Source organism: Alosa sapidissima, chromosome 15 (genome assembly GCF_018492685.1).
Source record: "Alosa sapidissima isolate fAloSap1 chromosome 15, fAloSap1.pri, whole genome shotgun sequence".
In the NCBI taxonomy this organism is placed as follows: domain Eukaryota; kingdom Metazoa; phylum Chordata; class Actinopteri; order Clupeiformes; family Clupeidae; genus Alosa; species Alosa sapidissima.
The window spans coordinates 5,690,587-5,762,493 of record NC_055971.1 but is presented as its reverse complement, the minus strand read 5'-3'; the positions used below and the strand labels follow the sequence as shown (position 1 = coordinate 5,762,493).

Genomic DNA, 71,907 nt, shown 5'->3' with positions numbered 1-71,907 from the left:
CGCCAAAAATAGGCCTACCTTCACCTGCATAGTATACTGTACCTTTAATATGATTCTAAAGTTAGATTGAAAAAGATTGTTTTGGCAGTGTATGATTCTAATATTGCTATTCTATCTACCTAAATGTTCCCGCACACACACAAACAAAGCAGCCATCAAACATATTTCATCCCCTTCCACTTTTATCCACCCTGATCGTCTTTCCTCATTCACTTCGTCCATTTCATAAATCTCAAGGTGAGATGACTGTGAGCCTGCCCATGTGATCACTGTTGTTACATCCACCCCTGCATGTTCCCCTTCACATAGTGGGAGTCCAATCATCTGATCCATCTGAAGTCAATTATCTAAATCCAAACTCAATTTCATCTGAATAAATCAAACCCATTCAAGGGTAAATGAATCTCCTTGCAACAAGGTGAAATGTTTCAAAGAAAAAATGGTTGCTGAATGAGTTATAGGACACCCCTGATTTTGGTAACACGTATTGTATTCCTTAACATATATCCATAAGAATAGCTTGTACTTATTTTTTTCTTCTATTTTTTAGGAACATGTATTTTTGAATAATGAATTAAATACATAAAAACACTGGTTGCTGTATGAGAGCAATATATAGCTATGTTTGGCTCAGGCCTTCAGGAAAAGAGATCTATCTTTTACATAAGAGTCCTTGAGCATGACAAGGAAGGATAGTGCAAGGCCCCTCTCTCCATCAAGCACATACAGTGTACGTCATTTACCAGATTGTCCTTGGATAGCCTAACCTACAAAGGAAATTAAAGGCATTTTTTTAATTGCTGGAGCTTTCTGTTTGCCATTCTTGCCTCAAAAAAATTTATTCTCAAACTCAAACTCTTCTTGGTTATGAATGACCTATGTCTTTATAATCATTCGTCAATTATTCCTGATTACACATAGGAAACACAATATTGAATGAAATTTGCTGACACACTGATAAAGTCAATTGATGGGATTTCATAATATGGATGCTGTTAAAGTTAATGTGCATTCATCTTTATCTTCCTGCAAAGAAAGCATTGAACTCCTGTTATGTATGCCTTTTCCTACACTGAGGATGTTAAGCACCAGTGAATCAAATTCCATTGAAGGAGCTGAATAATGCACACATCAATGCTGCCAATTTGTATCGACCATTTATATTGTTTGCATGGGTGCAGTCATAAGGTACCCACTGATGTGAAAACATGGGTTTATGTGAGTGCATTCCTAGCAGAATAGAATGTTGTTATACTGTCCGTCAAGGACAATTGGAAATACTGTTCTGGAATTCAATTGCACACAGAATTTTAATAAAATCTACCACATGCAAACTCATACCTCATTATTCTCAAACAAAAAGGACTTTTGTTTCAAACACAATGGGTGATCTGTTTCTCATTGAGAGAGAGAGAGAGAGAGAGAGAGAGAGAGAGAGAGAGAGAGAGAGAGAGAGAGATGTTATTAGTATGAGGGTACAGTGGTTGTAGAAGCAGAGGCCACAAAGGGCTGATGTGTACCTTTTGATAGATACAAAAAAGACTCCAGCAAATTGTGAGTTATGGATCCAGAGCATAGGTTACATCTCACATGACAATATATGATTCACCACATTGATTGTAGGTTGCTACATCTGTAATTAGCCATATGGTACAAGTTCATAACCCTTGCCTAACCCATAAAGTCACTAGCTACTATACCAGGACACTGCACTAATGTTAAGACTTCAGTTATAAACACACAGTACAGTTCCTTGGATCATTTGCAATCAAATGGAGCTGTGTTTCATGTAGGCCTACTTCAGTCACAACTGGACCGACATAGCCAAGAAATATGGCAGAATAGATAGAAATGTAGTTGCTCTGTTCATACAATATTCTACAGTCCTTGAAGATAGTGACAACGGTTACGAAATGTTACATGAATACATGAAATTTGTGTATCTATTTTTTTAGACATGGCAAATATCTTTGTTGTGGCTCCTGTATGTTGATCCTATTCAATGCGTCGGAGGCGGTGAAGGAGGAGAAGGAATGCTCCTCCCTCTCTACAACCAGCTCTGAAGATTGGGACGCACAGCTCATTCATGCTTTGGCTTTCGGTAGCGCGAGGAAAGCTGAAGGTTAGCTATCGTGCACGAGTTGTGATGAACACATACAGGACACGTACGCTCTCCTTTCCTTATTTTTTAGAATCAATATCGCTATAATATTGATAGCGAACTGGTCGGGACAAAAGATACTCTAGTGACATGAATATAAACCTAAAGCTCCATCTTGGACCCCCTGAGGACAAAACGGCAAGCGCAAGTAATGGGAAGACATACTAAACATGTGTCAGGTGCTTTAGTTTCACTGGATTGCTATGCTATTCCACAGACAGGAATGTATAGTGAATTTACGCAGATGCATTTGGAATCAAAAGTAGCACGGTCTTGAACCAAACTTCGTCGACCTGCAACAGACAGATCATTTTATCTTGCAAAGTGGAATGAGGCAAGACAAGTGGATAAAGTTGAATCAACATGTCCTACACGGACAGCTCACCATCACCAAACAACAGCAACCTTTTAATGGAGAGTTATAAAAAAACGAATAGCATGGACCCTGACAAGCAAACTGACATTGTTCTTTTTGGCCTGTGTTTGTCTATTGCCATTGTGACTTGTGTGGGAGGTGTATACTCTCTCATAACCTTATTGAGAAAAAGGTTGAAGACTTCCCTTTGCCTGATTGTGGCTTCCATGTCAATTGACGACCTCGTTAGTCTGGTGCCTCTTTCCTTGTTTATGTTCTTGCAGTGGAAGAAAGAAGACTATGGCAAGTCAGGAACCATATGCACCTTGTCTGGACTCCTTTACGTTTTTCAGGGGTTGTCTAGCAATATGAAGGCATTTCTTATTATTGCCTACACTTTTTACATTACCAAAAGGTTTGGAGTTTACGAGTCCAGCAGTCGACCACTGAGAATGTTGTGGGCTATAGCCATGGTGTGGATAATCAGTCTGATCATCAGTATACTGCCTTTGTGTGGCTGGGGTCGATTTTCCCCTGCTTCCCTTGGCTGTCTGCCGGACAGCAATAGTTTTTATGTTTTGCTGCTTTTTGCTGCGTACTCGCTGTGTGTTTGTGGCTTGGTCTTTTTCTCCTTCCCTCTCATATATCGGCTTCTGTGCTCTACAGAGCAACAGAAGACGTTTTCCCCTAGTTATTTTGAGATCGCTGGACCGCTAGTTTCAGATGGATCGAGGCCCCTATGTGAAATTCCCTCCTTATCACGGGCTAGCTTGGAGAAAAGTTTTAGTGTATACAATGAATTTAGTACAGACCCAGTGTATTTGCAAAGCAACATGGTCACACGTTCCAGCTCCACCACTACGGACCGTTTGCGCATGGATAGAGAGCACCCGAGATACTCCCCGGTGTTCTATGCTCAGAAGCGCTTCTCCGTGATTTTGGCAATCGCACGCATAGTTTTGTGGATGCCAATGATGGTGAGTTACAATAATGGAAAGTAGCCAATGTTTACCCTTGACTTATGCCTTGACCGTGTATTGTACATCTCAAAATATATATTGATATGAATCTGCTCTAAACACTGTGAAAAAGAAATGCAAACTAGATTAAACATTGTGAAAAAGAAAAACTAACAATGAAAACACTTTTTAATTGTCACTGAAACTGTGCCCTGCTAACTGCTATTTCAGACGCAAATTGTAGTGAGTCACATAGTTCATGTTCGGAGCACTTCCATGGAGACACTGAGTTTCTTCCTAACCTTGCTGTCGGCTGCAGTTACGCCCATGTTTGTGCTCTCCGAGCGCTGGATCCATCTCCCTTGTGGCTGTTTCATCAATTGTCGCTCCGGTGCGGCCAAAGAACCATCTGGTAAGTGCAAGTGTGCAACCAACATCTGGAGTGAGCAAGTGACATATAGTTAACAAAGTCAAATTAAGTAATTTGGTAACATTCATAACAACAAGTAATTTATCTGGACGTTAAAGATACGATACAGTGATATAGACCTAGTCACCTGTGGTCTTCTGCAGTCCTGAAAACAGGAGCAACCCGCAAAACCAGAGGATGGCTTACTCATTAAGGCAAGATAAGGATATATAGCCTTCTCATCAAGACAGGATAGCCTCCTCATCAGGCCAAAGGGGGGCGATGATAGGCTGGCCTACGTTAAAGGCACGGTAACCTACATGGGAGTAGTTTAGGCAGTGAAGGGGCTTAACCATTCTCATCGATATTGTGCCAATATTATCGGGCACCCCGAGTCAATACAACGATTTAGTTTAGGTGATTTCGGGCTTGAACAAGTAGGCTAAGCAAATGACCTACGCCTCTTTTTCAATAGGATGTACCTCAGCTACTACACAACGCCTTACACCTTATACTGTCTCACACACTTTGGAGATCCAGCCCTCACTTAAGTCACCTGACAGCTCGACTGGAGTAAGGAGTCGTATGGTCAAGGTCGTAGCCAATGCTGGCTGCAATGTATTTAATGTTCCTTCAGTCTTATGACACAGACGCCGTAGGGCAAATAACGAGACACTACACAATAGGCTACTCAGGAACTGAAATGTGTGTATTCATTTTGTCCACAGTAAACAAACGGAGGTTTGATTTCAACATGTCCTTCCAGAGCGGCTATGGCTTTTATAAAATTTCGCACACGAAGTCGCCGTCGATAGAAAAACCTTCCTACAGCAATTTCTTCAACTGCAATCTGACTGAAAGTAGAGTCGCAGTGCTGGACAGCGGTCAGATAAAAACTCTAGCGAACAACGAGTTCAGAACCACCGCCAACGAGGACAGCTCCCTGCGCAGAGAAGTGTTGTTAGACACGACGCTCAGCCATGAGGAAGGGCTGGCGAGCCAAAGCCATAACTCCGACAACAAAGGCCTGTGTCTGGGCTCTCCGCCTCCATCACTGAGTGGAGAGGTTGATGTGAATCTTGACTCTTCCTCCGTTTTCGACGGGCCTGAGAGGAGACTATCACACGAGGAGTGCCGTAAAATTGAACTTACTGACTGGGAATGGTGCAGAAGCAAGTCGGAGAGAACACCCAGACAGGTACTTCAATGATTTAGGGAAATCTGTAGCATTTTGTGTCAAGTGACAGAAAAAACAGTTAATACATTCATGAATTTGGGGCACACAGTCATAGTGCAAAATTATAATTCTTCTGAACTTGAAACTATCCATGATACATTGTCACAATCTTGTTGCTGTCCATCAGCATGAAAGGGAAGGCAAGCCTCCTAGGGTTAATCTTCTTCCTTGTCAGTTTATAGACTGACAATAATGGATGGAATAATGCCCCCAGTATGTTACCTGAATGGTGAGAAGCACCATTGAGAAGCACAGTCCCAAGGTAGGACACTGGTGACAAATACATATGTTTTACGATCAGAACAGAAACTTCCCCACCAGACCTGTGGGATGCCATATCATTTAGATAGATAGATAGATAGATAGATACTTTATTGATCCCCAGGGGAAATTCAAGGTCAGACATTTAAACATGTTTACCTAATTCTAGTCCAGTTGGACCTCACCTAAACCTCACTTGCTGTATAAACTCTTTGGCCCACAGGCTACTGGAAGACTTTGTAACTTTATCACTCAGTATCTCAAAACCGTTGCCTATGTTCCCCTGCTCTTGGTATAGGCTATAGTTTTCCTTGCATTACTACAATTGGAATTATTGATACATGATAATATTTCTTATTATAACTTAGCCACTTAAAGTTATCTGTTTGTCCAAACATATGGCTGAGTCATGAAACAACATCTATTTCATCCAATTAATTGTTGTTCCATTAGGGTGGGTAACCATTAACCAGCTGATGTGCTCCTGACCAACCAACATGATTAATTCGTATGACTCTGCTCTGCTGTTTGTCTGTTAACCTTGTGACTCATTGCTGAGGCCTTACTACCGTTTTAGTAGGAAATTACATGTTTGCCAGATGCTTGTGTGACAATAGTGTAATTAAATATTGAACATATTTATTTCCCCCCTCAAAGATCCACCTATTTTAGAATAAGTGATAGTGCCCTCCATTTTCCTTGCGAAAATACAGATGGTAATTTGCTTCTGGTGGTGGCTTATGGTCTTGTAAATGACTCCACTGTATTGTTGAGTTAAAAATATAATAAGCAAACACTGTGTTCTCTTTGCTTATAATAATAGATAGATAGATAGATACTTTATTGATCCCTAGGGGAAATTCTCCTCGCTTATGTCTACATAAGAAAGAGAGAGCCTGTTGTTGCATGCTGTTGTGAGACATGCTGGGTTTGAATGTTGTGGTCAATTCTCTGTGGATCTCAACGTTAGCTGAAGAATGCTCCCATGTGGTTTACTTGGACCATATAGAGCTCAGAAAGACTGGACGCCATGCAAACAACTGCACGACTGCAGAATACAGATGCCTATTAACAGGCCGGGGCAGATATTTGCTTTGCCACCCTGCTCTACTGCTATCTGGTCATCAGTGTAGGAGGAGAGGTCAGAAGATTAGCTAGAGGGGGATGAAGATTTTAATCCCAGGTTGTACATCCTCGACAGGAAAAGCCCTCAAGTCGTGCTACATAGTGTGCAACATTGCCAAACAAGCAAAATCCTATTCTCTTGCCAGTCAGAGAAGCATGCATTATGAACACATACATCTTGCTGTGGTCGGGTGAGTTGCTAATTGGCCAAACATAAAGCTTGAATGTTTTATGGGGCACAAAAAATAATTGCACTTTGTTGTGCTCATGCCCCAGAAGTGGGAATTGCCTCTGGCATGCACTCAGTCATGGCAGGACAGACATGATGGGAAGCACTAGGGTGAAGCTGTTAGATATTAATGCAGTGTTTCTCTTTTTGTTTTCTTGGCCATCTCAGCAATGGCTGCCTAATGTGTCAGTAACTATGTCTCCCTCTCTGTCCCTATTTTCATTAATGTGTTGGCATATTGTGAATGTGTTAATTATCTTTAGTAATCCCATGAGGGTCACAGGAGTAGATCATGTATCACTTGTTTCTCCTATGTGTATAGCTCAGCTGCAAGCACACATCCTAATAAATGTGGTCATTAACTGCTCCGAAAAAATCACATTAGATGAAATGATGTGCTAAATATATATCTAAATGTCATAGTAATCAAGTACCACTTTGCATTTCTTAAAGCTACCCATGGCATATAATTGTCTGAGAACCTGCATTAGCATGTGAGTCTAGTTCTGTGGAATACATTCATTGTGGAAACATTATCACCGCACCCTCCTGTTAATTCATCTCCCCATTAGTCCTCAGGCATCTCATTGACCCTGGGAAACCACTATATCACAACTCCATGTGATGAGGTACATTTTCAGGACAGTTGAGAGGGCACAAAGCAAGGCTGTTAATGCCTTGATTTCTTGAGGGGTAAAATCGAGAGAGAGAGTGGGAAAAAAATATTCTCATTTTCTGGAATTGGAATCAAAGTGTCTGAATAATTTATGCTAGCAAAGTGGTTAATTTCAGCCTATTTTATAAAGATCTTTTGATGTTGAGTTTTTTTTTATTATTATTAGTTAGTTAGTTCTAACTGTGCCTTGTTGAAAGATAATTCAGATATGGTTGTTCAGATGGAAAGTGTAGATTGTTAGTTAGATATTCAGTGACACCATGATAATAATGCACCTTATTCCTGTGGTCATTTTTGTGTGTTGTGTTGTTTTTCCCTCCTAGCGGTCCACTGGAGGCTTGTCCATCCCGCTTTGTGCCTTCCAGGGTACTGTCTCCCTCCAGGCCCCCACAGGCAAGACCCTCTCTCTCTCCACCTATGAGGTCAGCAGCGATGGCCTTAAGATCTCCCCCACCACCAAGAAGGTGGAGGTGTACCGCTCCAAGTCTGTGGGCCATGAGCCCAGTGCGGACGAGCCCCACTCCAACAGCTCTGGGAGCGGCGGTGGTGAAGGGGTAGGCGGCGTCAGCCTCATCACCGGCATAGGTGACACCAACGTGAAGATCCATCTGGAGGTGCTGGAGATCTGCGACAACGAGGAGGCCATGGACAGCGTGTCCATCATCTCCAACATCAGCCAGTCGTCCACGCACGCCCGCTCGCCCTCACTGCGCTACTCGCGCCGGGAGAACCGCTTCGTGTCGTGCGACCTGGGCGAGACAGCGTCCTATTCGCTGCTCATCCCCGCCATCAACCCAGACGCGGACCACATCAACATCCACATCCCAGACACAGTGGAGGCCCACAGGCAGAACAGCATGCGACAGACGCAGGAGAGTGGCGGCTATCGCGAGGAAATCCAGCTGCTTAACAACGTCTACAGGAAGGCCAGCAGCCAGAGGAACTGAGAGCCTGGTGATAGGCCTAGAGAAGGAACACCAGTTAAGGACAATGGGAGGAGTGATGCCTTGAAGGGAGTCTTTGAGGGCAACAGAGAAGGTGGGGGAATAAAGATGAGATTCATCATAGTGTTTTATTCATGGGATATCATGGGATGCAGACAAGTAAAACATACAATATAGTGTTAAGCTAAAGCACTTGGAGAATTGCCATTTGCCATCAAGGGACCATTAAAGCCCTTACTGGCTAGTTAGAATATAGGTTAATGTACCTTTGAACTTGAGGCTCAGTGTCGTTGGAAAATTAGTCGATTCACAGCCATAGGGCCATGGATGCATACAAAATGATTTCAGACATTTATACGCTAAGAGTCTGCATAGTTTTCATGGGTAGGAGTATGGAAGTTGACATGATCACTTCTGATCTATAAATGGAACTAAATGAGAGATAGAAATTATGAGTCATCAGGGGAGCCTCTGTAAAAGGGGGAAATGATTATATAGTGTCTGAGGAGGAGTGCAAGGAGATGGAAAATTGGTTTGTGTGCATGCACAGGCCCACACTATATGGCAGTTTGAATCACCAAAGTGCAACGCAGGCATCAACTGGACACAAGGAGATTCTACTGATTGGCACAATCACTCAGCATGGCTCTGATTCCAGGCAAAGGAAGGCAAATTAATCCTCAAAAATAGGTTTCTATTGTTCATTTGTGTTTGTGTTCCTTTGTGTCTCTTGTCACTTCTTCATTCCTTTCATGTATGTACATACTGTACATGTATGTGTGTGTGTGTGTGTGTGTGTGTGTGTTCCCGTTCTCTCAGCATCATTTTGATGTTTTAAGCATACCGCACAGTATAAACTTCAACACTTGTCTGTGTATGCTAACGTGTAAGTACACGTAGTAGTTTGTGTGTGTGCTTGTGTCCGAGTCTGAATGTGTTGTGTATGTGTGCTGTTGTTTTTGTCAGTTAGGAAATACACAAAGGATCTGCGACAGCACCACGGCCTCTCTCAGCCTCTGTAAATGCTTGGTCCATGGAGTTAGTCAGCGACTGGGGAGAATTCCTCTGCCTTATTGCCATTCCATAAATACAATTAGTCGGAGTGACAGTGTGCATATTTAAACTCCTGATGAGGGCACAGATGAATGTTGATTTTATAGCCACTTAGGGGTCCTTTTCCATTGGTTTTCACCTCACTACATTTGCAATGTGGAATGTGAGCTAGGCAATTCAGTTACATTTAATAAATGCATAAATTTAGCTCTGTAATGGAATGTTTGTAGATGGTATGACACAGCTTTAAAAATAATGGAAACAATGCTAAAATGAATGGTATATTTGAGATGAGATTCTATTTAGAAAAGCTTTTCTAAGCACACATATATAGGCATGCACACACATGCACATACATATGTAGACCTGTACAAAAATAATACACACACATAAACACAGACAGACATTGCACAGGCAGTTACAGACAGGGTACTGAATTCAAATTTGGCGTGCACTACCTCCCAGTTATTTTTAAGAAAACAAATATGAATACATGTACAATCTATTTTAATGTTCATATATTATAGGACTATGTTTTCTGGGTGACAAAGGAAAAAAATGAGAGGCATAGAGTCAAATTATTACGTCTTTATGCAGCAAAATAGCTGTAAGACAAGTTGTGACATGTTTATCCTTCATTTGAATGTATTCATTAAAGATTTATTTACAGAGAATGGCTTCTGTGGTGTTCCTGCAATACATGCACAAATACAAAGGAGAACAGTGGGAAGGGCCTGCACATAGTTGAAGGCTTAGCTTAGTACACAAGTAGAGTGCAATCAGCATTTTGATATTTTTAGTCTTTTTGCACTTGTAAAGCATTCAGCTGGAAGTTGGCCTTCATCGTTGCTCAGGCCATAAGAGAAGTGCAGACAGTAATCAGTGAGTGCATGCGCATCAGTGTATCCTGAATGGCCCCGGAGTTCACATCAGGAGAATCTCAAACCAGCCCAAGGCTTATCAATGAATGACTTACATCTTCATGCTCTCTCTTTCTCTCTCTCTCTCTCCCATCCTCTCACTCTTTCTCCCTTCCTCTCGCTCTTGCAGTGTCTGTCTGTTTGTGGGTAAGGGGACTTTAAAAAGGGGAGCTCTGAACTCTCATTCAATCTATTGAATGGCTGATTGATTGGAATTAATTGTTTGTACATGTTGTGAGCTATGCACATTACATGTAGGCTAGTTTCCAGTCAATAATGGACTCACCTCATAAGGAGCCAATCCTATAGTGTTTCTCAGTTTCATGTTGAATCACTAATGAAATAATTTTTACTATAATTGTATGTGGCATCATACAATTATTACTTATACATATACTGTCTAATTTCATCAGAGCTGCATGAAGGAATAATACTTAAGTGGCATAGAAAATGTTTTCTAGAAATAATGTATTATCATGAAAACAGTCTTATAGCGAACCTCATGGTCGATCCATCAGAAATGGTCAGTCTAAGGCATGAGAAGAAAGCCTCGGCTCAAAATTGTTTCTGTAGGCAGACAGCTGAAGTGTCAACAGCCACCCAGCCCTGAGGTGTCAGGACCAAATGAGATAGCAGGATTAATAGTCACTGACATCAAGTCTTTAATTCAACCAGAGCATTATCAACATAGGATTTTGCAGAATCTCTTTCTCTATTCCCTTATTGTGACTTCCCTACTTTATGTCTTCTTTGGAAAGATCAGTACAGAGCTTTTATTACACAAAGAAGCATTTTATAGTCTTGTTGCAAACTGGGCTTGCTATGGGTGAATGGACAAAGACATGCAAGATGAACACAAATCTGGAGAGAATAGAGAGAGAGAGAGAGAGAGGAAAAGAGAAAAAGAGGATGTCACCATGTTTTTTTTATCTGAAAAGAGGATTTGCAACCATTCATATGAACATAAAAAGCTATCTCCTGCTAGTAACACACACAGACACACACACACACCACACACACCCACCCACCCACATACACACACACACATACACACAAACACACACACATACGAAGTTAAAGATAGAAGCAGGCAATGAGTGACAAAGGATTGCATATAGCTTCCAACGCAGTAGCAAAACACTGCAAGGCTGTCAGTGCATTCCGCACCTGTTCCATAAGAGCATGGGTCTGAGAGCACCTCCAGCACTCACAGGTTAGGGGAGGCATGAATACATGTTTGTTTGACCCTGACAAGCTGTGAAGAGAGGCATGTCGCCAGCAGGCAATATGAGCTGTGAAAAGCTACCAGAATTGTCAATCCCAGCCCAAAGCATCAGGCGGATCTCACACAAATCGATAGAGAAGTGGAATATGTGTCCTAGGCAAACTGATTCAGGTATAGATGGATAACCTTGGAGAATAAAACTGTCCCTCAAAAAAGAGAGTGAATTGAAATGCATATATGCATACATACATGTATTATAGCATACAACACTTTTTATTATGTTCAGTGCACAGTCTGTGTGCATGTGTGCGTGTGTGTGTATGTGTATGTGTATGTGTATGTGTGCACGCACGCGTGCGCATGCTCGCCCATGCACATGTTGTGTTTGTTGGGGGTATGGGGGGCTCTTATGAGAATCAGATAAATCTTTTATGAGGGGGCTTGGCTTTGCTGGTTGAATAAGACATGGCTTGGCATCTTAGAAGCGCACCGCAAACACATTACTCTCTTCTGCGCGCTGCTGCAGAGAGTCTTAATTATGAACCTCTCCTCTTTAAATTCTCTGGGAGGCTTCTTGCACTCCCTTATTAATGCCTGCCTCTGCCCCACAGACAAGAAACAAGAGGGTGATGGCAACCTGAACACAGTCCAATTAAATCGGAACCGTTAGGTTGTGTGGCCTGACACTCTGAGGAATTGGATGTAGCTGGAGCATGGCTCTTTTGTGCGTGTACCCCACTGCCTCAGCCACCATTACTGCAGACAGCCTCCCTAACACTAAGGTTAAATCAACAGCCGGTGAATATCAGAAGAGAACATCACAGTCTTTTGCTTCTCTTTTATAAATTGCCAACACAGTTTATTATGGGGAAACGTCCACATTTCTAAACATTATCTGTTACATCGTTATATTGCAAGTGTAAAGATGAAAACACCTGGTGGGCAGTACATGTCCTTTCTCCCAGTTAAAGTGTTGCACAACATAAGGGAGCCTTGTGGTAGGTTAAATGTACAACCCATTAGATCATGACCTATAGGCAATGATCAGGTAAATATTCCAAGTAAGTATGATGACATGACCCTGTCTATCTGCCAGCACTGAGGCGAGACAGCACCATATTGACCCATTTGAACCAAGTTATTAGCCCAAGTTATGACGTTTCCAAATGTATAGTCCAAAGTATGGATATAAAGTGTCAGAAAATAGAAACACACTATTAATCATAAAGAATAGCAAAAGGGAAATTAACATTGTGTTCTTTGCTTCTGACAAATGTTGTCTCTATGGATTTTGTGTATTGTTATTGCAATGTTTCATTTAACAATGAGGCATTAAACATATCCAAGACCTTACAACTCTTCTCGACACTCCTGTGAGGACGCTAATATGTCAGTATACCATGACAAAAAAGAAAGTTAACACTGGAAGGCAGATAGAACTGGGTCCTGTTTTCTGAATATCTTAAGTCTAACTGCATGAAGAATTTAACAAATCTCCCAATGATTTTACTTTTGGACTATTCCTGACTCATGAGTCATGTATGCTGAAGCATTTCTAATAAGCAGTACAACAATGAAAGAATGTGTGCTTGTTTGTGACATGTGCATAGAAATAGCATTGGTGGAAACTCTCAAAAAACACCTAACAAGCTCTCTTGACCTATACAACAATTTATCTTCAGACAGTTGACAGTAGTCATAATACAGAATCATACCTGTCAGTCTGTCAAAAATAGCTGTTTCATTTGATGCCAAGAATATAGGCCTAGTGATTATGATATAATTTAAATATCCCCTGGAGGGTCATTTAAAAAAGAATCACTGCCCAACCATCGCAAAATGTGACAAAAAAGCCTGCAATACTAAACTATTTAAAAACATGAACAAACATCTAATCTTAACAGCATTTAATGACATATGCTGCAATCACATTTCCTCTCACATGAGTTTTAGGACCTATGCTGCCATTAGAAAATGCTAACACCAATGTAAGCCCTTTTAGCAAATGAGTGTTGTCTTTCCAATAACAGAGACTAAACTTCCTGTGTACAAAATATCATATAGCGTTGTACGTTTGGATGGTGAGGATTGAATCTGAGTTGATAACCACTGTTAGTGAAAATACTCAGAACCAACTATAGCATGAATAAATAAATAAATAAATAAACAAACTGTACATGAAAAGCAACAAACTGTGCTAAACAACAGTCTCTTGGTTCAAGACATTGGGAGGCTATCTGATCTCCCCAAACACGGAATACTTCAGCTGTCAGAGAGATGCTAGTGAAATAGGGGATTCTCATGTATTAAATATCTTGAAACCATGGCGTCAGATGCAAGACTCCACACCAGTCAAAAATGCAGCTGGCAGATCTGTGAGTGGATCTAAATGTGCAGCTGTGGCAGAGCACCTTGGACCTGTTTCTGTCAAATTGACTTTACTGTCTGTTTTATTACATTTATATATTATATTTCATAACACAAGGTGGTAGGTTTCATAACACATGGTAGGGCTACAAAACTGTTGTGATCACAGAGAGCCTGGAGGAGGAAATTATTCATTTGGACAATATGGAGGACTACCTAGACTACCAGTTAACTACACTAATTATGATGGATAAATTAGGCTATTAAGGTCATTTTATGTGCATATTTAAAAGAGCCTATAGCAAGACATAGCCTGATGATTAAAATACAATTCTCATGTAAAGGCATAAGCTGTACCAATTTAGTTTCTATTCTTTGACTGAAAGACATATTATGAAACTTTTATTTTGCATAATGGGTCTCATCACCAAGGGCGACGAGACTCAATACAGGTTGGAGGTCGACCTTCTGACCATGTGGTGCAGGGACAACAACCTCCTGCTGAACGTCAGCAAGACCAAGGAGATTGTTGTTGACTTCCGTAGAGGTCACACCCAACACCTGCCACTGACCATCGACGGTGCTGTGGTGGAGAGAGTGAGCAGCACCAAATTCCTGGGGGTGCACATCAGTGAAGACCTCTCCTGGACCACCAACACTGCATCACTGGCGAAGAAAGCTCAGCGCCGCCTGTACTTCCTGCGGAAACTCAGGCGAGCAAGTGCTCCACCAGCCATCATGACTATATTCTACCGAGGCACCATTGAGAGCATCCTCTCCAGCTGTATCGCTGTGTGGGGCGGAAGCTGCACTGAATACAACAGGAAAGCCCTGCAGCGCATAGTGAACACAGCTGGAAGGATTATTGGTGCTTCACTCCCCTCCCTGAAGGACATTTACACCTCCCACCTCACCCGCAAGGCGACCACAATTGTGAGTGATGCAAGTCACCCCGCTCACAATTTGTTTGATCTACTGCCCTCTGGGAAGAGGTACAGAAGCCTGCGCTCCCGCACCACCAGACTCACCAACAGCTTCATACACCAGGCTGTTAGGATCCTGAACTCTCTCCCACCTCTCCCCCCTCCACCCTCAGCTACATAACATCCTGGACTTTTAGACCCACAATGGCTGCCTTGCACTACTCCACTTGTACACTTGCTTGCAACTTGTTGTTGTTGTCCTGTTGTCCTGAACACTTCTGAACACACTTCTGCTGCTCTTACATAACTTGCACCACTATGCCACTTGCATACTTAGGTCAAACAAAACTACCTCAGCCATTTATTGGCCTGACTTTTGTACTATTATATTGAATTGCACAATTTCTACCAAATTTTGCTGCTCTTATTTCTTCATTGTATGTGCCTTCTTATTTTTACTTTTTATATTGTTTACTTGAATGTTATGTTTGTCTGTGGACCTAATTGGTAAAATATGTCTTGTCTCCACCGTGGGATAGTAGGAAACGCAATTTCGATCTCTTTGTATGTCTTGACATGTGAAGAAATTGACAATAAAGCAGACTTTGACTTTGAAACGTAGCCTACGACAACGGACGTGTGTTTGTTTGGTGTTTTTGCCGACTTTTATTTTGATAACGTTTAGACCGATGCGACTTTAAGCAAATGATGTCATCACTGTGCGCTTTTCTTGCTTTCTCTTTACCTGAGAGCTGGATAAGTCAACATAGTATTTAGCGTTTGCTGTGAAATTAGATTATTTGATTACTTGTTTTCATTCGAAAACCACCAATAATCCAGCATACATTCTCTTTTACCCCGCTCAGACCTTTTTGCGCAGTGCCACGGATTAACATATCCCTGCCAAGTGTGTCATCTCGTTAGCATCTGATGAACTGTAGCAGCAAAAAGAAGTGCATAGTAACGTTAACTGTGAATGCGCTTGATATGTTTTAGCCAACAGGCTATTGAATTGAATTTGGCCAACGATAATTCATGCTTAGTGCGGTTAACATATACTTAGGGAAAGGCAAGGGAGTCCTTGCACTGTTGTGGACGGCATGAGTTATGGTTATGGTGGCAGGAGAGGACGAAGAGGAGGTCGCAGGTTTGGCGATGGAAACGAAGAGAGATGGGAGCGTGGAGCAGGGTCGAGTAGTGGAGGTTATCAGAGGAACTCCGGGAACTGGGAATCACGGGAGGAACATGGACGTGGAGGAGGAAGTGGTCCACGGGGTAAACATCCTCCACATCTGAAAGGCAGAGAGATTGGCTTATGGTACGCCAAATGGGGTGGTGTGAAAAGATCCGAGCAGGAGAGGAAATCCGTGAGTATTTCTTAGATTAGACACTAGTATCTATAGATACGTGGTGATTACTCATAGTGGTGGATAGCTCATTATATAACGCTTGTAATTTGTAGAGAGCCGTGGTTCAGATGGATCAATCGAGAGAGCAGCACATCACTGAACTACTAAACTCGGTTCAACGAGTGCCCCGCGGAGCTGGCATGGACACGGGCGCTTCCACATCACAGTGCTGGAGGTCCAAGCCACAGGAGAGCCATCACAGGTGAGAAGTCTGTGGGGTAATGACTTGCATACATTAAATACTCAAATCACTGTTGTTGACATGGCAAGTTTGTGTAACCAATATAAGTGTTGTGACTTTGTTCATGTGTACTCAGTTACTTTGATGGGGATGAACCTCCTGAGGAAGTACCTGAAACAAAACCTGTAATTAAGGAAATCAAGCAAGAAAATGAGACGACCTGGGACAAAGATCTCGAATTCCTGTTTCAGGACATAGTACGCAAGCCAACCCTTGACCAAGAGCTCAAGAAAGACCTGCAGATAAAAAGGACTGACACTAAATATCTAGATATGTTGGTAAGAAACCCCACCTCACCTTTCTTGTGTTGTTATTCCCTATACAGTGTAGCCTATGCATATATACTGAAACTGACATTATGCTGTTATGTTGGATTATTTATTTATTTTTTCCAGAAATTCCGGGAAAAGCTCCCATCATATGGAATGAGAGAGGTACGACTGTCACATAGATCTTTAGACACACTCTGACCGCCTACTTGAAGTTCCAGCTGACAGACCTTTGTTGTCTTCGCTTGTCTTTCAGGAGCTGGTGCAGCTAATCCAGGCTAGCCAGGTTGTGGTGGTCAGCGGGGAGACTGGCTGTGGGAAGACCACTCAGGTCACACAGTTTATCCTGGACGATTATATCGAGAGAGGCATGGGCTCTCTCTGCAGGGTGGTATGCACCCAGCCACGCCGGATCAGCGCTATCTCGGTACGCTTGAAGTCTGGACATCCACAGGCTGTTTGTCAGCAGATAAGAATCTTTTCAGAAGTTGTTTACTGAACCTGTTGTGTGACCTTGTTTTGCTTTGTAGCTGTAATTGCAGAGTTGTGCAGGTTGCAGATGGCTTTGACTCAGACTGGCTGATTGAGCTGTAACATTTATGTAGATAATATGTGTGTAGGCTTGATGTTCTATCACTAAGAGCCATTTTCCATGCAGGTTGCAGAGAGGGTGTCTGCGGAGCGGGCTGAGAGCGTGGGCAATGGAAACTCTTGTGGGTACCAGATCCGACTGCAGAGGTGAATCACCTACGTTTAGGAATATTGTTAAGTTATGATATCTGGTTTGTGCTTTTGTCATGAATAAGGGTGGGGCAAAATGATGATGGTCAGATATTCGGTGGTCTTTGGTGTAAAAAAAGCTCAAATGAAACGTAAAGGAACCCACATTTTGGTCACACCTAGCCGTGTGTAGTGCTATATGAACACGATGGCGGTCGTGTGTGGTGCTATATGTTCAGCTTCAGTGTGAAACATTGGAAGATACCTGCAGGTTGCAGGGCTTAAAATTCATTTTTCAAAATAGGGGGGAATTCCCCCCTTAGGTTATTCATGTAGGGGGGATTTACACAATTTGGGGGGGAGGGGGGGTTCGATTCTGATACCAAGTCAAGAATTGCGATTTCGATACTTCTTCGATACTTTTTAAAAAATGTGTTTGATTTTGGGGCCCCCACCACCCTGATGTCATCAGTAATATATACTGTAGTGGGATCATTCACAACACTGGACATCCTAGATTCTGCTTGACTCTCTCCACACACACAATGTTAAATTCATATAGAGTGTATTTAGTTAATAATGGTTTTTTTTAATGTATAGCATTTTACTAGTAATTACTAGTAGCTAAACATATTTAGTCATTTGAATGCTTCATATTGACGTTTAAACTATAACACTTAGGCATATCTTTAATGTGGTGTGTAGGTCTAATTGAGTGCACATTGGTGATGAGCATAGATATATATACTGTCAGTGTATATATACCGCATTCACGCCACTTCATAATTATATTAACGTCATCAGACAGGCTGTAAAAGTGTATGCGGGAATTTCTCGCATTATGATGGCTAGAGTTGCGGGATTGCAAATTATGTGCAATACCCGCAATCCCGCAGGGAAATTTAAGCCCTGGGTTGTCTGGTCCACTTTGTCCATAGATGGCCCATGGCTTGTGTTAATATTTCTTAATGTTTCTTCTTTTATATCTAATGTTCTCCACCTCTCCCAGAGTGTGTGTATGACGTAGTTTCATCATGCTCTGGTGCTGAGTGGAATCTGTTGGGCTGTGTGTGTGTGTGTGTGTGTGTGTGTGTGTGTGTGTGTGTGTGTGTGGGAGGGGGGGGGGGGTTGGGGCATAAGTGCCACCACTCAGGGAAGAGAGCCTGTGGTATATCAGAAGGTGGCTGATTACAGTGCATTCATCCTGACCTAAATAGAACAACCTTTTGACTTCAAGCAATGTCATTCTCAAGTCTCTCGGCCTATCTCGGCTGCTCTGTCCCTTTTAAACTACTCACTTTCAATCTGTAAGATATCATCTGACAGCCAGGTTTCTTACTTCTTATTCCCACTTTATGTCCTCTTGTCGTCTCGTATTGCGGCTAGGATGTTTCTTAATCTGAGATGGAACTCTGATGGTCACAGTGAACCGTTGACTTATCTTCACATCCTCTGTCCTCATCAGACACTCAAATCTCCCAAATGAATTTCTCCACCTTAATCCTCCGCCTCCTTAATCACCCTGTTCTGTCTCTGTTCTGGCTGTATAGGCTCAGTAGGCAGTGTACGTGTTGCATTTCATATTTGATGGCAAAGCAGTCTCTTGCCAGAATCTTAAAGAGGTTCACATATATGTGAACTGCAGTATTTAATATCTGCCTGAGTAGCCAGTCATTTCAGTGCATTTGGGAAAGTGCTTTCTGGGAGAAAGAACAGCCCCAGCCCCCATCCTAAATTAGCTGAAACCCCAGCCTTCATAAATCAATAGTTGCTGTTTTTAGTGAATTTATTATTGATAATCCTCACCACCGTTTTATCTCATTTCAGCTTTTGCTATTTTCATCACTGGAAAATTCCATTATGTTCATTCTTATATGGAGGCATTGTGTGTTTAGCTGAATTGTAGCTTTTGCAGTTGTTTGAACCTGGGGCATTATGCACTCGTGATTGGTCTGGCGGGGCCAGGCAGGCTCCAGGTAGAGCATCACAGGCTCCAGGCTCCTGTGAGTGCATTTCTCCTCAGAGCCACAGAGCAATAGCTGGACTGATGAAGGCTGCAGGAGGATCGATGGGGCCGGGTACAGATCATGGTAGGGAGCTGAGAGTGTGACACTGTTAATCTGCGGCAGAGGAGGCCAAGCAGGTGGAGAGGCTGGGAGTGTGGAGAGCTGTGATGAGCACAGGGGTGTGAGGCTGGAGGAGTTAATAATAGATGATGGCAGGAGGAATGGGGATGTGTGTCTGCCAGACCCTTAGGGCTTGTGTGTGTGTCTTGTCTTTTTATTTCCTTCCCTCTGTCAGTCTGTCTGGCTGCTCTGTCAGTCTGTCTGGCTGTCTCACTCTGTCGTTCTCTCTCTCTTTCCCTCTCTCTTTGTCTCTCTCTCTCTTTCACTATCACCCTCCGTTTCCTCATTCGCCACCTGTCCATATAAAAGACTCTTCTGAACTGATCTATGCCCTGAGATTGCAAATAGAAAAATGCATGTTTGCAATGGACATTTTGTTCGTGTTAAAAAAAAATGGAATTTGTGGGTTCTATTTTAATTGCTTTAGTTTATGGTGAATGTAAAAAATATCGACCTGAAATTAGTTGTGTTAATTGTTTTGTTCTGTGCTTTTTTCATTTGACTATTATCAACCCCCCCCCTCTCTCTCTCTCTCCCCCACCCCTTCTGTTGGCTCTGCTTCTCAGCCGGTTACCACGGAAACAAGGCTCTGTTTTGTATTGTACAACGGGCATTATTCTTCAGTGGCTCCGCTCTGATTCGTGAGTGTCCTCCTCCCATTCATTCCTCTTCCATTCTTCTTTCTTTCTTTCTTTCTTTCTTTCTTTCTCTTTTTCTCTCTTTCTCTTTCTCTCTCTCACTCTCTCACTCTCCTTCTTTTCACTTAGCTTTGTCATTCTCTCTCCCCAGCATCATTGATGAGGTTCAGGTTTATCAGGCCTCTGCAGGTCTGTAGAGACTCTAAGCAGACTTAGAGAAAGCCCAAGGTCTGTAGCTGCTTTTGTGCTCCTGCAACCTGCACTGTGATGATGCCTGTATTCCACAGTGCCGCTTGTTTGACACAGACATAAAAGCCTTCAAACAAGACAGGAAATATTTCCTGTGGCATGTTTTCATATGAACATAAATCATTTGTAAATATTTATAGTAGTTTTTGTTTCTATAAAATGCATGATTTGTTAGATGTACCATGAAAGATGATCAAGAAAGGGTACTAAAACTAAGGCTCTTGAATGTTCTTTTTCTTTAGGGTTCCTGCTCAAAGTTTTTCTTTCTCACTCTTCTAATTTCCCCTCTCTCTTTCTCTCTCTCTCTCTCACACTCTTTCTCACTCTCACTCTCACACTCACTTTCACACTCACTCTCACTCTCTCTCTCTCTCTCTCTCGCACTCTCTCACACACACACACACACACACACACACACACACACACTTTATTGTAAATAGTAAAGACTAAAATGTATTTTAGCGAATAAATGTTGCTTTAATTATAACAGTCTTTAAAATACACCTGAATGCAGAACTGGCTACAATTTTCTCTCCCTTGAATGCTTCAAAATAGCCAACATGGTCCTCTTTCTTTGATCCCACCCACTCTTAGACACCTGTCCAGCATTAGCCACCTGGTTCTGGATGAGATCCACGAGCGAAACCTACAGTCTGACGTTCTTCTCACCATCGTGAAGGACCTGCTGTCGGTCCGGGATGACCTGAAAGTGATTCTCATGAGTGCTACGCTCAACGCAGAGAAATTCAGCAAGTACTTTGGTGAGAAAAGACTCTAATGTGGAAAACTGACTAGTAGAATGGAGGGTATAACCAAGGGATGCCTCATTACTAAAGTTTGATGAAAAGTCACGTCCACAAACAGTTTGATGCACAATCCCAGTCAGGGTAGCAGCTCATGCTCTCCATTTGGAATACAGCAAGTGAGAATCTGTCTGCCTTTTATTCCAATGTAGTCAAACAACAAACAAAGTATTGATTGAAACGGCTTCAAAAGAAAAAGAAGTCTTGTTCTCAGCCATGAGATTTGTTCCCGCTTTGAAGCAAGAGCGAGTTTTGTTTCCAATTTTTAAAATCCCTCAGTCTCAGTCTCGCAGTCTGCCTCTCCCTCACACGGCGTCAGGGCCGTAGCGCTAAACTCTGGGCCCTGTACATCAGCAGTGTCTGTGGCCCCCTTTCCTGAGCCATATCCCTCAGCATCTTGATTTTTAATTATGTTTTTATAACAAAATTGAGCCATATGTTAATCTGTAGTGATGTAATTAATGTATGATATACATGTGTGATCCCAGACCACATTTCAACCCTCCTTACTCAAGACACTGTAGTCTACAGTTACTTTACTATGGTGAATTAGTGTCAGTTTTGAGCATCATATTTAAGACAACACTATCTTTCCCCAAGATGGCCTATGTTGATGTAAAAACGTAGGCTTATTATCTAAATTGTATATTTAGCCTTTGTCTATGATTATAGGTGTGACCAAGATATCATTTGAAAAAATCAGTTGGTTTCTTTAATGAACCATCATAGGGATATTCACGCAGTTTAGCATGGCCCATGTTAATGGACATTTTAATGCAGTCAAGGACACTATGACTCAAGAGGCTAAAGCTTTGTGCTCTGCCCGCCTTTCTTTTAGGTGAGAAATTAGTTAGCAGTTCTTGAAAGAAAGTATTACTGTTGCTGTTTCACTGAAATTGGTGCTTCAGGATTTGTTGTCACTTAATTATATAGGAGAGGTATCCAGTGCAGAGGGGACTAATCCATTTATGGCTTTTTGTGGAATTACTTCAAAGAGCTTCCTTCTACTGTTTTTGCATGTAACTAAATTAGTCAACTAATTAAAATAAAGGGCACCAAAACCAAACACTTTATTCCAAGCTTCTCAAAGGCCCTCCCCTGATTTGGACCCTGACAAGTCAATTCCAGTTTTCCCCCATTACAACGCCAATGCACAGCGCATTAGTCAGTGACTCACATGCTGCTCCATCCAGTGTAGGATGCTCAGCCAGAGCCAGCCAGCTGAGTTGTTACTGTAAAATGTCTGTTTGCATTTTGTAGGGCTGCAACAATTAAGCGAATAATTGATTAGTTGTCAACTATTGAATTATTCGCCAATTATGTGGTAATAGATTAATTGTTTTGTGTCAATCTTTTAATGAGAATGCCTCAAAATTCTCCGATTGCAGCCTTTTAAACTAATATTTTCAGCTTTACTTCCTCTTCTATGACGATAAACAAAAATATATTTGGTGTGGACAAAGCAAAGCATTTGAGAGCATCATTTTGGGCTTTGCGAAACACTGATTGCCGTTATTTTTTTTATTTTTTATCATTTTCTGACATTTTATCAATCAAACAACTAATTGTCAACTAGCACTCAAACTAACAAATCGCCTGTTTGTCAATGACCAATGTTTTCCATTGTTCTTGCCCTCCTTTAGGTAACTGCCCAATGATTCACATTCCTGGCTTCACATACCCAGTCCAGGAGTATCTGCTGGAGGACGTGGTAGAGATGATCAGGTTAGCTACACTAGACGCCACTAGCCTCACCCAGCCAGCCACGTGGGCCTGCATGCCATGCCGTGCCAAGCCCAGCTCACACTGATAGACCTTTATGGTTTGGTGACAGCCACTCCAAACGTCCTTAGATTGTTTCCTGAAATAAAGCACTAGAAAGGGTGATTGGTATGTGGGTGGGTGGGAGGGAATAGGCATATAAATAAAGCTCTTTATAAGTACAGCTTGTCAGCTTTTTACTTCAAAAGACCATTTTTTTATGGTTCTACTTTTTGACACGTGGCATATTAGGACAAATGGGACATGAAGGACTAGACTTCATATTAAATAATCACTCAATGTTTGCTTTTATTTTTTACAGAGAGAATGTGTCACTTTGTGTAAAAGCATGCAAGTTATTTTCCATCTTACACAAAATCTGTGGTTTTCTAAAGAAAGAAAATCTCATGGATAACGAAGAATTGGCATGTTATTGTGGAGCAAGTGTGATCGTGCGTGAAGTGTTGCCTACTTGGTGGATAGAATTGGCCGATTTTGTTGATCCAGATCTCCAACACACATGCTCACTTTGCAAGCCGTTTCCATGCTCAAACAACACGGAGACGTTGTGTGATGGGCTCTCTGTGTGTGTGTGGCTGCTCAGGTACCGACCTCAGAAGAAGGAGCGCAGGCCCAGGTGGAAGCGGGGCTTCATGCAAGGCCAGGTGGCGCGTCCAGAGAAGGAGCAGAAGGAGGCAGAGTACCAGGAGAGCTGGCCCTGCTACGCGCGCACACTCAGAGACAAGTCAGTCACCCCTCACACAGCACACAGCAGAGCACAAACACTCTGGCCGCTCTGATAAGGTTATCACATTTATGAGGACGCTTGAGAAAGACCAGTGTCAATATCATCATCGCAGCACCATTGTTTACATCTCTGAAAAGGTTCTCAGTGTGCTCAGTGAAAAATGTATCAACATCATGGCATGGCTGACTAGTCTTATGTGTTTAATCAGCACAAAATCAATCTTGTGACACTATCTAGACTGTGGGAAATGTTTGTAGTTTGGGGATGGGGAGTGTAGTTTTTTTTTTGTAGTTGAGTGCACAGATGCTGGTTCTCATGATGGACTGTGATTGGCAGGTACTCAGACAGCACCATTGACGTAATGGAGATGATGGATGACGATGACAGAATTGACCTGGATTTGATCGCAGCACTCATCCGACACATCGTGCTGAATGAGGATGTGAGTACTGTGTGTGTGTGTGTGTGTGTCAAGTGCGCTTGCTTCTCTGTGTGTATGTGTTTTGTGTCTTGCACGCTCGCCCTGTGTGTGTGAGAGGGAGCGTGTGAACAGAGACAGATGGGGGTGCAGTGGGTGCGGACCGCCACAGCAGGAGCTTATTGGCAGCTAGCTGGTTGTTAATAGGAGAGCTTAACAGATGCTACGTATGTGATCTTCCTATCTGCCCGTCTCTCTCACTCTCTCTCTCTCTCTCTCTCTCTCTCTCAATCCTGACAGTCCTTTCCTCTCCTCAGCTGCAGTCTCTCTCTCACTCCCTTCCTTTCCCTTCTTTTCTCCTCCTCCCACTCTTTGATCAGTGGTGCAGGTTCTTATCCGCAAGGAGATTCCAGGGCTTAAGGGTGTCTGCTCTGACGTTACGCCCTGCCGTAATGAAGATGCACTGCAGGCCTCTCCGAGGAGAGGAGGCGAGGGGAGGAGGTGAGGTGAGGGGAGGAGGTGAGGAGAGGAGGCGAGGGAAGGAGGTGAGGCGAGGGGAGGAGGCGAGGGGAGGAGGGGAGGAGGTGAGGCGAGGGGAGGAGGTGAGGAGAGGAGGCGAGAGGAGGCGAGGTGAGGCGAGGTGAGGAGATGAGGCGAGGTGAGGAGATGAGGCGAGGAGAGGAGGAGAGGGGAGGAGGCGAGGGGAGGAGGCGAGGCTGGCCCGTCCCTTGCCAGAGCACTGCAGCTGTGCAGATGCCACTTCATCTCATTAGCTGAACCCACGCCAGGCCTGCTGCTGCTGCTGCCCTGCTTGGATGTTCGCCCAGAGTTCTGTACTCTAGAGAGGAGGCGCGATCCGCAAGACTTCTTATAATCGAGGAGAGTCGTCTTCCCTCCATGCTGTGCCCTTTCTAATGGCCATTTGCTTTAGCATGCAAAATCTGTAGCAGTTGAAAAAGATTGCGTATGGTTATAGAAGAAGAAGGGATCTGTCTGTTATCTATTTTGTGAATTAGGAATGGTAACCGTGTCTAAAATATAACAGCTTTAAAATAAAGTTTTGGTCTGTATGTCTACTTGATTAAGAGAAGAAAAGTCCGTTTTGACAGCAGTGGGAATTTATGCACCATCTGTCGTTTCATTGGTTAAGTAAAACGTGTGTTGGGAAATATTTCATGTTCAGCGTGGAAGAGGGTGTCAAGTCTGTTTAAGTGGCCCCAGTGCAGTATCATGTCTAATGAATTTCTTGTGTGTGCATTTTGTGAATGTAGTCCCCTTGTGTGAGGTGGCGGAGGAAGCGTCCAGGTTAAGGGCTCTTTGTTAAGGAGAGAGCACGTGGGCAGATGCTCTTCAGCACGGTTGCCAAAAGGGCACTGGACAGACTCTGGCAGCCTTTTATCTTCCCCTTGATCTCCCCGGCCTTGTCCTCCTCAGCCGCCTGCCCTGTCTTGACCATGAGAGGAGGAGGAGGAGGAAGGTGTGAGGCAGGAGAAGGACAGGGCTCCGTGGGGATGATGCTGGTGACATCACATCACACACGTCACTGGCACCCTGGGGGGATGACGGGTTCTGCGGAAGCCACGGATTAATGATCATTAATTAGGCATAGCATTCGGGAATCGTGTGCCTTTTAATGTCAGCCTGGCTCCACAAGGAAGTGGAAAGTGGGTCAGGAAGAGTTCTGATGTACACACGAACATGCTCATACAGGTGCACACACACACACACACACACACACACACACACACACACACACACACACACACACACACACACTATTTCCCCAGCACCTCCATATGTTCCCCTATGGCCGTCACACACACCAGCTCATGATGTCGTGATGACTTGTGTTTTAAATGTTATACATGAAAGTAATTGTGGTGAATAATTACTTAATATTAATCTTAGACTGGCAAACTTCAGGAAAACTCAGGAATCAGGTTTATTCTGTTACACGCAGAGAGGATACCAAAAAAATGGTCTATGTAGCCTATGGCACAAGGCCATGGCCTCTGTTGGATCACCCTCTCTCTCTCTTCTTCAGTCCCCCATCTAGTTCTAGTCTCCCAATGCAAGTTCATCACTTTTGTATGGGTTAAACAAAGAAGAAATGGCGGCAAAACAATCCCACGTGATTGGTTCTCCACTTGGCATCATTACATTACATTACATTACATTACATTTGGCTGACGCTTTTTAACCAGAGAGACTAACAACATGGTAAACAGTAAGCATCAGACACACCTACTTCACACCTATCTGAATAGCATGAGGGGAGATATCTTATATATCAGAAATATCACTTATAGAATGTTCCAAACATTCTCAAAATCAAATCATTACAATCCTTGTACTGAGACTATTACAATGATACCAAACATGAATATATTTACATTTCATGACACATGGATACATTATATCAAGGTAACATCCTTTGTCTTGTGGACCTAATAGCCCTTAGAACCAGTACATTAGCATTTCATTGGGGGAGGGGAGGGTGTCTTTGTTTTAAACCAAGAAGGGCCACATGGCCAACTGAAACTAGTCTAGAAATTAAATTATTATTAATTTTAACCGTAAAATTATTGCTATCATACAGCATCTGGTCTAAATTGAAGGATGAATTCAAAATGAGGTGGCAGTGTCACTCCACTCTGGGATTTCTCTTTCGGCACTCTTCAACCCCCCCCCCCCCCCCCCCCCCCAACACACACACACACACACACACACACACACACACACACCCACCCATACTTCCTAATCCCCCCCCCTCTCTCTCTCCTTCTCTCTCTCTCCCCCTCTCCCCACTCCACTCTGCCTGTGAGGTGCTCCTCTGTCTGCGTGAGGTCAGCCGGACGTGTGTGTGGAGTCACGTAACGGAGCTGTTGTCCTGGAGAAAAAAGTCGTCCGTCTTCCCGTTTGACTCATGTTGCCCTTTTGTTCTGAGTAATATTTTCCTCTCTCACGATTAAGTGGGCATTTGCAAATGCAGCCATTACGCATGACGCAAGTAGCAGCCCGGCTTTGTCAGAGGGGTTTGTAGGACATCTCAAGCACTACCTGATGGTCTCCGACATGCATTTCATTTGCATGTGTTCAGAAGAGCCTTTTATCCATGGATAGATTGCTGTGCAGGTATAGATTTGATCAGGCTTTATATTAAGGGCTGTTTGAGAATATATCCTGTCTTGTCGTGTGCATTAGTTTGTGTGTAAGAGCATGCCTAGGTGTGTCTGTGTGTGTTTTCATGGGACGCTTTGATCTCATAATCTGGTGTGTGTATGTGTGTTTCAGGAAGGAGCCATACTGGTCTTCCTGCCTGGGTGGGACAACATCAGTGGTCTTAATGACCTCCTTATGGCTCAGCAGATGTTCAAGTCAGGTAAACACACACACACACAGAATCACACTGCAATAAGTCAGTGTGTTTAGTACATGTCTTGCAGAAGTAATTGTCTGTGATTGTTTTTTAAATGTCAATCAAAAGGCCTCTAGCTTACGGGTCAAGTCTGTAGCATGTCAATTACAAATCTAGTTTGTGTCAGGTTCTGATTGATAACATGGGTGCTGTCGGTCCTTTTTTCCAGATAAGTTTGTGATAATTCCACTCCACTCTCTCATGCCCACGGTCAACCAGACCCAGGTGAGCCCCTTATTCTCCCTTCTATGCACCTCTTGTCCCAGGGAAGCTGAATTTCAGCTGAATTTCATGATCTTTCCCCATTCAGGTTTTCAAAAGACCTCCACCTGGAGTCCGGAAGATTGTGATTGCCACTAACATTGCTGAAACCAGGTGTGTGAATAAGGGGTCATGCTATACTGTGAGAATGTGCTGCACGTGTCGAAGCAATTTAATGTGATCCACATCTGCTTTTCTAAACTAATCAAATAAAGAATTGAATAGACACAGCATTGTAAAATAATACAGGTTATCAAATACACAGACTATAAATATCATGTATAGTAAAACTATAATTAAAAGAAATGAAGAGTAAACAGCTTTTAAAGCTTTTAAATCACTCAGATGCTATTGCATTGTAGGGCTCATGGAGTGTCCTCGTCACATAGACTCAAGTGTACAGAGAGGGCTCTTGGGTGTGACATTAAAGTGGGCTTTCAAAGTCAGTTTAATAGCAAATACACACTGCTTTTTGGGGGAAATCAATTTAGAAAATCCTTAAATTTCAAATGAGGATTCAGAGCATGGTGCGTGCGTATGTGTCTGTGCAAGCACCTGTGTGTGTGTGTGTGTGTGTGCACGTGTGTGTGTGCGTGCATGCCTGTGCTTCCGTCACTCTGTGAGTGCTGAAGCGGGATCATGCTGCGTCTTGCTGGTCTCGCTCACGTGGATTGCAGCTGCTTGACAGCCCCGTCAGGTTTCGGGGGTTAATGACGGCATCCGGGAGCTCCGTCAGCCCTGGGGGCCGGCCACACAGCACGGCTAATGAGTCTGCGGCAGGCGCAGCGTCTCTCTGCTGCGCTTTCAAACAGGCTCCAGCGACCTCACCCAAAATACACCCCACACTTCCGCATCGCCTTGCATTCAAATGGACGGGCTTTCATGCCCACTGATGGGCTTATTTATAGCTCCCCGTGTGTGTGTTGGTGTGTTCATTTGCCTTTGAACTAAACTTAAGCTCATCTGTCCCTACCATTGGCAATAAGTATCTGTCATGTTTTTTGCGCAGAGATTTTCCCTCCCTCACGTTCTCGATATCTTAGACTCTTTAGAGCGAAGAGAAAAAGCTGGCAGTGACAGCAATATATATTTTACGAAATGCATGTTACGATAATCATATTGGGCAAATCGGGACGCTCAAAATAACTGACTTGCATATTTGTCTCACTCTCTCTCTCTCTCTCTCTCTCTCTCTCTCTCTCTCTCTCTCTCTCTGCCTGCCTCTCTCCCTCTCAGCATCACCATAGATGACGTGGTGTACGTAATAGATGGTGGCAAGATTAAGGAGACCCACTTTGACACCCAGAACAACATCAGCACCATGACACCCGAGTGGGTGAGCCTGGCCAACGCCAAGCAGAGGAAAGGGCGCGCTGGCAGGTAGCTCAGCTCTCACCTCTGACCCCTACAGCTCTGCCTGTTTCTGTCCAGTCCCACTGGCTCTCTCTCTCTCTCCTGTCTCTCCTCTGTCCATCATCTCTGTCTACAACGACACGAAAGAAAAGCGAGAATGTTGGAAAAATGTCACTTTTATGTGGATTGTGGAGCCCTCTCCATGCTTTAGCATGACAGGCCTGTTCCTTCTGTTCCTTATGCTGTGATTGTGATTGTGATTGTGATTGTGATGGTGATGGTGAGTGTGAGTGCTGGGCACAGTCGCTCTCTGGTCCTCTCTCACGTTACTGTCCTGCTCCTTCCTCTGAGTGAGTGTGCTCTTTTAAAGGCCCTGCCACTGGGACTTCCATCTGTCCTCAAGTCGGTGTTGCCTCTCTGCTCCACAGCAAGCCGGCGTGCTTCCTACTGTGTGTGTGTGTGTGTGTGTGTGTGTGTGTGTATGTAGTGGGAATTGTTTGACTGACAGATGAAATGAGTGCCCCTGTTCCAGTCACACATTTAAAGCTTTTATCTGCCTGTGATGTTAAATGATATGAGGTGGGCGTGTGTATGAGAGAGAGAGAGAGAGAGAGGGAGAGAGAGAGAGAGAGAGAGTTGGGGAGTGATGGCTAAGTTGTTGTCTATGTATTGAGACCTGATGGGGTTGGATGGGTTAGGGTGATTCACATGTACAACCTTCAGCATTTAAATTGGATCAAGCCTCTTTCTCTCTCTCTCCACCTAAATCTCTTCATCTCTCCATCACTGTGCAGTTTCTTTCCCTCTGTTGACATTTTTTCCATTCTTTAACTCTGTCTATATCCTCCTTTGAGTACTAGCAGTTCCGCTAATGAGCCGAGCTGCCAGAGTACGGTCTGCATACTCACACATTTAGCCGTAGCTCCTGTCGCTCATTTGCTTTGTCTCCACAGCAGCCCGGAGTGTGTGTGCATTATTCATGAGCGCTCTCAGACCCACACCTGCAAACTTCACTGGCAAACCCACTCGCCATTCCTCTCCATTTCTCTTCTTTCCCGTGAATTTCAAATCCCTCAGCTTGCATTAATACTCTCCCTCTCACTCATTTTCTTCCCCATTCTGGCTATCTCCTGCCATCTCACTCAGTTGATGGGATTGTGTGTGTGTGTGTGTGTGTGTGTGTGTGTGTGTGTGTGTGTGTGTGTGTGTGTGTGTGTGTGTGTGTGTGTGTGTGTGTGTGTGTGTGTGTGTGTGTGTGAGACAGTGAGTGAGAGAGAGGGTGTGTGTGTGAGTGTGTGGTAGTGATTCTCTGACTGTCCTCAGCGTTTTTTGTCCAAAAGGGGTTTAAAGGCAAAAAGTAGAGAACTTAGTACCACTAAGTAAAAAGTTTTGCATTACACATTTCATCATAGGTGCTATAGAGAATAGAGATGTAACTATGCACTGTGAATCAGCTAATGTATGAAAGTTGTGAAGATTACAACCGGTTGAGATAAAAAGTGAATCGCAATGCAATTTTTGAACAGAATAGGGTATACGCTGCTTTTGATTTCCCCTGTTCGACTTAAGACGTCAGTATGATGATTGGTAATTATAGTAAAATTGGAGTCAGATTGGTCAAAAGATTATTCTAATTGAAAATAACCTTCTCAGGGAGCTGTGCATTACATGGGACACCTGCGCACACATGGGTTAGACCTTGTGTTCCTCTCATTTTAAAGAAATAAATGAAATAAATGTTTCTCAGTCATAATTTGTCTGCAGCTTACTCTGTTAAAAAATGGTGAGAAAATTGTATTGTGAACTAAAATCTTGAATTGTACCAAATCGTGAGTTGAACATATCATTACATCCCTAGTTGCTATCGTTTGCCAGGGACAATGTATAGAATCAATTACCTGCATGTGTCCTTGTCACTCCGTGCCTTCATTGTTCCCCTTTTTTGGAAGTGGTTTTGGATAAAAGCGTCCGCTAAATGGCGAGATGTATAAATGTATGTATCTGAATGCAGATCTGTGACTGTGTGTGTGTTTTCAGGGTGTCTCCAGGGAAGTGTTACCACCTGTACAACGGCCTGCGGGCCAGCCTGCTGGACAGCTACCAGCTGCCCGAGATCCAGCGCACCCCACTGGAGGAGCTGTGCCTGCAGATTAAGGTGTGGCCCAAAGAGACCAACACCATCAGCACAACTCCTGCATCTCACTTGCAGCTTTACTGGGATGGCTGGTGTGTGAGTGTGTGCGAGAGTGTGTGTGTGAGTGCATGTGCAGGATGGGGCTCTTAATGATATCTCTCCAAACTGTGGCAAATCACACCCTTAATGACCACTCAGTGTTGTTGTCTACCGCTGTCTCTCTTTCTGTATCTCTTTCTCTCTCTTTCTCTCTTTCTCTCTGCAGCTGTTTGTCTGTCTTACACACACTCTCTCACTCTCTCTCTCTCTCTCTCTCTCTCTCTCTCTCTCTCTCTCTCTCTCTCTCTCTCTCTCTCTCCTTTTAAACACCTCGTCTGTGTTTGGGGCTCTAATGGGGTCTGAGGGAACAGCAGTAATGGCCAAATGGATTAATGGGTGTATTAATCACTGCTATTGTGGAGGTGCTTGTTCAGAGCTGTCTAAGCACACCTTTTAGGGGTGTCACTTACTCCAATACTGTGCTCACACCTATTTAAACCTGACAGCCCTATCCTCAGGCACAGATACACACACACACATGCACACATGCACACACACACACGTACACACATACAAAGACAGACATACAAACACACACACAAAGGATGTAGTAAAACTTGAGAATTGAGTACATCAGGATTAGAAATGCTATTCATTACCTGCTGTAATCGTGCGTCACTAAGCTATTTTCATGCAAAGTGAAGCTCAGATCCCGAAGACTGCACTTCCTCTGGTAGATCCAGACAGAACCTGCTGTGAATCATAAACACAAATCCTTCGCCAGATGGGTCTGCTTCTTAAAATCACAAACAGAACGCAGAACACACACTCTTGCTTTGCATCAGAAAAATAAAGACTTTCTCTCTCTCTCTTTCTAACTCTCCACCTCTCTCTCTCTTTCTAACTCTCCACCTTTCTCTCTCTCTCTCTCGTGTTTGTGGATCTGTGTCCGTCTGGTTTGGTGTGTGAGTACTGGCCAGATGAAACACGTTCCTGGCGTTTTCACCCCCAGGTGGTTCTGAAGTGCCGGTTCATTCCTGATTAGGCGACTAGAGGAAAACATCCCTTGCATAGATTTGTGCGTGACAATGCAATATAGTTGATAGGTAATGTAAGTCATACTCGTATAATTAATACTGTACAGTACACATCTGCATCTAACTCCACCATACTTAATGCTAAGTAGGCCACATGGTCTCATATTATCAAGGTGTGTGGGGGTTGTACACACATTGAATGGATCACCCCACCGGTGTGATAAACAAGTACTGTCATTTCCCGCCTATTAACTGGGGTTTATACATTGATTTTGCCAAATTTCTTCAGCTGTGAGGGCCATACACAAGGTCAGGCTATATGTGGGAATTCATTTATTTTCTTTGTTCTTTCTGATTAAAGCACAATCTGGTTTTGTTTCATTGGGCTATTGGGGCACTGCAGTGTGTTCTGCAGTTTACACCCAATGTGGCTAGTATGGGGCTAATTACAGCACTCTGCAGTGCACCTGTCATAATGAAGTTTGAGTGAGTGTATGTGTGCGTTTACTGTTTCTCCACAGATTCTCAAGCTGGGCTCCATAGCCTCCTTCTTGCATAAGGCTTTAGACCCCCCCTCAGAGAAGGCTATCGAGCTGGCCATAACACACCTCATGGACCTGGTAAGAGGACCTTACTGCTGGAGATGGAAATGTAAAAGTGTGTGTGAGTGTGTGTGTGTTTCTGGAGCTGTGCATGGTTGTGTGCATGTGTGAGGGGAGATGTGTGTGTGTGTGTGTGTGTGTGTGTGGAGCTCTGCGTGGTTGTGTGCTTGTGTGAGGGGAGATGTGCGTGGTGATGTGTTTTTGGAACTATGAGTGGTTGTGTGCATGTGTGAGGGGAGTTGTGTGTGTGTCTGTGTGTGTGGAGCTCTGTGTGGTTGTGTGCATGTGTGAGGGGAGATGTGTGTGTGTGTGCATGTGCATGTGTGAGGGGAGATGTGCATGGTGATGTGTGTGTGTGTGTGTGTGTGTGTGTGTGTGTGTGTGTGCATGTGTGAGGGGAGATGTGCATGGTGATGTGTGTGTGTGTGTGCATGTGTGAGGGGAGATGTGTGTGTGTGTGTGTGTGTGTGTGTGTGTGTGTGTGTGTGGAGCTCTGCGTGGTTGTGTGCTTGTGTGAGGGGAGATGTGCGTGGTGATGTGTTTTTGGAGCTATGAGTGGTTGTGTGCATGTGTGAGGGGAGTTGTGTGTGTGTGTGTGTGTCTGTGTGTGTGGAGCTCTGTGTGGTTGTGTGCATGTGTGAGGGGAGATGTGTGTGTGTGTGCATGTGCATGTGTGAGGGGAGATGTGTGTGTGTGTGTGCATGTGCATGTGTGAGGGGAGATGTGCATGGTGATGTGTGTGTGTGTGTGTGTGTGTGCATGTGTGAGGGGAGATGTGCATGGTGATGTGAGTGTGTGTGTGCATGTGTGAGGGGAGATGTGCATGGTGATGTGTGTGTGTGTGTGTGCATGTGTGAGGGGAGATGTGCATGGTGATGTGTGTGTGTGTGTGTGTGTGTGTGCATGTGTGAGGGGAGATGTGTGTGTGTGTGTGTGTGTGTGTGTGCATGTGTGAGGGGAGATGTGCGTGGTGATGTGTGTGTGCATGTGTGAGGAGTAGGGGTGGGCGATATATATCGTCTGCGATAATATCGTGATTGTTGTTTTAAAGATGTGCAAATTGACATTATCGAGTATTTAAATTAGGCCTACTTATGGGGGAAAAACACTTGAAATCACGCACTGAAGACTCATACATTCCCAGGAGGTAGGCTATGCGGGAGAAGTGCAGCAGAGCAAGTGTCACGTGATCACTAGTGGGTCACAACGTTGTCCCACGCAGCCTAATGTTTATTTTGTGCAGCCAGAGTAGCCTACTTGGGTTTTTATGCGGCTACTTCTTTTCAAGTAGCATTGATGAGACAGTCACGTTTTTTCTTACACGGTATTATATGGAGAGAAAACATTAGCCTTTGAGTATTTTAATAGTCAGTTGTAAACAAATAACTATTCTCATGTAACTCTTTTGTAAATGGACTGAAGTTCGCTCTAAATATCTACGTTTACCGATTATGCTAACCGTTAGCATCTCTATGGGATTTCTCATATACATTAGCCATAAGCTAATGCATTAGTTTCTATTCTGTAACTTGGAATGCTAGCCTACGTGATTGCTCTAAAACAAAACATAGAAGGAAATAACTGAGATGTAGGCTACTCTGTTGATCTGCTCTTAGTTTTACAGTGAATCCTATGTAAAGGTTTGAAAGGAACTTCAGCTTCAGACTTTCTCTTGGGAAACTGTTAGGCCTATTCATCTTCTCTAATGTAGCTGGCTAGACCATGTCATTGCCACACACAAGTGGGGACAGAATTGGAAATGTGTCATAGAGTGACAATGCATTGGTTGATTTGGTTAAAAAGTCACAGGTTAGGTTATTGGTTATTGGTTATTATTGTAATGATGCTATTCATAAATAATGAGCTGTAAAGTAACTCAGACTTTCACAAAAACATTTTTGTAAACAATATCGACTAATTATCGTTATCGTCAAAATCACAAAAAATATCGAGATATTATTTTTTGTCCATATCGCCCACCCTTAGTGAGGAGAGATGTGCGTGGTGATGTGTGTGTGTGTGTGTGTGTGTGCATGTGTGAGGAGAGATGTGCGTGGTGATGTGTGTTTTGTGCGGCGCTGCCAGTGGGAGCACATGAAGCACAGCGACAAGCAGGAAACATGACAGGGGAACAAATGAGGCATAAGGAACTGCCTCCAAAACAAAGCCCAGAACAACAGGAGCAACCAAAAGGCGAAAGCAGTGGGTAGACTGACGTGTTCTCTCTCTTTCTATGCCTCTATCTCTCTCTCTCTCCATCCTGCTCGCTCGCTCCCTCCCCGTCAGAACGCTCTTGACAAAGAAGAGGAGCTGACCCCTCTGGGTGTCCACCTGGCGCGGATGCCAGTGGAGCCTCACATCGGCAAGATGATTCTGTTCGGAGCGTTGCTCGGCTGCTTGGACCCCGTGCTCACCATCGCCGCCAGCCTCAGCTTTAAAGACCCCTTCTTCATTCCAATGGTGCTCACACACACACACACACACACACACACACACACACACACACACACACACACACACACACACACACACACACACACACATACTCAAAGGATCTTTTGTCAGACCATGTAGTGCATGTACAATAACATGGAGCTGGTGATATAAAGACCCTGATTTGTCTCTTTCTCAGGGAAAGGAGAAGCTGGCAGACAACAGGAGGAGAGTCCTTTCCAAGAACTCCAGGAGTGACCATCTTACTATTGTGAATGCATTCTGGGTATGAAATGTACCCACTTACGCCCACATACATGCATGCATACTGTACATGCATGCACACACATTTGCCATTACACACATTGATTGCAGAGAATGGCAGTGAGAATGGCAGTGAGGACTCTCCATGAACCCCAAATGAGCCGCATGCAAATGCAATCAGCGGCTCCTATTGTGCAGCTGGCAGAGAAGACAATTGAAGACAATTTAGTGTTTTTCATTGCTGAAGATTGGAACATGACATTAATGGTGCCATGCATTTCTATTGGAATATGACATTAATGGTGCCATGCATTTCTATTGGGACCTGAATTTCATGTAATTATGTGCAATGAGAGGGTTTCTGCGTAGGACAAATTGAAATGTGGTGGACACACACACACACACACACACACACTAATGTTATAATCTAGTATATTATGGTCCAATAATAGGGTAGCATGGGGTCAGAGATGGTAGAGTTTTGCATTGTTTTTCAACCACTCTACAGACTGGATGAGGCAAAAGTGAAATGAGAATATGAATTATTAAAACTGTAATCAACTGGTTATGTGCTGTATATCACAATGTTGGGTTCAGTATGGCCTTTAGTCTGCCACAAAGTCTGTTGGTGTTTAGGGCTAATGACTTACGCAAACCAAGCTGAAATACTTTTTGTCAAAGTATTGTATCAAAATATGAACGTGCACTGATATACAAGAGTGCACTGATATACAAGAGTGCTATCATGAAGGTGCTCAAATAGTGTTATTAATAGTGCAAACATGAGAGAATTAGAGTCATATTAAATTGGAATTTCTGTGGGTATAAGCGTGGTATGTGGTATCTGATGCGGGGTATAAACATCATTCTATGTGAGCTCCCACAGACAAAGGGAATGGCAACTGTGCACCTGTGTAGCTTAAGAGGTCCAGTGTGAAGATGGAAATCTGATCTGATTGAATCTGAAAACACATGCCCTTGATTTTTGGTTTCTACTCTAGGGCTGGGAGGATGCTAAACAACGAGGCTACAGATATGAGAAAGACTACTGCTGGGACAACTTTCTATCTGTCAACACACTCAAGGTGAGACTCCAGCCTACTCCCAGCTGTTTCAGTGTGGGGAGACCTTCAGTTACAGCAGCATGAGACACAGGGGATGAAGGGATACAGGAAAACAGGAATACATTACAGTCTACATACAGTCTATGTACAGGAATACATTACAGTACACGTACAGTCTACGTACAGGAATACATTACAGTATACGTACAGGAATACATTACAGTACACGCACAGGAATACATTACAGTATACGTACAGGAATACATTACAGTACACGCACAGGAATACATTACAGTACACGTACAGGAATTGTGTATAACTCCTCCGAGTCTCTCTCATGCAGATGCTTCACAACATGAAGGGCCAGTTTGCAGAGCACCTGCTGACTGCCGGCTTTGTCAGCTGCAAGGACCCCAAATCCCCCAGCGCAAACATCAACTCAGGTAATTTGGCGAAGCCTCCGAGCTGTGTCGGAGTTTCCAGCTCTGTCTATTTGCCTTCTCTGAGTAATTGGGTCTGCAGCCCGTTCTGTCTGAGTTAGCCTCGCTTAGCTGCATGACTCATTTCTATTCCGTTTGGCTGTGAGGCTGTCAGGCCTGCCTGTCCTCTATGCATGGCTTTAATTGCCTTTCGGAATAGGACGTGTATCTGTCTGTCCGGCTCTGTGTCAGACAGCCTGTATTTTCATGCATTGTGGACATTGTCTTTAACCTCCACCTCAATCTCTTTTGTATTTCATTACTACCCCCCCCCCCCCTCTCACTCTCTCTCACTCTCTCTCACTCTCTCTATTTGTCTCTATCTTGCCCATAGAGAATGAGAAAATCATAAAAGCAGTCATTGTAGCTGGTTTGTATCCGAAGGTGGCCAAGATCCGACCCAGCCACAACAAGAAGAGGCCCATGTAAGTAAACACGGTCACAAGGAAGCACTCTGTGTGCATAAAATCAGTCATGAGACAGGGGACTTATTGGGAGTCGGCTCTCCACTCACAGTGCCTATTATGATGAGCTCTGACTGGTCTATTATTCGGTGGATGCCCTTGGGTTCTATTGATTAGTTGTGGATCAAGTGACCTTCAGTATTTTATAATGAAAAGTTGTTATAGTCCAAGGGAATCGGGGAATTGTCTGTTAAAACAGAAGCGTCCTTGAATAAAAGGAAGATGATGGCCTCTCTTAAAACCCTATCCAGGACAGGTTTTTTTTTCTCATGGCTGGCATCCCTACAACATGTGTTCATTTGAACTCATTTTACAACATAGGCGTATTAAAGATGAAAGATTAGACCGCATACTAAATAGTGAAATGGATAAAAAAAAGGTCATTTGTATTTGGTCAGCTGTCAGTGATGGGGAATTTGACATGGTCACATTTGTCTTTCTATTATATTAGTAAGCAGGGATGGTTATGGTGATTATCTACTGAACTTGAGTAAACACAACAATTATACTCACTATTATATTGTTTTCCATTGCTAGATGTTAATTATGTGGAGTGGAGTATAGAGAATGGAGTATAAACTATATTAGAGGTGATCTAGTGCACATTCTTCCTGATTAATTTTGCCTAATGCTCGTCCAGCCAGACCATAACAAAAAAAGACATGGTGCATTTTAAAAAGGGACAACAAGTCTCAAGCCAAACTACTGGAATTCAGGCAATATCGGGCAACATGCTGCAAGACAAGCTTTTAAATATAGTCTGTGTTGGTGTTCTAAAGGGAAATGGAAAAAGAGGACTGGGGGGGGCTGCTGACATTTCCTAGTGGTGACAGGGCCGCCTGGATGACTGGGACGCGCTGAAGATGCTGACAATAACAAAAGGACTGTGTTTTGGCAGGTGTTTTGAGAGAGGCGCACTTCTAAAGAGAGTGAGGAGCACTTCCATGCCGCCTGCACGGCCCATTTCTCTCTTCCTCCCTTTTATTTTTGACGTCAGTAATCAAATGGGTCTCGGCCCATGTCTATTTTTAGCACACAGCCTCGGTCTTGACATGGCGCAAAACTGATGGTGAGGCAAGCGCTCCTCCTGTGACATCACGGTAAAGTCATTACCAAGAGCCGGGAAAGGAGCCCTGATGGTCTAATTCTGTCAGTCAGCCCCTATTGATTACCAGCCCCAGATAGTGGACACAGGCTGGAACGCAATGAACAAAAACAACACCTCTCCTTCACAGCTGTTTTTCACCCTGGAAACCAAGTGGTTCACTTGCACTTGCCTTTTTCACCTTTGTGTGTGTGTGTGTGTGTGTGTGTGTGTGTGTGTGTGTGTGTGTGTGTGTGTGTGTGTGTGTGTGTGTTGCCTCCACAGGCCGGCAAAGGTGTACACCAAAGCGGATGGGAAAGTGTGTATTCACCCCAAATCTGTGAATGCAGAGGAGAGAGAGTTCCGCTACACATGGCTCATCTACCACTTGAAAATGAGGACGACCAGTGTACGTATTCTCCCTAACTTTACGACTGCAGAAGAGCCTGGCTCTGGTGTCCACTTCTCCTCCTGACAGCTGTTGTGACCAGTGCACGTCCCCTCCGGTAGCACTCGAGACGGCTTCCCATTTGAGCTCATTTGCATTTGAAAAGTCATTATGCGTTTATGTGAAGCAAGTGACCTGCCTGCCGAGGAGGAGAAAAGGACAAAAGGCTTCATCTTGATGCCTGACGTGTTTTTAAGGAAACCTTCATATTTTATTCAGCCGTGGTCGGCGTGGGCCTCAGCAGCTGTAGCTTTACATCAAAGCCCCCAGTTTCAAGCAAGCCAGCGAGCAGAGAAGAGAAACAGTCTATACACACACACACACACACACACGCACATGTACACGCACACACTTCCCAGAGTCACGTCTCAGTATAGTGTTTAATGTTCTCTGCTGTTTGATGTGGTGTAGCTCTCAATGATGGGAAGGCGGGGGGGGGGGGGGGGGGGGGGCAGCCTTGAGAGGAAGGATAGACTTGTAAATGGCACAGGTGTCATTCAGAATGTGTGCTGGATGAAATGTGAGAGAGAGAAATGGAGGGAGAGAGAGAGAAAAATGGAGGGGGAGAGGGAGAGAGAGATAAAGGGGAGGGGAGACATGAGTAGGCTTTGGAGGACTCAAGGGCCAACAGAAGGCTTTGTGCCAGGAGGAGTCTGATCACCTGCCCGATCAGAAAACCACAGCCCAGAGCTGTCCCTGCTCCCTTTGCAATATTAAAAGCCAGAGTCAGACTGTTTTACCTCAATCTATGAACACCTGTTTACAATTCCCACTATGTATTTATTTACACCTACTTCTATTTCTTTATGTAGCAGCTGTGTTTGTAAATTATATTTTTTTGTTAAACCATTTATACTACCTTTTGATTGGTTGGTTTTCTCACGCTTCAGTCCAGTCTCAACACTCAAAGGGATATGAACCCCTCAGCTTGAGTTCAGTGACCCGACCATCCACAGATCTGTGGGCTTCACACAGCGAGCATGGCTCTGCTCCCAGCCTTTGATTCGCTGCAGAGCCAGTGTGCGTGGGAGTAGGCTAGGGAGGAGAGAGGAGTGCGTGGGGAGTGCTGCTTGTAGCCCGACTACATTTCAAGCACATTCACACCTCCAGTGAGTCACTGCTGTTTGGCTCCCCCTTCAAACACCGCAGGGAGAACTGACAGAGTGAGTGCAGGAGAGAGAGAGAGAGAGAGAGAGAGAAAGTGTGAAATGGGAGAAAGAGTGAGATGGGAGAAAATGAAAGGGAGAAAGTGAGAGATGGAGAAAAAGGGGGTTAGCTTTGCCTGCGGGTGTGATGACATTGATGTGTTTTACTCCATCCTATCGTGCCTAACACCAAAAAGGAGGCCCTACTGTGTCTGTTAATATGCCCATCATGTGTCCCTGTCTCTGTCTCTGGCACAGATCTTCCTGTACGACTGCACCGAGGTGTCTCCATTCTCCCTGCTCTTCTTTGGCGGGGACATCTCCATCCAGAAGGACCAGGACCAGGAGACCATCGCCGTGGACGAGTGGATCGTCTTCCAGTCCCCGGCACGGATCGCCCATTTAGTCAAAGTAAGCTCACGTCACCGGTGCCTCAACCCTCCACCATGAGACACAGCTGCTGTGTTTGTAAATAATGGATTGTGTTGACACTTTTGTGCAATTTGGCTCTGGTTGGGGCTAAATGCCACCATCGCCTGTGTCCTCTGTCAAGCTCTCATTCTGGTGAAAAAAATAGAGACTGCCCATACTGAGTGTCCTGACATCAGGGCCGTGTCCATGGGGGAAAAAGTAATGTGTGTGTGTAGAATGTGTCCATGCATGATTCTGTTTACAAATTAGTTCATTATGCACACGTACACTGTTTCTCAACATGGTTTGTGAGTGTGGGTCTACACATGCTCAGTGTTTCGCAATGAACAGGGTCAGTTCACTCATGCACTCAAGCTCAATGACCTAGAAAGCTGGCAGTTATTATTTTGATCGAGTGCGTTCTTGAGTAAGACTGCATCTGATTTGGTCTGCAACTGATGTCTCTGCTTGAGAGAGATTCAAGATTCCTCTCATTGTTACATGACATTAGACTTGTCTAAGAGGGTAACATTCTTGGGTTTCAGAACCTAAGGAAGGAGCTGGACTTCCTCCTGGAGGAGAAAATCAAGAACCCAAAGCCGGTTGACTGGAGTAACCGCAGCTCCAAAGACTGTGCGGTCATCTCCGCCATCATCGACCTGCTCACCACTCAGGAGGCCGACAGCAGGAGCGGCCACACAGACTGGAGCGCTGCCCCTAGAGACGACGACCAGTATGACTACTGAGCGAGCGGACTGGACTCTGAAAGAAGCAGAAGTGAACAGCGTGCGTGCAGCCATGGCCTCCTGGTCCTGGCCACACACACGTGCTCTGTGAGTGAGAGAGAGGTCCCAGGAGCCCAGTGAGAACTCACTCCGACATCTGCTTTTCCATTAGGAGACAAAAGAACGCACACCTGAAATAAACATCAATGCAACTTCTGTGCTTAGGTTGTGAGTCTTTAAACAGAAAAAGGAATTTTGTATTGACCATTGTAAAGCTGTCATTAGTTTCTCTTATTTTATTTAAGCCCCGTCACATTGTCATTTTTTTTTAATGGTTTTGATGAAACTGCATTATTAAAGATGACCCATGTGCATGTGTGATATAACTCTCAATTAATATGCCCACTAGTATGAGTAAAGCTGGTTTAATACAAGTATTTTCACAGACAAATATACAGTTAAGAGTGAATTAGGCTAAGTGGAGAAAAACAACATTGGTAATTACATTCCTTATGTTCACAAGTAATACAAATAAAAAGCTATGAAGGAGCATGTCTATATGCAATATACAATCTTCTAGAATTCTAAAAACATTTCAGATTTAAAGATTTATAGATTTCATTTTTGTACAATGCTGTTAAGCATAAGTCTTGTATGCATTATATGTCCCTGAGTGCAAATACATAAAGCTTCAGATTGGGTGAGAATGCCATTACATTATTATTGTCCAAGACTACGCTCATCTAGTCAGTCTTTCTACATTCTTTCAGACGCTCAGCCACTTCACATCATCACAATAGCTGAGACACTTCCTTCCACATGCCCTTGAGTCCGTCTCATAAACTATCCACTTCCTTATTGTCTTCCAGTTCCGGGATCGTAAAAGGTCCACGTAGTCAGTCCCTGAACCCTCCCACTGACAGCTCCAGGTCACTGTGGGGCAGTTGTGATATTACTTCTCAGCTGTAACAGACAGGCTGACGAATGAAGCTGCTGATTCCAACATCACAGAAAGTGGGGAGAAGCAAGTCTCTGGAGATAGATCTCTATCACACTGTACAATCAACTGGGGCTGGGGAGGGGACTGGGGAAATCAAGTGCCACTGTGGCAGCTGGTTTGGTTTAATACATTTCCTTTGCTGTGAAGAAATTGCACCATCCTTTGGCACTCCTCTGGAAGTTTGAGGCTGGGTATGTATTTACAAAGGGAAATTGAGAGGCACTCGGTAGTTAAAACACATCGTCATCTGCCCTTGCTCAGTGCCCCCCCCCCTCTCTCACTCCACCATAATCTTTAATGGTTATATAGGCCCCATCAAAGAGCCTGCAGTTTTGGCTCTGCTTAAGCTTCGTTTAGAAGCACTGAGTTCTCTGGTTCTCAAGGTCCTTTAAAAAGCCTCACTTCTTGATGTGTGCTGGGCTGTGGCATCACAGCTGTCCCACAGTAGCTCCTGGCCAATGACGCCTCCATTAGTTCATAGAGAAGCTCCAGTCTTTGTGTGTATTTAGTAGTCCTCTGGAGGTCAGCTCACACGTTGGTCTCCAGCCCCTGCAGACGGTCCATCCTTTGCCAGTTCCTCTCGATGGTGGCCTGGCAGGTGATGCGCTCGGCGCACTCGGCCAGGAACCAGCCCCTCTCGCCGTCCCGGAGGCGCTCGCCCTCGTACCAGCCTGCAACAGGAGCACACGGAGACACTTGTCAGGGTTTCAACACGGTGCATAATACAGGCTCGCAAACGATGTCTTTTCCTATGCAGTATGCATTGCAAAAGGCTCCAAGACTTACCACTTTTCTTGATACAGATAACATACTTTATTTTTTCTGCTTCTAGCTAGTCAAATATTTAACACAGTTGGAAATGAGTTCTGGAAGTGCTCCAGAATGCACACAAAGACTTTCCCAGCTTCAAAGGTGTACAACATCAAACTTTCAGCTGACTGCTGACTGCTCTAAGTTTAATGTCTGCCAGCGGATTCTGGAGGCATTTGATGCGCTATCCTGGGAATGCCCTTTTCACATCAAATGTGGCAGGCCAACCCTCCTGCGGTCCACACCCTGCCACAGTACAGACATCTGACCAATCACAACAGCAGAACCTTTTCACTACCGTGCAGTATTCCCTTTGCTCTGGTGCTCAGGACAGAAGATCAAAGGACAAGAAAAAACAAACGAGAAAAACAAGGACTGTGGATAGCGCTGTGGAAGGTTATGACAGAAATGATCAGGGGAAACAGTGATGGAGGGGAGAGGGGGACAGAATTAAAATAGGAGAGAGTGAATGGCTGTTTTACTGACCATCATCCACCATCTGCGACACCAGCACCACCTCTGCCACCTGGAGCGAGAGCTCGTCCGGCTGTCTGGCCGTGTACGTCCTGGTCACCTCCATCTGCACCAAGTCTGCCAATGGACAATTCAGCAGAGAGTTATTTACTTATTTATCATAGCTGCAGATTGCACTTGAAGCGACGGGAAATGTGTAACAACTTACTTATGATTTATCAATCAAAGCCAAGAATCTATACATCTTGTATGTTTTTTTGCATGCATCATTAAGTCTCTCTTTGAGCTTCCTGAGCTGCTATGTGATGTGATGTGATGTGATAATACATATGACCACTAGGTGGTGCAGTGGCCCTATGTGCTGAACTTACTCGTTCTGTCGGTGTTATTCTTGTCACTGTTGGGGAGGCCAAGGGCGCTAATCCACCGAGCGCGCTCATTCCTGTGAAGACAAACACACCAATCAGAGCACAGCGCACACACACACCAGATGCAAATGATGACATGGGTCACCGCTATACACTTGCTTTAGTCTCCTTTATCTCACTGCTGTTTTTCTTTCTCTGACCTCCTCTTAATTCCCGCCATTTATAGACAAGTCTTCAGTGTCTTGGCAGCCAGTCAAGGTGATACTGCAGGTAGGGTTACAATGGGCAACCTGAAACTGGTAACGCAGAGCATTCATGGGTGAAAGCAAAAGCTTCTCTGTTCTGTTCTGTGAATTCCCCTTTGTTCTGCCCAAGCATGAGCAAGAGAACAACTCTCTACTTCCATAAAGGGACTGAGAAAAGGGAGGGGAGAGAGAGAGAGAGAGAGAAAGAGAAAGAGCAGAGAAAATAGACAGCGTGGATGAAAAGAGGCACAGGTAGCTCTCTAGTCTCTATTCTCTAATCGACTGATGACATGGTTGATGCCGGGAAAGATACTGCGCCAGACTGTTCTGAGAAAAGCCAGGGACAGGGACAGGCTGCCATGGTAAGAAATGAGACAGACAGTGAGTGAGAGAGAGACCACTATAGAATGAAAATGCAGGGCAAAAAATGTTGCATTTTGCTCAGGTAGCCTGTGGCTGGCACTATACTGTACATCCCAAAAGTCTAAAAGAGGGGCATGTTTTTCAGATCATTTCTTCTCCTGTAATATCTGCAGTAATTCTTTGCATGTTTTTTCATCAAAACCAAAGCAGAATGCCAGTGAATGAATTAGTGAATGACATTAATGAGGAGACACAGCACCAGACTGTGTAGGTAATGCAGAAGTGGGCATCATCCCTCTGATGACTCACCCAGCCTTGAGAGCCGACGGCGCTGAGCCGTGCAGGACAATCACGCTGCGCGGCCAGGAGAAATGTCCTGTGTGGAATTTTAACGAGTTGCCTGCGCTACAGAGGAACCTCTAAGAATCTCTGTGACTCAATGCAGCATCATGCAGCCCCCCCCCCCCCCCCCCCCCCCCCCCCCGATCTCCTAGCTCAAGCCCAGGCCAGCGAACAAGGTCAGCACTCTGCTAACGCTATTACACATATACAATGGATAATGAGCTGCAAATGGATTCTCTAAATAACGACTTGTTTCCTCGTCTTTGTATGAACCAGATTGTAAAGCAATTATGACGTGTCACTGTTGACCTGAAAAGGGTTCTCCCTCCTGTATGTGGCATGATGTGTTTTATATACAGTTCTGCAGACACCAGAGCGCTGATGAAGGGCCAAACACCTTTGTAATCATGACAAATATAGGACACAGCCATTCAGGTCATGGATGGCAGATGACAAATAAAAGTCTAACTGTGGAGTATGATTTTTCATGCACTTCTGCAGCCAAATACTGTATCAGGCAGACACCTGAACTGACGGCACAAATACGGCAGGATAAAGCACTAATACCCCTGGACCATCAATCTGTTTCAACACTCCACTGTATGACTAAACTCTAATCTGTCACCAGAGTACACCAACATTAATTCTGTAGTCAGGAGAAATGATGATCAATTCCAGCCTCGTGCCTCAGCTGTGGGAAAGTGTCTGTAGGTTTGTGAAGGTCATGTGCTTTGCTTAATGTCCAAAAGGCACCCTGTCCATTCCTGAATGTGCCATTTGGACAGACACAGGTAGCGTTCCCACGATTCAGCATGCCAGCTGAGCTTTCACTAACATTACCATTAACCATAGCCACACATCCATGCATAGGCCCACTCACCAACAGTCACACACATGTGCAGATCCAAAGACCAGGGTTATGCATGGAATGGAACACAAATATTTAGAGGCAGAGACAGCTGGTGTGTGTGTGTGTGTGTGTATGTGTGTGTGTATGTGTGTGTGTGTGTGTGTGTGTGGGTGTGTGTGTGTGGTGTGTGTGTGTGTGTGTGGGTGGGTGGGTGGCTAGTGAATGGGAGTGAGGGAGTGAGTGAACAAGGCACACAGAATGTTCTCGGTAAACCGGAGCATTGCTAAGTCAAAATAAGTAAATAAGTAAATTAGTTTTTAGTATATTTTCAGCCATGAAGAACAGAACACATAATTCTTTGTAGAAAGCATAAAGAATGTTACATACACGAAAAAGACACAAAATGATTATGTGTTGTGATGTAATACTTTTCCTTCTGGGAAAGGGCATAATCTTGGTGCTACACTATCTCGTCAGATTATCTTACACCCTTTGTACAACTTTCGTACGTCACGCTTGGAATGATCTAAATCTGGTATCGCAGGCATTCAAGCAGTATCTACAGTCTGTCTACAGGTTTGGCAGGACCAGACTCTTTCTAGCGTGACAGGGCCGAGTTGTCACGACTCCCAGCAGCCCCCCGACCCTCAGTGAGAACTGGTCCCACCTCATGTCTCCAGAAACAGGCTCCCACACTCCTCCACCACACACTATTCAAATACATGGGATGGCCCAGCCCTTGAGCCATACCGCACAGCACTACAAAACACACAGTCAAGTATTTCACTGGGAGCCTGAGGAAGTGGTGAGAGTGGGTTTACACAAAAATGCACTGAGAGAAAGGACTTAAGCTCACGCCCACGCAAAACACCAATTACCTGGAACATAAGCTGGCTGTCGGGTACCTATTATGTTCCAGCAAGTCCCTGTGGAACATGTCATTCCTTTATCATCCTGTGATGCGTGTCAGAGCGTTTCAGAGAAAAGCTCCACCAAAGAGTCATACGCCTTTCACTTCAGCAGCAACACCATCAGCTGCACCACATGAGCCCTCATTTGGAACAAAAACACAAGGTGCAGACTTTGGAGCGCCCTTGCCAGGTGTTTTGTTTGTGAACTGCACAAACACCAGACTATTTTTCCTCCACGCCCAGGCACCATCTGAACTCTGTGTGTTGTTGTTGATATCCTGTTTACACCCACGGCCCTGCGGCAGCTCGGAGGCTGGGAGCGCTGGAAGGAGGGCAGGGTGGGCGCGGGTGAGGGGGGGGGGGGGGGGGGGGGGCTGCTCCGAGCGGAGGGCAGTGGTTGGAGGCATTGTGGGAACCAGCCCTGGGAACAATGGCCTGCTTCCTAGCAACCAGGGCATTCACGCTCGACGCTCTCCCCTTCCCCAGCCCCGGAGCGGAGCCGGCTGAGCCGACCAGTGCCACTCAGACCCCATGACGCCCCAGTGACATCACAACAGGGGGCCCCCAATCCCACGCTTTTATCAGGGGCACGGGGGGGACTTTCCAGCACCATTACACTACAGTGCTGCATTCATCACGCGTGTCTGCTCATGGGGGTCAGGCCAACGGCCAACAGCCTGCTCTGCCAGAGAGATGGACTGACTAATGTCTAATGGTGTCTCATGTTCCAAAGGCCTGAGAACAGAACTCTAACAGAGAACCTGAAAATGCGGGAGAACTTGTCGGCTGTCGAGTGGAGAAAGGACGGAGCATTGCGCTCCGAGCTCGCTTGCTTGACAAGCATCTCTGTTTGAAGTTCCATAATCAAAGCCAGCTCCAATCCAGACGTCACTAATCAGGCACATCACATCCCACAGAGCACCTAGATAGCAGCCTCTTCATCTACTCATTGCATGCCACCCCAAATCTCCGGAGACCTGTGTGTGTGTGTGTGTGTGTGTGTGTGTGTGTGTGTGTGTGTGTGTGTGTGTGTGTGTGTGTGTGTGTGTGTGTGTGTGATTAAGTGTATAAGACAGCTGCAGACGGCCTGGCCACGTCTCTACACATGCCTGCGCAGCAGACAAACAGCCGGGCACTGCTTTGTCCCCGTAGCATTACTGCATTAGAGAGAGAATGTGTTTTGACCACAGGCAGGACCCAATGTTCCACTTTGGACACATTAGGTCTGAATAAAGTCATTTTCCCGGCTGGACATTCTCAGTTGGTCTGGGTTCCAGCCTGGACCAGCCTGGAGTCAGTGAATTTTACCCTCAGAAATAACTCACTGCGAGATAAAATAGCTGAACTTAGATTAAAAAGTTGAAGTTGAGTCACTGGATTCTTGCAGAGTAAATGTGCATACAGCTTAGGAGAAATAACTGCCCCTGATGAGCTTTCATTTTTGCCATTACGTTTTTAGTAGTTTGTTCACCCTGTTGCTAAAGTGTTTGGATGTTGGTGCAGATTACGAGTACCACCATCATAATCCCTACACCTTTCTCCTACTCTGGATTAAAGGAGTACCTTGTAGAGCATTCTAATTCAATTCTTTCTTTTTGCTACTCAAGAAACCTTCAACATCAGAGGCGTAGTACTGCTGACCTGTACTTATAGATCTTTATGTGTGTGTGTGTGTGTGTGTGTGTGTGTGTGTGTGTGTGTGTGTGTGTGTGTCTATGTGTGTGTGTGTGTCTATGTGTGTGTGTGTGTAAAGGTCAACTTACAATTGCTCGACCCCAAGGACCATGGGCACTTTGTCTCCTGAGTGGTTGCTGCTAAATTGGAGGCGGAAGAGATGATTGGCTGGGCCCTGGCGTGAGGTCAGCATGCTGGCAGTGGTCCGCACCGGTGACAGGTTGAGGTCCTCGGCCTGACACGGCCCCACCCAGATCTGGTCGCGCAGAGCGTAGTCGATCACTGTGTAACTCTCCTCACTGAGACCAGACAGAGGACACACAAGGAGACAAAGGAAGAAAAAAGGTCAAAGGTCAATTGCTTCATGAACTTCACACTGACCCTGAGGTCAGACCATTATGCCTACATTACCCATGAGGACCTGGCCCTTTGACTTCTCTTTCATTCATCCGACTAACCCTCTCTACAGGCAGCGAGACTTCAGGTCCATCTGGAAGTCATTGGCTTCGGTGGAATGCCAGCTTAAGAAGCCCACTGCAGGGCCAAGGTCTCGGCAGGCCAACTGGGACCTGAACTCAACACCACCTCCTCCACACGATCACATAGAGTACCTGAGAGGGGCTCCACAGTAGTCTGGCCACTGCAGGCTGGGGACTACCACAGCAAGGGCACACACAAGCAAAACATGTGCACCCACGTGCTCGCGTGCAAACACACACACGCACACGCACACACACACACACACGCACACAGGCACACACGCACACAGGCACACATGCATGCACACACGCACGCACACACACACACACACACAGGCACACACGCACATCATCGTGTTTGTCAGCGCAATGCCACAGAGGGGCGTTTTGGTTTGACTGAGGGGGTCACCTGGAACACATCAGCCTCAGCCATCTTTCTCAATCACACGGTTGTCAGGGCACACTCGCGTAACGCATTCCAGGGGTGTGTGTGTGTGTGTGTGGGGGGGGGGGGGGGGGGGGGTTACATAAATCTGATAGCTGCCCCAGTGAGCGGACACTACTCCGGTCCAGTGTGATGTCTAATCTGTGTGAGGACTGTGGTGTGCAGTGGGGCGACACACACCAGACAGGGAGGGGGAGACAGAAAAGGCAACTCAGTACCAACTACCCTTAAAGCCTCAACATCACATTCCCAAAATGTCCCGGGGACAGAATGTCAGACATGCCTGGAATGCGATTTGAATTTCATGGAGAAGAGAAGAAAAAGGGGGAGGAAAGGAAAAACGAGAAAGAGAGAGAGAGAGAGAGAGAGAGAGGGAGGGAGAGAAACGGAACAGACGGGAACAGAAATAAATCCGCTCACGACTCGCCAAGAGGGAAAAAAGGCCCAGGGGCACGGGACTGCTTTGGAGTGCTGCATGAAATCAAACGAGCTGCCGCAGAACTGACCCGCACCAGCGGCTGCCCACGGACAGACCACCCAGGGGAGCGAGCCTTCCCGTGCTCCAGGAAACGGCCTGCCGTGGGGAACAAATGAGCACACACACACACTCCCTCTCCACCCCTGAGTGGACATGCGTGAGGCCAGAAGCCCTTGGCGAGACCCTCTCCACATAAATCTCTAACGCGTCCAGCTACCTTTCACGCAAGCGAGCATGACAAGTCAGATCAGCAGAGGACCGATGCATAAATCAGCCCGAGCCTATAAATACGAGGCAGATGCCCATCTTTTCAGATGAGCCCAACAGACCGTCACGCGTGCAGGCAGGCGAGACATGCCATCTGCTGCCCCCTGCGCTCTGTGCCCAGGGCTGGATGCCACCTGATGGAGGGCACAGTGGAGTGGCACTCAACTAATTTTAACTGTCCCCTCCATCTACCCTTGTGCTCTGCAGGAACCACAGTTTACTGCCAATTATATTCTGCCATGTGTTCTCTATCAAACACAAACACACACACACAATCTGCCCTCAACCCTCCATTGCTTCTGTTTTCTGATAAGGCAGGCTCAAGGGCTCTGGGAGGGATCTGTTAGTACTTGGCGTTCCAATCAGCCTCTCATCTGATGTCACTGGAGTTGTCCTGGCATCCTCTTCAGTAGATGTACCGGGCAATGAGGATGCAACATCCTCTAGTACATCCACAATCAACACACAAATACATCCACCCACACACACACACACACACACACACACACACACACACACACACACACACAGACACACAGACACACACAGACCCACATACACACACACACACAGACACACACACACACCCACACACACAGACACACATAGGCATGTAGATGCTGGAATGAGAAACATGCTGTCCCCAGAGTTCCAGCCCTTGTGAGATAACAGAGGCCTTCTCCTCCTCCACGCCTCACACACGTCATCAGCCAGGTCCTCAGCAGCATCCCCTCCCTAGACACCCTTTACACTCCAACACACACCCACACCTAATCTGCCAGTGCACTAGGAGCCACAACGCAGTAACAACAAGTAGCCAAGGGAAATACACAGTGGTGTGAATAATGAAACAAAGTTGTAATTACAAGGAAAATCACACAATCACTTCTTGGTGCAGAGCCACTGACATCCTGACAGCTGTGGGGACTATGAACTGTGAAGTGTTTCTGTTTTGTAGCCAACTGGCCACTTCTCGGTTTCTCATCTCAACATGGCTGAGAGCGACTTTGTGCTCCACGACTGCACGTCCCAGTGAGTGAGCAGACAAAGGCTCGGCTATCTGTGTGGATCTCTCTCACACACACACACACACTGCTACAGCAGCACAGGCAACAAATGGGGAGCCAGGAGGAGAGGGGGATGTATGTCTCAACGCCCTTCTCTCTCTCTCTCTCTCTCTCTCTCTCTCTCTCTCTCTCTCTCTCTCTCTCTCTCGCAGCAATAACAACGCTGCTGAGCTGAACACCAGGAAGAGGAGAGGGAGAAAAAAATGAATGGCAGCCAGCTGGTGGCGAACTGGGAGTTACATAACTGTTCTGGATAGTGGGAAAATATAGCACGAGGGACAGAGAGGGAGGGAGGGAGGGAGAGAGGGAGGAAGAGAGGGAGGGGAGATGAAGGGATAGATGGAGGGGAGGAATGAAGGAGGTGCGCACGACGCTGTTTTTCTCCCCGTCAGGCCAGACACAGTAGCGTGACACCTCCCTGCTCTCCTGTGCTCACGAGGTCTGGAGAGCAGAGAGTATCAGGACTCACATCAGCAATGCATCTCACAGACACACACACACACACACACACACAGACAGACACAGACATACACACACACACACACACACACACACACACACACACACACACACACACACACACACACACACACAGATGCCTAGATTCTACCAGATGAAAACCACATTGTTTCCAGGAAGACATTCTTTTCTAAGGAATACCGAATGTTCTTGAAATTCGGGAGAGGAAAAACAGACTTCCAGTGCCGGAGAATATGGAGGCCCATATTGTGCAACACAGATATGAAAGCAAAGGAAGTCCAACCACATACGCCAGGCATGTGGAGCAAAGCTGTTTTCATGTGCAGTTCAATAAGAGTCAAGTTTTCAGAGTACAGTCAAAACACCAGCGAGAAAGACGCAAACATCGGTCTCTGAAGCCACTCATGCGTGAAATCATGACTAACACACCAGGGCAGAGAAAGAAGGCTAAAAGTAAACATCCCCACACAAAACGGCGTGGGGCAGGACTGTTATTATGTGTCGCTCTGTCGGCCTGTCTAGTACAGTTCCTTCTGTGCTGTGCCGAGTGGGTGTGCTGAGCAGGGACAGTACAGGCTGACCCAGCGGGAGAGAGAGGAGGGAGCCACCCTCGCCCTGACCCGCTCTCCACACCTGTGTGAGGTGCCCTCACGGACTGGGAGGACACACGAGCTGAGCAAAAGCTCTGGCAGCCAAACATGGAGTTGTTTGAGCGTGCGAGCTGTGCTGTGGTTTCCCACCACTGTGATTTAGAGCAGTTGAGCTGAGGGTTTCCATGCAAATGACTAAACTCCTCGTGGGGATAAATAAAGAACAGACAACCGAGTAACAAACAATGACATGAACTAATGAACTTAAGGGGCAACAGTGGATTTTCGGGGGTAAAGAGATTGTTTTGTAGTTTTCCACTGGCTGCTTGTAAGGTTCAAGTTCAGAGGCTGGTGGCTGGGGTCTACTGGACCGGGTAGGGGGGATGGGGGGGGGGGGGGGGGGGTGACCTGCCTGACAGATGAACTCTGCATATCAGAATTCTCATCTCTGCTACTTTACACAGGAAGAGCCTGCTCAGTGGCCCCCTGGTTGGGGGAGGGGGGCTAGTCCAGAGCCAGGCTCTTCATAGATATGCACGGGAACCCACCTCTTCTTCCTGGTGAGGATGAGCACGTCGTTGAAGAGGAAGAAGTAGACCTGCTGCCGTGACGTCCTCTTCAGGAAGATGCCGTTCTCCTCCACCAACGCCGTCAGCTCGCCGCGTTTCACCATCCAGCGAGAGGAGGACACCAGAGGGAATGGCTGAAGAGAGGGAGTGGGGGAAAGTAGAGAGAGAGAGAGAGAGAGAGAGAGAGAGAGAGAGTGAGTCGGACAGAAGACTGATACTACTGAAGCAATTACACAATGAAAACTGAAAAATTCAGAGACATTCAGTTACACAGACACAATTACCACAAAGGGGCACCACATAATCAGGCACTGTATAGAGAAAATATGGATAAACCACATCATATATTATGATGTTTAAGAGCCAGTGGAGCCCATAAAAGGCTGAAAGTATGCAGGCCAGAGGCAAGGAGGAGAAAAATACACATCAGAAAGTCATGAAACTGACGGCGAGTTCTGGCATTTCAACAGCAGTTAAAAAGTGGTAGGTCCCCAGTCTTTATGTGAGGTTAAAGAATTGGATAAAGTTATCTTCACAGTATAGAACTGAAAGGATAAGGAGTTTAGAGGTCACAGATAGTGTGGCTCACACATGTATTTGAGTGTGTGTGTGCGCGTGTGTTTGTGTGTGTGTGTGTGTGTGTGTGTGTGTGTGTGTGTGTGTGTGTGTGCGTATGTGTGTGTGTGTGTGTGTGTGTGTGTGTGTGTGTGTGTGTGTGTGACACATGTATGTGTTGAGTGCTTTGACTAAAGTGGGCCCATAAACAGCTGGACATGGCAAAGCCCTGAATGAATGCTTACAAGCCTCCAGACATCTGCCTACACCACATGTGCCAACACTACTTTCCCACACTTTTTTTCCTGGATCACCCGCTCTCTCTCACACCACACAAATGTACACTTGCACCAATGATGAATGTATGTGTGTGTGTGTGTGTGTGTGTGTGTGTGTGTGTGTGTGTGTTGTGTGTGTTGTGTGTGTGTTGAAAGCACCTGTGCATGATAAAATAAATGTTTGGACATTCCACCTTCACAGTTATGGGTACCAAAGAAAGAGGAAGCATGTTAAAAGAAATATCAAATAACACTGAGATATCCTATGAATATATGCCATGTATTAACCCCAACCTTCTTTAAACACTCCTCATTCACATTTAACATGAGGAGCTGCTCCCCCATATCCACTCTGTTCTTTCCCAACAGCTGACGTTACAGTGCAGAGCTGCTGCATTACATCCACTTGGGCCGACGGAAGAGTCCTAATGTCAGCCTGCTGTGATGGCAGAGCTGTCTCTCTAATGGAGTTAAAAGCCTTCAGGGATATCTCAAAGAGCAGCAAGAGTGGAGCCTTCACACCGTTAATCTTGTCTGTTTCTCTCTCTCTCTCTCTCTCTCAAACAAACAAAGCCGTACACTATGACATAAACTCTCTCTCACACATACACACACACACAGACACACACACAGATGTCTGTAATAGCAGAGAGACTTTAAAACGATTGGGTAACTACTCTCATGTGGTTGTAAAATGGAAGGAAACATGATCTCAGCAAGTTCATTCCCACGATTTACCTTAATCTTGAACTCCAGCTGAGAGTTGATGGTGTACATCATCTCAGTCCTCTCCATGGTGCGCGCACCCTCGTTACACTTCCGCACAACCTGAAATTGGATACAAACACACACACACACACACACACACACACACACACACACACACACACACAAACACACAGTCATTAAGATTAAGGTAGCAAACTACTTTGACATGTACATTGTGAGTTGGTAAAAGAATGACATATAGACTTCTGAACAAGTCTCACCTTGCTGACTTCCTGGAAAGCTTTCTTACAGGCCTCATACTGCTCTGTGTTCTTAGGAGTCTTGTGACAGATAGTCTAAAGGAAGAGAGAGCATATTCATGTGAAACACACACAGTTGGAACAAGGACACGCTAACTTGCTCCCCAGACAGAGGTCTAATGGAGATGATTTGGACACAACAACAACCGCCTCAGTGCTGCGATCTCTCGGTTTGATGTGTCTTCACTCACGAACAGGAAGAGCACGTCTCTCTCACGCTTCTGAGCCCAGAATCCCCCACCCCCCTTCCCACTCTCCTCTCTTTCCTCTCTTCCCTCTCTCCTCTCTTCCCTCTCTCGCTCACTCTCCATCCCCTCTGTATGTCACAGGAGAGTAGTGGTGGAGAAGGTGGTGGTGGGAGAAGGTGGGGGTGGACGAGAGGAGCTCAACTTTCTCAGGGTCCATGTGACAGGCCGACGGGCTGCGCTGCTCTAAGCTGTAAACTCTGCTGACAGGCTCGGGGAGGATGGGAGAGGAGAGGAGAGGAGAGGAGAGGAGAGGAGAGGAGAGGAGAGATGAGAGGAGAGGAGAGAGGAAAGGAGAGGAGAGGAGAGGGAAAGAAGAGAGGCGGCATTAAAACACCTCGAAAAGCCTGGCTTCCCCTCCGCTGACAGCCTCCATTCCAGGCATTAAACTCTCCAGAGGGATGAGATGAAACACAGACGCAACACAAGCAAGGCCCGAGGAGCGGGAAGCACAGAGAGAATGGGAGAGTGTGGTCTTTGAACACAACAACAACTCAACAGAGTGACCAATGGAAACACCATAAAAACAGCAGAAGGACAAACAGTACCAGCAGTACACAAACAGCATCCAAACATAGCAATACTTGTTTTGCCCTTGCTCAAAAAAGAAGAAGAGAGAGAGTGTGTATGTGAGTGTGATAGAGAGAGAGAGAGTCTTCATTGATGCATTACATTACATAAGAGTTCAAGCCCTCTGTTAACCTGATAAGCCCTGTGTGTGTGTATGTGTGGGGCCCCAGGGAGGTGGCCTGAGGACAGATTAAAGCAGCCCCGGGGGGCTCACTGCACTGATGTGAGGCTGGATGGAATGAGGAGAAGACGTCTGCTGACAATCTCATGGCAAGAGGGGAACAGTTTGGAGGAGAGTGTGCAGGAGCAGTGTGGCAGAAAGGAGTTTAAGGCGGCATGTATGACGGACAGGCATTAAGGCAAGAGCAGTGTAGTGTGGGGGAGGAGGTAGAAGAGATGTGAGGAGGCCGAGAGGTGCGGGGTTGGGGGGGGTGAGGGGGGCACTCACGTCCATGAGCAGAGGCAGGCGGGTCACACGCTGCATGGGCAGGATCAGGAAAGAGATCATGGGGAGGTTCCTGCAGTCGGGGTGCGCCTCGATCCGGGTCAGCACCTCCTTAAACGACGGACTCTTCATCCTATCATGGGACTCAGCAGTGTTACATAAAAATGACAGAAAATCAGATTTCATGTTTATGGTTAAAAACTCACTAAAAATACTCACACAAGCCTTTGAAGGGTCCTTTGCTGGTACACTTCATTGGAGCAGTATGTTATGTAGGGGTCAAAGTTCGACTGGGCGTGCCTCTCGACAATGTCACTGATATCATCAATAACTATATTCTGCTGGTGTCGGTCTTCCAGCTCCTTAAAGAACCTGACGAAAGACAGAGACAGAGGATATGCGTGGGTTTGCATGTCAGAGATGCCATACATTACATTAGGCTGAGTCAGGAGGGACTCATAGAGAGACTCACACATTACCTCACCCACACACACACACACACACACACACAATCACCTACAGACCAGCAAAACAAAGGCTGGAAGTGGTCGAACATCATCTTCCACATCTCACACGAGCTTCAGAGGAAAGGATATCCCTGAAAGCCCTGAAATAGCGATGACAGGAGCACACTTCCCCTGCAGGACGCGCACACACACGGACAGATGAGGGGACTTTACGGCCCAGGCCGGGCCAGGAGCTTCCTCACTCCCGCGGGACAAACAGGAAGGAAGGAGATGCAGCTCTACTCCGGCCCATCTGTGAAGGTGACCCCCCCCCGCATCATGGCACAGGCCATTCCGTCCCTGACTCACGGCCTATTCCTGGAGCTTTATGTCACCGGGTCACTTTGCTGATGAGGACCGGGACTCCAAACTTCTGCTGGGGTGGGGGGGGTGGGGGTGGGTGATCTCTCCCTCCCGTTGGACTCAACAGTTTACAAGGAGGTCACAAAAAACCAGCAACATCAGCAGCTCAAAATCTCCGGACAAAACAAATCTGCGAAATGGGTAAACGAACCTTGTGAGCCGACCTTAATTGCATATCAACCTAACAGAGCAGGTATCAGAGAGATGGCTGGAGTCATGGAAGCACATAGCACAGAGGGCATCGCTCTGTCTTCCACTGACACTAAGAGAGCCTCCGGGCACGATGCCAGGAAGCTCAGATGACTACGGCTTTAGTTTGTCCTGTTGAGAATGGACACTTGTGACCCACTCCCCCGGTCTCCAGGCATACACACACAGACACACACAGACACACACAGACACATACACACACACACACACAGACACACACACACACACACAGACACACAGACACACACAGACACACACACACACACACACAGACACACACACACATGGCTATACGATTTACGATTTGCAACCAGACGTAAATAAGACCAAGGACATTGTCTGGACAGCATAATGCGTGTGCCTGAGTGTGAGAGACACAAAACACGAGGGCATGTAAGGCGTGTTACTGGAGCATCTGAATCTCTTCTCTGCCCACTGCGTTTAGGCTTCAGTGGCGTGCGTATATAGGGAGGGCATTTAAAAGGACTACTGCATCCCTCCATGACCAAATGACTGCTAAAGCATCATTGTGGCATGACGCAAGTACCTCAGCCATGACCAGCTTTAAGATCTTAATTGTCCTTCGCTGCAACAAGTCAGTCATGCTCTCCATGACAAATTTATAGCAGGAGTGGACAGAACTGTGAGTCAAACCCAGTGTGGCTGGGTGTGTATACAGTATACGTACATGTGTATGTGTGTGTGTGTGTGTGTGTGTGTGTGTGTGTGTGTGTTTGGCTACACATGTGCATGACCAGTTTGTGTGTGTGTGTGTGTGTGTGTGTGTGTGTGTGTGTGTGTATGACTGCAGTTTGTGTGTATGTGTGTGTGAGTGTGAGAGAGAGAGAGACAGGGAGAGAGAAAAAAGCAGAGAAAGAGAGTGAGTGTGAGTGAGTGCAGAGCTCTGAGGGTAATCATCATGTTCCACAATGCTTTTTTTGGCGCAAGAGTAAACCATGTTGAAATGTTGAGGGTGAGGAGGGGAGCTCAGAAACAGCAGCTACTACAACAGGGGAGAGTCCAAGGTGGGAGGCACAGCTTAGAAGTCTGCCTCACCACACACATCATGTCCAACTGAGGCTGCCTCCCTCCCAGCCCTCCCAGCTCCGTCCACTGCTAGCATCCCGGGAGCCACACCCCAACAAGCCCTTTCACCGGCAGCTTTCCTGATTGGCTGCTGCGGGGAGGTTCACAGGAGGGTCTGGGGTGGAGGAGGGAGTTCCAAAGAAAACCACAAGTAGCTTCTCAGGAAGGACAGTAAAGCATGCTGCCAAACCAGTGCTACCAGTTCTAACTGGCTCTGACTACAGATGGGATTGCCTTGCTGGGGAGGCTCAAGAGGAAAACATTAACTCAAAACATGTTGGCTCAAAACATTGAATCATGATGCATCTTTAACCTGTTGCTCTCACACACACACACACACACACACACACACACACACACACACACACACACACACACACACACACACACACACACACACACACACACACACACACACACACACACACACACACACACACACACACACAATAGAGGGTAGCAGGGTGTGAGGGGCAACTCATGAGTGGCATTGTTAATGAAGATAACTGCCATTCAGAGGGACTGACACCATAAAAGTAAAAGTGTGTATAAATGCACCCACACTTAAGTCAATACAGTGTCTCTGTGCGTCATAACTAACCAGCACTTTTCAGAATATGGCCTTCTACACACCAGCCATGTGTATAATGGCATAATTATTTTAACAACAACATGGCAAGTCTGTGAAGTCAAAAGACAACTACGCTGACTGACAGCAAAATGAGATAGAAGTATGTGTACCTATTTGATACTGCTGTTCATCCAGTCCACCCTGTTCCACCCTGGGGTCGGGTGATGTGTGCTTGCCTAATGAGAACGCCGCCTCAATCTCTAATACAATTAGAGGAATTTTACTTCAGGCAACAATGTTTTGAACCTGTAAACAGCTTTCTTTCACAGAAATGAAAGCCAATACTAATGTCTCAGGTGGAAACTCAATGGGTAAATAGAGCAGGGTCACAACATGCCTTTTCCAAATAGGCTATGAGCTTGCACTGGTTTTTACAATGCCAAAGTGCCAATCTAAGTAAACAGCTATGTTAAATGCAAAACTCATGTGCCCTACTTAATGTAATACACAACCTTAAAATCAATTCTCCACCCAATCCCAAATGTTTGCAGAGTGCAAAGGTGTGTGTGTGTACTCTGCAAACATTTGGGATTGGGTGGAGAATTGATTGATTCTGCAACTCTGTAGCAAACATGCAGATCATCCTCTGCTGTCGTGATCAAGCTCTTTGTAATTGAGTGCCACAGCAACGTCAGCCACTCTTTACCCAATGACCTACGCCTTCAAAACACTTGGCCTTGTCAGACAGCTAGGATGAACTAAACACCTTAACCCACTCACTGTGTGCATGTTAGCGTGTGTGTGTGTGTGTGTGTGTGTGTGTGTGTGTGTGTGTGTGTGTGTGGGGACTGAAAACAGAATAATTTTCCTTTCGGTTTGTTCTGAGCAAAAACATTATTTTTTCCTTCCTGTTCCAGTGTTCCAAGGCCTTTCCACTAAATGGTAACTGGTAAATGGTAAATGGTTAGAACGTTATAGAAGAACAGTTAATAACGTTCCTTTAAAAATTACAATAAAATTTACAAAAAATTACAATGTCTTTACAGATTGATTTATGGCCGGTGGCACAATACAATAAGCTTTTATTATGCCTAACAGCCTTAAAGCTTAAATCAAAGCACATTAGATATCAAGGCTAACTGTTAAAAACACTGTGCTTGAATTCAGGCGTGGGTTGTGATCTGAAAGAAGGCAAGTAGGCCTATATAATATTAGATCTTAAAAAAGGCCTGATTGATAGCCTAACTTCAGGCACAGAAAATGTCCTTGCTTTAAGCCCTGTAATAGCCTAACCTATGTGTGGTTCTACCAACTGCATGACAGGCCTATAGATATTGTCCTAGTGTCTCTGGCAGCCTAAGTTATTTCACACAATGTTTCAATAATTTAGGCTGCATACTTGGAAAAGGCACTTAGATAGTGTTGGATATGAAAATCCTTTTTATCAACTAGCAGTTCTAGCCTATTACAGGGGAGACATTGATTCATAAAATCTGACTATATTCATCCTATAAGGGGTCTGGGGAACACTGTGTGGGCAGGTGACTTTCCAAGCCTATGGACATTTGAATAATATTCAAACAAAGGTTAATCGGAACGATAAATACTGCTATTAACCGGCTATCTAAAACTGGAAAAAAAAAGTTTTTTTCTCCAGAAGAAGTGAAATTGGTTTTGTTCCCGTTTTTGGTTACGTTCATCCAAAAATTGTGTTCGTTTCTGTTTTTTGTTTTCGTTCTTTGAACGGTTTCTAATCCCTGGTGTGTATGCCTACAGTGGTCCAGGTCTGGCTCATGACACTGTTGAGTGTGAGTATGCATGTAACTGGCCTGAGCAATGAGCTAGCAGAGTGAGCACATGCTCAGCGTACTAGTTATTAGTCCTGATCCAGCTCCTGACACAACGCTGCCTGTTACCAGAGAGCCAGCTGCAGAGACAGGGCACCAACAGAGAGCCCTTGCACAACACACGACACACACTGCAGCTCCACAGCATGAAGGACAACAGTGTCTCCTGTGCTTCAGAGACAAGACATGTCGCAGATGGGACGACATGAAGAAGGACACACAAACCATCAAAAGGACATGCACACAAGCACAAAGGCCTACGCACGCACACACGCACACACACACACACACACACACACACACACACACACACACACACACACACACACACACACACACACACACACACACACACACACACACAGCTGGCCGTCTGGTACTGTAAGCTAACCTATTATGAGACAGAAGCGGATGTGAACATGGTGTTCCTATAAACAGACAGCAGTGTCTGTGTAACTGTGTGTGTGTCTGTGTCTGAGCGAGCCAGAGAGATACAAAGGATGTCTTGGAATGACCCTTCCCAGAGCTTTCATACAGCGCTATGAGGATGAACATAGCATGAAGCTCCATGTCCGCTTTCCAGCAACGGAGGGGCCTTTGTTATTACCAAGGACTAGTGGTGTAACAATGCATGACATTTGTTAAGGATACACAAGGACACAACATACACAACATACACAACATACACAACAAGGACACATCTCCTATCTGTGCACACATGTGTACGGCCACATAAAAGACCATTTACAGCACATGATCCCGTACACTCTTACGCAATAGACAATAAAAGGTGATAAACAAGTTTTGATTATCTGGTTGTCTACGAAACGCAGCTGTAGGACAGTGTGTCCATTGCATACAAAGAGCCCTAAAGAGCGCACTGAGGATCGGATGTCCATCGTGGTGCTGGCACAGTGACAGTCCTATGTCAGTAAATGGTGAGTATACTACGCAGCCATACATGTGCACGCTGGCTGACCCATAGAGGAATTGCAAAACCATTTCACTTGTGACACTGTTAACGTCCCAGTTGCAAAATGTTTTTGCACCTCTCACCGACAACCTGGTCGATCAGTCCAGGCAGTGTGTAAAGCCTGGCTCCGGCACATACCAATGAGCCAAACTCCCACACAGACATGTTTATCATAAGTGTGTGTGTGTGTGTGTGTGTGTGTGTGTGTGTGTGTGTGTGTGTATGTGTGTGTGTGTGTGTGTGGGTGTGGGTGTGTGTGTTTACAACCACATATTTTACTTTGTTCAGTAGGTGTCAGATAAAAAATATTAATGTATAATTACATTAGTGTTACACCGCCCCTCCTCCAAATAAAAAATATAAAAGTATACAAGTACAAACATGTGTCTGGGAGTCTACAGTGCAAGTCACACAGTAAAATTCTGTAGATTCCAAGTCAGTGATGCAAGTGACTGATAATGAGGACTTCCTGTTCCCAAAACTGATCAGAGCTCCAGTAGCAGCAATGTAACTGTTGTAACAGTTGTTACTAAGTTATTAGACATGCTTGTCTTGTCACTACTCATCCTGCCCAACCACAGGTAGGCAAATGGGTCGCACAAGTCAGGACAAAATCCTCTAGAATGACACATGCCGACCAAACCAGTAACAGAGACCTACCCAAAATGACTCAGTCTATGCTGTGCACCCCGTGAATGCAAAAACAAACAAACTCAACTACACTCACACTCACACACCTTCACTTTCACTCGCTCTCACTGTCTCTCGCTCACTTTTTCCCTCTTTGTCTGTTTTCTGTCTGTCTCTCTCTCTCTCTCTCACACACACACACACACACACTCAAGAAGAACAACAACAGCATCAACAACTCTTAATTGCACTGCCTCCAGACCTCCTGACATTCTCTGGCGCTGTTCCCCGGTCCCCCAGGTGGTGCACAAAATTGCCTGTCGCTGCACAAGACGGCACTAAGGCACCAGGCTAAGGCTGGCAAAGCACGGCACTGTCTGAGCGCAAAATCCACCTCAGGTGGATCACCCGGACTGTGGAGAGCAGCAGACAGAGGACTGCTTAGCAAGTGCTTAGGATCAGAGTGATGCTCACTTTTTACTGGCCTCACACACATCCACGATGTTGGAGAACAGGTGGTGGCTCTCCGTCTTGGTCATGATCTCGCCGAGCTCTGACGAGTTCTTAAACAAGCGGATGAGGATTTCCAGACTGTGCAGGTAGCTGTGCTCGGAGGAGATGACTTCAAAGATGGCCTGGAGAGAGAGAGAGAAAATTGGCATAAGAAATATGGTTCCAATGTTATTATGTGGTTAGGACATGTCACATGCCTCTTGAAATAAAACAGACCGGTGTTCAGCGATTCATCTCGAGGTGGATGTTAATTAACATTCCGAACATATCTGTCCATTATTGCTCAACTTGTTTGAGAACACTTACAGTACTGGACAGTTTTCTTCCTATGTCTAGAATTCACTAGAATAACAATGATTTGTGTTGTATATTTGTAGGAGTGAACTGATTTAAGAGCCACAACTAGCCCTGATTCCATCTGTTTTGAAACACAAGCTCATGGCCTTCTTTCTGCTCCTTTTCCCGTGCTTATCTTGTTTGTTTATATCTTTAATGAGTTTACGTGAAGCTGAAACTCCCATATAAACAATATACAAATTTAAAAAAAGTGGTCAAAACCCTCATTCTTGTTCCTTCCTCTCTCTCGCTCTCTTTCTCTCTCTTGCTCTCTCTCACACTCTCTCTCTCTCGTTCTCTTGCGCTCTCTCTCTCCTTTTGTTTGTGTCACAAGGGAAAAGCATGACAGAAAGGAGATGGCGAGAGAATAAGATAAATATTAGATAAACATAATAAACATGGCCCTGGCCTCTCTATACCTCACTGTCCTTGGTCCCTGATAGCTGGTAATGGAATGTGCAACTCTAACTCTGGATCTGATGGTGTTTCAGTGAGGGAACTGGGCTTTGGGTGGATGGGGGTGCTCATACCTCCTGCCTCTTTCGTTCCTCTGGGCTCAACTTCTCAGTGGCTCCACTCTTCTTCACCTTGAACACAGACAGAGACGAAGACACACACACACACACACACACACACACACACACACACTCCGTGATTAGATTACAGTGCATTAAGCCAGTCCATTAAAACAGTCCCAAACAGTCCCATCTTCACCACTTTAGGCCTCCTCTATTTGAGTCTCAGTCAGAGACGCAGGCCGCTGCTCTGGGCCTGTATAAGTGCTGCAGTGTTTAGGTGCGACCTGACAAAGACAACCCGTCTGTGTGGCTCCACTGGAACAAAGAGGCGTTTCTCAGAGCAGGCCGTCGTGGCACTCAGACAAGAGACTCTCCGCTGGGCAGCTCATAGTGGGGGGAGGTTGCACCACACGGACATATAGTCTAGGCAATCTGTGTAAATCACCCAAACCAAAACTAATTTGCAATAGAAATAGTTTTTTGTTGTATTCATATCATGAAACCTTCCCAAAACCAATACTTTTGGCGATCATAAAACTGCAAAACAATGAATGTAGCTTCTGACTGGTGTTTAATCACACCCACTCACACCAAACTTACGTTTCCTCAGAATTTAACCATCAGTTTCTTGAGAACTTCAACCATCAGTTTCTTGAATCAGCAGAATACATAGAAACTGTTATGTGGTTCCCTAATATGGAGGTTTCTCTGAACTAGTGTTAGTAATCTGATGATATAATAATATGTACTGTATATGTGCACGTGCACATATATTTGTGTGTGTGTGTGTGTGTGTGTGTGTGTGTGTGTGTGTGTGTGTGTGTGTGCATGTGTGCGTGTGTTTATGTGTATGTGCGTGCATGACAACAGTGCAGTGATCACATGGCTGGCAAGGGCGTGTAGACGTACTGAATATGGCCTACAGTGAGAGCCGATCAGGTTACTTCTATGCGTTGGTGGCTACCTGAGGCACATTCTGTTAATTCTTAACCAGGTCAGGCAAAGTCCGTAAAGGCAGGGCTGCATTTGAGCCTTTCAAAGGAAACCTGTGCTCTTTGTACAAAAAAACTTTATCCCCCAGTTCACACAGGCCATTGGCTTCGACCCAGGATTAGATTGAACACAATATTCCAGGGGAAATGAGTGTGCAGAGAGGTTCCTGTAGCGGGGTCAGAAGGATAGGATATAACTTTATATCTAACGTTTGGAGGTCTGTTAAAACTATATAATGACCGCTGCAAAGTATATAATGACCACTGTCAATGGCAATAGGTTTTGTGCTATTGATTTATGTTGAAATATCATTCCGCAAGTAGTCCGTTTGCTTATCCTTATTGCCACGCAACACCTGAAACTGTCAAGTTCTGTTTGTGCGGCAAACTATTTGTTATCTCTGCAGAAACCACAAATCATTTCAAAAGACCCGTTGTGTAAAGTTTCTTTTCTCGTTTTGGCAAGTAGCCGCATAGTAAGTGGGATAATGTAATGCCCAACGGTCATTGTAGAAAAATAAGTCCCTTCAAGACGAAGCAAGATCCCTCCGCTGTAGGGACTTATTTTCCAATAATGACCGGCGAACAATACATTATCCCTTACTTATTTACAGACATACATCAGATGATTAATTTGCCTATCCCCCACCATACATCCAGCCTTACACTCTTTTAATGTCCTAGAAAGATCATCCCATGCACAAATAATAAAAAAACGGTGACAATATTCCACCTTGTCTAACCCCATTGGTAACTGGGAAAGGAGACAATGTTTTTTTACCTGCGGCCTCCTCTGCCATCATGTTTGTGTATCCTCCTCCCGTGATTCTCACACCTGGAGCCAGAGCCACTCATCTCCCCGCTCCATTGCCATCCACTCAGTTCAAAATATATTTGCTCAAACCAGCAAAATAAATAAGCAAATCTCTCTATCTCTGTCTTCCTCTCTCTCCACCCATCTCTCATCCTACTACTCCTCTCTTTCTTTTTTCTTTCTTTCTTTCTTTCTTTTTCTCTCTCTCCATCTCTCTCTCCCCCATGTCTCTCTGTGTCTTTTGGTGTCTCTCTTTCTCTCTGTGCAGTCTACTTGAATTGATTGTTTTATTCTTTCAAGAACTCCCCTATCCACAAGTCCTGAACAAACCCAAAGAGGAAATCAAATGAACCAGGGTGGCAAGAAAAGTCAGGAGATCTTGTAAACATCATTACTGTCTTGGCAACCCATGTCTAGCCAACCTGAACTTCAACCTACATCTGGGGATTTCTGAAGGCACTTATGCAGGTGTGGTTGACACAAGTCTCAGAGAGAGAGCAGAACAAAGCCACACGGTCTGGGCCCACTGCTTCATGACCAGAAAAGTCCATTTCTGAGAAACAGAAAGTATTACAAGAATTCTGCCCCTGTGTGCACTCCATAAAACAACAGCAACAACATGACACGGTAGAGCTGAAGTTGTGGTTGATACACATCTTCGACTTTCAGTATGAAACTCACATTGACGCACATGCATCTTAAATGAAATAACATGCTACACAGGGCACCGTGGCCAAGTGCAGAGAACAAATATTGCCATTCTGTGTCTAATCTCTTATATAAACTCTTGACATATAACCTTTGACATAACAATCAGCATGAATGTTTGCCTCAAGACCTAATCTGACCCCACCAGCCAAATCCATCAAATGGAGAGAGGAAATATCATTCAAAATGCTGATGTTCAATACCACAAAATGTAGTTTCTCATTCCAAGATCCAGATCACCAAGGCTTCTGCTGTTGGTTTGGAGCCATATTTGGATTTAGAACATGTCCGAGTAACTTGAAAAATGTGCACACGAGAAGGTGTTTAGAAAGAATTTATAGGCACATTATTCACTTAACAGAAAGCCTGAAGTCAGAATCAGATTAGTAGTGTAACTTAGTACTGTTATTGCTTTCAGGACCAAAAACTCTTTATCAAAATTCCCTCCAGCTCTGGGTCCTCCGAGGCCCCAGGTGCGCACACCTGTCACTGCTCAGAGCTCTGTTCCCTGAGCTGACCAACTCCTGACCATCCCTCCTGCCAAAACATACAATTTACAGACACTGGAGACCACAGCTCAGAAATCCCAAAAATGTTCCTTGATTTGGTCCTCTGCTCCCCACCCTTCTCCACTGTGCTGCTGTCCACACAAAGCCTTTTCTTCCACTCCCTGTTTACCATACACGTTTTCTTCCCTGTTACTATAACTCATTACATTTGGGTTTCACTCCCAGGTTCTTTTCTTTCACTCTCTCGTTCTCTTTGTCCCCATTTCAGAATTTTGTTCTCCTTTTGTTTTGGCCTTTCTGTCTGTCTCTTCTCTGTGCAAGTGTACCTCCTGCTCGCTCTGACTGGCTTCCAAAACATTCCTTAAGCCTTGGCAGGCGCCCCTAAACTGCTCCAGATACAAGTAAATAAAAACAAAAGGGAGCGCAGCAGTTAAGTGGAAAATGGCATTACGAGACTCCCGCCATTCCAGCCTCCAACTCCGTTACATAATACTGTAATAGGAGGCAGCAAAGCTTATCCATTAACATTATTTTTCCCTTTCTGAAGCGAAGAGTTCTGCCCTGGACCTAATGCTGTGCTGTGTGAATGCCCCATCATCCATGGATGTTAAGCTTGGTGCCCCAGCTCCATTCTTCTCTCGTACTGTGAAGACAGTGAAGAGGTTGGGACGCAGTGCCCTTTTCTGCCACGCCAACCCTATTAGCCCACATGGGCTCTGCACTCTTAGTGCCACAGACCTTTTTGTGTGTGTTACTGCATTTAAGAGTCCAGTGAAAAGACGCACATGGTGAAGGCAGAAGCATCGACAACACAGTGAGTGGGCTTGTGTGTTTGTGTTTCGGGCTCACCACACTGAGCTGACTCCAGGACGTGCGGATGGGCTTGTACTGGACCACGATGCGGTCATCAGGCTTGGGCTCCCTGGACTCTGCATCCTCATCGGAGTCATTGTGCAGGGCTTTCTCCTGGTAGTTCTGGTACAGGACCTCATCCTCTGAAACAGGCCAGTTACATAAGCAGATTAACACCACAGAGACCACCACAGGAAGTCATATTCACTTCTGTTGAATGCCCAAATTAAAACACAAGGACGAAGGTAGCTGTTATTTCATTCACTTTCACGTAAATTATATACTCATAAACCTATTTATATTTTTGACAGAAAGCATGTATTAGAATTTTGTGTCACTGTTCCAATATAAATTATATAAACTATATAAACCAATATAAACTATTAATGAACACATTGATGACAGACACCATTACAACATACATTCCACAATGTGTCAGTGTTCCCTTGACATTAGTCTGAAGGTGAGAAACTCAAACGCTAAACCAGCCGGAGGAATGACTGCAGACCCTTGGCATGCTGAATAATGTGTCTACCTGAGGATCAAAGCATTCCTTAGCCCCTGTGACAAATGGCCAACAAGGCTACAGGACGTTTGGGTCGTCCAACCGTTTCCCCTTTTAGAACCAGTGTCCTAAAGTTAAGCATGTGCCGTGCTTACCTTCACTGTCAAACGTCCGCTGGGACGGAATTCCTTTTTTCTTGTCTGGACTCTGGACTGGACTCTGGAACAAAAGAAAAATACATGATTTGTCTGGTCTGAGTTTAGATTAGATGGAGATTTAACTTTCCATACTGAAGAAGTATTTTATATTTAAAAATATATGTTATAAGTTCATGACGTGAAGTATGATTCCTATATGTTTTTAGAGACCTTTTCCATGAGGGTTTCCTCTCTCCCTCCTCACATAAATTGGGCCCTCGGTCACTTTGTCCACAAACACAGTGTGCTCCTGAGTTTTTCTCATGGGGCTGCAACATTCTAAGGGCTGGCTAAAGTAGACGTCTGCCCCACACACCTGCCAATAACCTCTCACCTGCCTGACCTTTTACACAGACCTCTCTCCCAGTCTGACATGACATTTTGACATGTTCAAATTGAGCCTACCAGTTGGGAAGTGCTCAAGGCACAACAAAGAGCAAGGACTCTTCAGACCCCAAATAGCAAAGCCACTCCTAAGGGCCAGGAGAGTTCAATGGTCCAAGACCAAAGAAAAACACACAAACCAAAGTACAAGCATGCCATCCTTAAAATGAACCATGTGATGCTTATGATCAGATTATTGTTTAATCAGAGTATAACAAAAGGACACTGCATATCCATACCTGCTTAATGCATCTTAAGTACGAAACTATGAAACTCACTATTTATGTGATGAGTGATCTACACACCTTGATTTTCCCAGGGCTGGATGGGTGTTCCCGATCCTCTACCACTCCCCTGAGCACTGGCTGTGACAGGCGTTTAGTCTTCAGATCTGTGGGGGATTCATCCAGCTCCACCCCACTGACCACGGCCCGCCTGTAGGACGTGGAGCGCAGGCCTCTCCTGAGCAGCCCAGGGCTGTCCTCCCCCTCGGCCTCCTGCTCGGTGCTCGTGGCGAAGAATGAGCCGGTTTCCACCATGCTGCGGGCCCGCAACGCCCGTTGGCCAGGGTCCAGGAGCCCTCCGGGGCCCTTGGTGTGGGCACCAGAGTGTCCGGTTTTCAGGGGGCGAGTGTCTGACACCAGACCCTGGGGGATGAGCTGCTGGGTGCCCATCTTCAGCGCAGCTAGACTCTGGGTGCTCAGGACCACCGAGGGGGAGAGCTTCCCATCAGACACCGGGGAGGACTTTGGGGTCTGGTGCAGAAGCACCCCACCAACGGACACTCCATCATCAGGTGACGGGGTGCGGGGTGTCGGCGGATCGGAGAGGGAGCTCGGGGTGGAGGACAGGGACATGACGCTGGAGGATGAGCTGCGGGATGAGGTGCGGAGAGACGGGGACGAGGCCCCACTGTCCTGCCGATGGCACTGAGGTGCGACGCTCAGGTTGTGGGGGGGTGTGCCGTACGCCGTCCGCATGTGGTCTGGAGATGACGCAGAATCCCCAAACACTATCTGGTCTCTCTGCGATGTGACAGTGTGTGGGCTAGACAGGTTCTTGTTGTCAGCCCAAGAATGCTTGCCATCCACACACACGGAGGCCCCATTTGCCATTCTGGTTGTACCAGCTGTTAGGTTTGCCTTGCTCTCTGCGCATTGCTTATTGTCCTCTCGTCTCTTAGAAAAGGATAATCTCCCGTTGGATGAATGTCCAATGCTGATGCTTCTTACTATCCGTGTCTTCCGACTTGGTTTGTTCAAGACATGTTTCAAGACCATGGTGCTTCCAGCTGGCTTTGCAACTATCTTTTCTGCGGGCTGCGTCAGAGTAAACGCACATTTATCCTCCACAGGAAAATCCGTCGTATGGACCCCGTCGATCTGGTAACTTAGAGGTCTAGATTTAAGTTTCAAGTCTCTAGACCCAGTATTGGTGGTGCGTTTTTTCCAAAGCGGAGTGATATTGTTGTTTGATAAATCCACTTCGTTTCCGTAGTCCATCTTGATTGGCATTCAGTTGTCACTTGAAAGCGATGGTCGACACAACAAGTCACAGAGCAAACATTGCTGTGGCTCGGCGAGTTACAATGACTTCCTAAACCAAGGAGAGGATAAGAGTTGCATGAAACTGAAGTAGGACAATGACTGAGGTGCTCTGCAACTTTCTCTGGTTACACATTAACGATAAGACCGAGTTGAGTCACAGGTTTTTCTCGCATGTCACAGAGAGAAGACAACATATCAGGACTGTCATTCTCTGTGGCAGACAGTTTGACCAATTTGACTCTACTGATTGTACAGTTATAAACATTGCTAGGACATTGAAGTCTACTCCCGAGAAATACGGCATTATAATGGAAAAAATCAAGTGAGAGATCACACGGGCTACTACAACACCCTGAAAACAAACAACAGATGAAAAGACTTACCTATTATACACGATCAACGCTGAAATCATCGTTGTTTATGTTGCACATAAGTGTCTAAACCTGCTGAGGTGGGATACTTTCCAAACTTTAGGACACTATGATCCGTGCAATAACTCAGGAGTAACTCAGGATCCCGTTCAATAACTCAGCAGTGTCCGGGACACATAACCATCCCGCGCGTAGCCAAAGCGCAAACTAAAGTCAACCTAGGCAGGCAGGCAGGCAGAACTTTTCCAAGTTCAAGTGACGCAACAGGCAACAGGCGCAGCATTTAGGTCTATAAACTCGTCATGGCAATATGGATTGGTCTGTTACATAAATGTACCATCTTAATTAATGATATCAGAACTTGCAATATCAGAGTACTTTATGCGTAGTCAAAGTTTGGAGATCGAAGAGGTCAATTTTAAACTTTTCTACAGTAGTTTCTAAGTTCTAGTGTAATAAACTTGAGTATGACGATTGCTCCATCTAGTGGTAGAATTTTTTTTTTTTTGCAGAAGAGGATTTGTCTGACAATGGGAGCGTTGGACAGATAATGCAATGGAAAATGCGGATAGAAATGGCGGATAGAAATCACTCTTCTAGCCATATATTCGTGCCGTCTTTGACATTCATTTTGTCAAAAATAAAATCATTAGTTTTGTGCAAATAGATATATCTGTAATATAGACCAGAGAGATATGATGACATCATATGACTATGCAACGTACATAGATAAGTTGGGCTGAGTAGGTCTAGCGCAGCCGAAAACTTAACGGTGTAGTAACAACAAAGCCAAATGGTGCCAGCAATTAAAATAAATTGATTTTACAAAACAACGTGTCAACAACCTTGTTGACCGCGAGATGGAGACATTACGCAAGTATTAAACATGTGCGCTATTCATGGGTCCCTTTCCACATGTGTATAAAAAAGCGCCATGATTATGAATGTAGACTGCATGGTGCTTGATTAATACACCTGTGGAAAGGGACCTGATGAAACCCATGAATAGACTTGTGGCCTGCAACCCTGCTGGAATTGAGGAAAATAATAGACCAATTTCACAGTGTCCAGGTGTCCGGCCTCATTGATGTTAATGATACCTTAATTGGCAGGGTAAAACGTCTTCCTGTTTCTGTCTTTCCTGTGGACTTTTCTTGGAACAGAAAAGTCCACAGGACCTCTATGGGACAGTGCTCTTCCACAGGAAGTTGATTTACACAGCAGCCCCATCTTGTGAAATGGGCTAATTGCAGTGCTCGAATTACGTGGGAGCCAGAGGGAGCCGAGCTACCCTTAGAGTGAGGACTGGCTCCCATAAAAACAACAAAGTCAAAAATCTGAGGGGGTCTCTATCT

General features: G+C 45.2%; 3 protein-coding genes across 3 annotated transcripts; 2 read left to right on the top strand and 1 right to left on the bottom strand.

The window, feature by feature from the left end:
- Positions 1-2,046: 2,046 nt before the first annotated feature.
- LOC121684156 (probable G-protein coupled receptor 149) lies at positions 2,047-10,398 on the top strand. Its single transcript, XM_042064115.1, has 4 exons — positions 2,047-3,493; positions 3,707-3,887; positions 4,613-5,082; positions 7,736-10,398. Exons 1-4 carry the CDS (start codon positions 2,525-2,527, stop codon positions 8,357-8,359), a joined length of 2,244 nt encoding a protein of 747 aa, XP_041920049.1. The 5' UTR covers positions 2,047-2,524; the 3' UTR covers positions 8,360-10,398.
- Positions 10,399-15,549: 5,151 nt separating this feature from the next.
- dhx36 (DEAH (Asp-Glu-Ala-His) box polypeptide 36) lies at positions 15,550-42,289 on the top strand. Its single transcript, XM_042064098.1, has 25 exons — positions 15,550-16,211; positions 16,307-16,455; positions 16,571-16,772; positions 16,890-16,928; positions 17,020-17,190; positions 17,422-17,501; positions 20,176-20,250; positions 21,091-21,257; positions 22,943-23,024; positions 23,665-23,805; positions 24,145-24,250; positions 27,521-27,608; positions 27,814-27,869; positions 27,955-28,019; positions 29,142-29,285; positions 31,296-31,413; positions 32,990-33,088; positions 35,357-35,530; positions 35,703-35,789; positions 36,769-36,852; positions 37,175-37,274; positions 37,645-37,735; positions 39,144-39,267; positions 40,710-40,862; positions 41,408-42,289. The coding sequence occupies exons 1-25, from the start codon at positions 15,945-15,947 to the stop codon at positions 41,606-41,608; spliced, it is 3,063 nt and encodes a 1,020-aa protein (XP_041920032.1). The 5' UTR covers positions 15,550-15,944; the 3' UTR covers positions 41,609-42,289.
- LOC121684147 (rho guanine nucleotide exchange factor 26-like) lies at positions 41,997-70,858 on the bottom strand. The gene is made up of 15 exons (XM_042064101.1): positions 70,565-70,858; positions 68,940-70,230; positions 68,209-68,272; positions 67,546-67,691; positions 63,686-63,742; positions 62,781-62,941; positions 56,340-56,492; positions 56,124-56,253; positions 54,822-54,896; positions 54,571-54,660; positions 52,979-53,133; positions 48,714-48,923; positions 44,243-44,313; positions 43,884-43,988; positions 41,997-43,258 (listed from the first exon to the last, which is right to left on the bottom strand). The coding sequence occupies exons 2-15, from the start codon at positions 70,146-70,148 to the stop codon at positions 43,116-43,118; spliced, it is 2,769 nt and encodes a 922-aa protein (XP_041920035.1). The 5' UTR covers positions 70,149-70,230; positions 70,565-70,858; the 3' UTR covers positions 41,997-43,115.
- Positions 70,859-71,907: the final 1,049 nt, after the last annotated feature.

Excerpts from the sequence above, each read along its gene's own strand:
- dhx36 (XM_042064098.1), top strand. The coding sequence starts at position 15,945 with ATGAGTTATGGTTATGGTGGCAGGAGAGGACGAAGAGGAGGTCGCAGG. Across the intron at positions 23,806-24,144 it reads GCGCGCACACTCAGAGACAA|GTACTCAGACAGCACCATTG; the intron begins GTCAGTCACCCC and ends TGTGATTGGCAG. Across the intron at positions 37,275-37,644 it reads CAGCGCAAACATCAACTCAG|AGAATGAGAAAATCATAAAA; the intron begins GTAATTTGGCGA and ends TCTTGCCCATAG.
- LOC121684147 (XM_042064101.1), bottom strand. The coding sequence starts at position 70,148 with ATGCCAATCAAGATGGACTACGGAAACGAAGTGGATTTATCAAACAAC. Across the intron at positions 56,493-62,780 it reads GTGTGTGAGGCCAGTAAAAA|GTTCTTTAAGGAGCTGGAAG; the intron begins GTGAGCATCACT and ends GTCTTTCGTCAG. Across the intron at positions 54,661-54,821 it reads CTTTCCAGGAAGTCAGCAAG|GTTGTGCGGAAGTGTAACGA; the intron begins GTGAGACTTGTT and ends ATCCAATTTCAG.
- LOC121684156 (XM_042064115.1), top strand. The coding sequence starts at position 2,525 with ATGTCCTACACGGACAGCTCACCATCACCAAACAACAGCAACCTTTTA. Across the intron at positions 3,494-3,706 it reads TTTTGTGGATGCCAATGATG|ACGCAAATTGTAGTGAGTCA; the intron begins GTGAGTTACAAT and ends CTGCTATTTCAG. Across the intron at positions 3,888-4,612 it reads TGCGGCCAAAGAACCATCTG|TAAACAAACGGAGGTTTGAT; the intron begins GTAAGTGCAAGT and ends TTTTGTCCACAG.